Source organism: Pezoporus occidentalis, unplaced genomic scaffold, assembly GCF_034315485.1.
Source record: "Pezoporus occidentalis ecotype Australia unplaced genomic scaffold, CSIRO_AGI_Poc_V1 ctg306, whole genome shotgun sequence".
Taxonomy (NCBI): Eukaryota; Metazoa; Chordata; class Aves; order Psittaciformes; family Psittacidae; genus Pezoporus; species Pezoporus occidentalis.
The window spans coordinates 335,453-394,607 of record NW_026915008.1 but is presented as its reverse complement, the minus strand read 5'-3'; the positions used below and the strand labels follow the sequence as shown (position 1 = coordinate 394,607).

The 59,155-nt window shown below is 42.4% G+C and overlaps 2 protein-coding genes and 1 long non-coding RNA gene across 4 annotated transcripts; 1 reads left to right on the top strand and 2 right to left on the bottom strand.

Annotated features, from left to right (window-relative positions):
• Positions 1-9,123: 9,123 nt before the first annotated feature.
• RPL37 (ribosomal protein L37) lies at positions 9,124-11,036 on the bottom strand (the record flags this gene model as incomplete). The annotated part of the gene is made up of 3 exons (XM_062627760.1): positions 9,124-9,235; positions 10,547-10,631; positions 10,889-11,036. Coding segments are annotated over 3 exons (303 nt in total), but the record flags the coding sequence as incomplete, so codon positions are not given.
• Positions 11,037-27,560: 16,524 nt separating this feature from the next.
• Positions 27,561-28,355, bottom strand: LOC134168274 (uncharacterized). Its single transcript, XR_009966478.1, has 2 exons — positions 28,240-28,355; positions 27,561-28,160 (listed from the first exon to the last, which is right to left on the bottom strand). It is a non-coding gene; the product is annotated as an uncharacterized LOC134168274 (long non-coding RNA).
• A 233-nt stretch (positions 28,356-28,588) lies between these two features.
• On the top strand, positions 28,589-57,125 carry C7 (complement C7). Of its 2 annotated transcripts, XM_062627765.1 has the most exons (19): positions 28,589-28,604; positions 28,758-28,902; positions 29,177-29,232; positions 29,983-30,058; positions 30,990-31,131; positions 31,919-32,060; positions 32,899-33,037; positions 33,588-33,722; positions 34,855-35,098; positions 35,722-35,835; positions 36,250-36,416; positions 37,420-37,648; positions 38,211-38,382; positions 38,752-38,839; positions 39,587-39,719; positions 40,727-40,918; positions 44,309-44,405; positions 53,571-53,755; positions 56,535-57,125. In XM_062627765.1, the coding sequence occupies exons 2-19, from the start codon at positions 28,897-28,899 to the stop codon at positions 56,720-56,722; spliced, it is 2,505 nt and encodes an 834-aa protein (XP_062483749.1). In that variant the 5' UTR covers positions 28,589-28,604; positions 28,758-28,896; the 3' UTR covers positions 56,723-57,125. The 2 variants fall into 2 exon arrangements, with proteins under 2 accessions (XP_062483749.1, XP_062483748.1); XM_062627764.1 differs by lacking the exon at positions 28,589-28,604 and having other exon boundaries at positions 28,634-28,902.
• Positions 57,126-59,155: the final 2,030 nt, after the last annotated feature.

Below are 59,155 nucleotides of genomic sequence, written 5' to 3'. Positions count from 1 at the left end.
GCGGTAGATGTGGTTTTTCTTGATTTCAGTAAGGCATTTGATACTGTCTCCCACAGCATCCTCATAGGTAAGCTAAGGAAGTGTGGGCTTGATGATCAGGTAGTGAGGTGGATCAAGAACTGGTTGGAAGGAAGAAGGCAGAGAGTTGTGGTCAATGGGGCAGAATCTAGCTGGAGGTCTGTGACTAGTGGAGTCCCTCAGGGGTCGGTGCTGGGACCAGTGCTGTTTAATATTTTCATCAAGGACCTGGATGAGGGAACTGAATGTACCCTCAGCAAGTTTGCTGGTGATACTAAGCTGGGAGGAGTGGCTGACACACCAGAGGGCTGTGTTGCCATTCAGCGAGACCTGGACAGGCTGGAGAGTTGGGTGGAGAGGAACTTGATGAAATTCAACAAGGGCAAGTGTAGAGTCTTGCATCTGGGGAAGAACAACCCCATGTACCAGTACAGGTTGGGGGCTGACCTGCTGGACAGTAGTGAAGGGGAAAGGGACCTGGGGGTCCTGGTGGATAGGAGGATGACCATGAGCCAGCAATGTGCCCTTGTGGCCAAGAAGGCCAATGGCATCCTAGGGTGCATTAGAAAGGGTGTGGTTAGTAGGTCAAGAGAGGTTCTCCTCCCCCTCTACTCTGCCTTGGTGAGGCTGCATCTGGAATATTGTGTCCAGTTCTGGGCCCCACAGTTCAAGAAGGGCAGGGAATTGCTTGAAAGAGTCCAGCGCAGAGCTACAAAGATGATTAAGGGAATGGAACATCTCTCTTATGAGGAGAGGCTGAGGGAGCTGGGACTCTTTAGCTTGGAGAAGAGGAGACTGAGGGGTTACCTCATCAATGTTTACAAATATGTAAAGGGTGAGTGTCAGGATGGTGGAGCTAGGTTTTTTTCAGTGATGTCCAGTGATAGGACAAGGGCCAATGGGTGTAAACTGGAGCATAGGAGGTTCCATATGAACATCAGGAAAAACTTCTTTACTGTGAGAGTGACAGAGCACTGGAACGGGTTGCCCAGGGGGGTTGTGGAGTCTCCTACGTTGGAGATATTCAAGGCCTGCCTGGACAAGTTCCTGTGTGATGTACTCTAGGTTACCCTGCTCTTGCAGGAGGGTTGGACTAGATGATCTTTTGAGGTCCCTTCCAACCCTTAGGATTCTGTGATTCTATAATTCTTTTTCTGGCTCACATGCTTACAGAAGCCCTTCTTGTTATTGTTGATACTCAGTCTCAGGAGTTTGCTCTTATGTTATGTATCTAAAAATCTTAGGCGCCTAAGTCAATAAGTTTTGTCCTTGCAAAACTGTCAATGCTGGTAGAAAAATCAGTAAATCATATTTTGTGTCCACTTGCTGCACTCTGTTAATGCTGTTAGAGGCCAAAGATTTGGGGCTTCTTTCATACCTAAGAAGAAATTTCCTCAAAACTTAAGGAAATTACTAGCAGCCGTTTACCAGCCAAATTAGGAGACAAAAATGATACCGAAAGAGGTTTCCAAGATACTCCCCTCCCTCCACTCTCACGTTTTGTGCAGAACTGGAATTAATCAGCAGCAGACTGCTCTCCCCTAGGGCATCCCTGAAGTACGGTGTTGTCCTCAGACCGGTTTTTCACTGCCACCTGCTGTCCCTTAGTGTTTTGGTACCTTCTGTGACTGCTGCCCAAGGCTTGCTCTAGGCGCTATGAAAGAGTCTTGAAGCATCATCAGTCACCACCTCCTCTGAGTTGACAAGTGCTCTGCGTCTACGCAGGTAACGAGCAAAGAGCTGGGAAGTGATCTGCTGCATCTCCCCTGGTCACTTTGCACCTTCACTCACACTTCGAAGTGGTTTAATCCATATTACCAGGCTACGCAGGCCTGTGTGGGCTGAAAACATAAACAAGTTTGAGGATTACTAGGTTTCATGAGCTGCAATGCTGCCCTGGCATCTGGAAGTTAAGGTAGAGTTAAGAGAGCCTTGCTTCATAACCTGACTCAGGTATTGCTTTGGGGTCCCTTCTACAAGCTCACTGAGGGACTTGAAGCAGAAGGATTTTCCTTCCCCTGTCTTGCTTCAAAACAGTTCTACAGGTACCAGTTGTAGGGGCTGGAAGATGTTATTTGAGTCCTTCTGAAATAATTGCTCATTTCACAATTGTTGCATTTGCAGGAGATGAGATTTAGTGATACAGATAATCCTTGGTTTTGTCTTCTGATGTTCCTAGGAGTTCTGTGGAAGTGGATGGCTGTGTGTGCCATGAAAAGCATAGATCCCCTTGAAGGATCAAGGCCCGAAGAGGAGGCACTTTTCCACGTGGCCCAAGTAGCACACTTGCTCCACACTCTTGAGGTTTTCATTATAACTTTAGAAGTAATTTTAGTCTAAGCTTATTGGGAATTTGGGCTATAGCTGTAAGCACTGTAGGTGTCCCAGGATGAAAGGTTTTATCATTATGGCTATTTTAGTGCGGCAAAACTTTTCTGGCATTCTCTATATAAACTTCCCAAGTGTGTGAGAGTATCAAGTAATAGTTTGTATTCACCAAGGAAGAATCTCTTCACTACTACAATTCAGTGTTTTTATTTTTTCAGTAAATGGAAATTACAGGAAGAAATAATGGTTCTTGCTGTGGTTTCAGGCTGTAGAAATTTTCACATTATAGGAAGAATCCTAGTTTCAGCATTTCTGAATACCTCCTAGGGCAGAAGCTGGCTCTGGCCACATGTGGGCATTGTTTTGTATTACGAAGTAGTTAACAAGTTTTATTACCAATGTGTTTATTAACACTCATTGCTCTGAATCAGTTCTCCTCACCTATATGAAACATTGCTGGTATGACTTTCACAACTTGAATATCTCTATCTAAATTTTTTAATTAATTTGCACTAGTGTCAGTTTAGTCCTACAAAGATGAACTGAAGGTATGTGGTACTGTGTCTGTCTTGGCATTCTTCAGTTGTATTGATTTACACTTGCAGACATGTGCCATTCATCATATTTCTTTAGCTCTCTGCAGTCAATATACTTCTTCTTTCACACTCTTGTCCAAGCAAGTTTATCAGTAAGATCAATGCTTATAGCCAAGTGCTCAGAAGCAATCCTATTTCATAGCTGTCTTGTATGCTCATAAGGTCATGAGAAAATGTTACTGAAAAGAAATAGGTGTCCCAGGCCCAACCCTACAGTGTGCTATGGACTTCCAGGAAATGAGTGTTTTAATTTTCTGTTGACTGCAGTGGATGTAGGACTTCTGGCTGTACAGACTCGCTTTCAGCTATTGGGGTTTTACAGTGCAACTAAGGGGAATTGTTTTGATTCTGTTTTGATTATTCTTATGTATAAGTATAGTATTCTGTAAAATATGTTTTAACAAAGGAAATTCTGGCAAAATAAAACTTCATTTCAGTATATTGTGTCAGACATCTTGTCATGTATTCTGTTACAGTGTATTGTAAAGTAATAAGTTTATAACAGACACTAAATTGCAGTACTGACTGACACATACATGCTTTTACTGAAAACATTATTTTCCAGTTCTTTTCAAATATGCGGATTGTATTTTGAAGTGCAGCAGATTTCTTTTTAAGGTGGAATTTGCAAGAGGGTGGAAGTTCTCTTTGCTGTCGAATTCCACTTGAGGTGAAACCCACCAAGGGCTTGGCCCAGGGATTTGCAAAAGTCAGGAAATAACCCTTATTCTCTACCTTGTGAATTTTCAGATTTGAGGGGTTATGTTCTACAGAAAAGCAAAAGTGGTCTGGTATTAAGTCAGTCCTTTAATGTCGTATGTTTCTCTGACTATAAGTAAAGAGGACATGCAGAATCAATGAACAGCTGACCATCAGTTTAAGGCAAGCAGTGACACTGAGAGCTGCAGTCATTCCGGGTTTGTATCAGTAGGATTAAAGGCCAGTTTTATATGAGGCAGAGTATTTCACAGGTCACAACACCTCCTGGTTGTTAATATACTGTATACTTCATATTCCCTTTTCTGTAACAGCCTACAGTTCTTCCAACCTCCACCCAGCCTTAGACAAATATTTCTTCTAATTTCCTGTTGGGCAATTTCTATTGAATTTCTAACTACAGATATACTAATATGTATTAGAAGGTGTGGGTTCATGTGTGAATTACAGCTGCCACTTCCCCCTTGAGCTACAGACCATGTTTGGAAGCAGCAGCCACCAAAGGCCACCCATATCCCAGGAGAGGGAGCACCTCTTGTCCATGGGGAGCAAGCTTGGCACTCTGCAAGCCTCCCAAAACCAGCATACAAGTTCCTCTTTCTGCTCTGTCCTCCCTTCCTTCTTTCTTGCCTTCTCTCCTTCAGTCCTTTCCTCTTTCCCTTTCTTCCTCCCTCCCTTTTCCTATTTTTCTTGCCCCCTCTTCCTTCTGCCTGTCTTTCCCATTCTTTCTGTCCCCACTGAGACGCTTCCATCTAGTGGTATTGTGTTGTCTGAACGCTGGAGCAAAAGGGAGTGCCTTGCCAAAAAACCTCTTGTCTAGTATCAATACATTAACATTTCCCTAATGTTTGATTTCTTCAAAAAACCTCCTCAGTTCTTGATATCCTGCATATCAAAAATGTCAACACACTGGGCAGGGCCAGTAGCAGTGGTAGGAGATTTAAACATTATATAACCAAGATTAGCACTCTGTTGTTGAGACAGTCTGCTCCAGTATTGGCACGATCTGCACTGGAGTGCTTTGGTGCAATGTACTGGGGTGTTCCAGAGTTTGAGGATTCCAAGTTGAGAGACAGGTGAGACACAACGGATAAAAAAAGTAGTTTATTATCAGAGGGAAAGAGGGCTGGGAAAGAGCTAGGGAGGAAAAGGCAGGAAAGGGTTAAAGAAACAGTGGTCGATCTTGTTAGCAGTGTTTATCTTACCAACCCCAGAGACCACGTGGTGATGGTTAGGAAACCATCTCTGAGAGACATCATGGCAGTATGAGGTGACAGGCTCAACTGTCGACGTGGGTGGTATGACGGTCTACCTCCCTGCGCTGCATGAGGCTCAGGCTTTTATGCTAGCAAAAGGGCACACTCATTCCGACATAGGGGGGCAGCCTACATCGGAAGGAGTGGCCAGTTGTGGCTATTTGCTACCACTGCGCAGTTAGTACAAAAGGGTCTCTGTTTGGGGATTTTCAAAGTGGACTGAGGGACTTTTAGGGGATTTCAGGGAGGAGCCACCATGGACCGTTATCTCATGTGTCTTGCAACTGGTATAAGACTCCCTTTTAATAACAGCAGTGTTAACTCCCCTATTTTCAAGGTTATGTTCCCACAACCTGTGCCAAACAGTACTGTTCTATTTTCGTGTGTTTCACCACGGACCATTATCTATTGTCACTGACACATGGGGATTCTCCTGAACCAGGGGAACTCCAAGGCGCTGAGAAACCTACCAGGAGCCCTCATCACTTGTAACAGCAGATGACAAGACCTGGGCAGGGCCAGGAGCAATGGTGGCCAAGCCCCCCACCTATAAAATAACCCCCAGGGCAGCACTAGTGAGCAGGAACACTGCAAGCTGTGCACGTGAATTGAGCAGAGCTTGGCAGTTTGCGCAGGATGGTTGCTGTAGCTCTTTCAGCTTTGCCAGGGAGCAATGGCATCTATCTGAAGTAGCTTGTATCCCCTCTAAACTCTGCACCCACCGCAAATGATGCATTCTCCCAGGCAGAGCTCGGCGGGAACATGCTGCCACCCAGGTTCCAGGCTGCAGGCTGTGCCCTGCTCCTACACCAGCTGGTGCTGTAGAGCAACTCCTGCTTTGTGACAGAGCTCCGGGAGGAGGGAGTGTGGATTGGCTAAGGAACCGTGGACATTTTGTGACCAACCCAGACGTCTTAGCCTTAGGAGATGGTGGCTATGAAGAATACAGTTGAACAATGGACATGTGAGCCATCCCAGCTGTTTGGTCTTAGCCAAACTCTGAGTTAAGCTGTAAGGCCTGAACTCAAGTTACCCAGGCTGCAAGGCCTAACCTTAGGTTACTAAAGGACAGCTATGTGTGATAGAACAAGGAACTTGGTGTTTGCTCAAGGTTAACAAGATATAGAAGCAGGATGGGAAAACTATAAGATGTGTGCAAAAAGTAACAAATGAACAAGCTTTCAGCAAACCTATTATCTACTACGAAAATGTGTGGACAGCACTTTTGAGCCAATCAGAATCTATATTGGTTACATCAACTAGTCTTATAAACTATAAAAACTGCTGGGGTGTGTGAATAAATTTGGCAATCGCTTGATCATATTGATCGTCTCTGCGTTGTCCGTAACTCCTGTGTCAAGGGAGGGAGGTTGAGGAGTAGCAGAGAGTCTGAGGAGATTGACTATGGGAACCACACCCCATCATCACTGGGACAGGCCTGTCAGGCAAGAAAGGACATGATATGGATATCCTCTCTCCATCCAGCAGAGCGCAGTTACTTAAGTGGTAAGGGGCAATGGTTATAAGTTCCTGCCCAGCACAGTAGGTGCATCTCCTCTGTGGCTGCCTCATCTTCCCAGGTGCCCTGGTACAAGAGGTAAAAGGCTCTGCAAGTGGAACCAATTATGACAATGATGGTCCATCTAGGTTTGAGGTGTCACAAAGTTTAAGTGGGTATCTGGTAACCCATAAATTGGTTGTAACAAGATCTCAACAAAAGATTATTCATATACAGAAAAAACAGCAAGGCAGTCTGTCCTGGGTTCAGCAGTAGTAGTCATTTTTCTCCTTCTTGGTAGCTGGTGCAGTGCTGTGTTTTGATTTTTGGCCTGGGAACAGAGCTGGTAACAATGAAGTTTTGGTTTGGCCAAGGACTTTGTGAGTCTCATGCTCTGCCAGGGAAGAGGGGAAGCCAGGAGGAAGCAGAGACAGGACACCTGACCCAAACTGACCAAAGAGGTATTCCATACCACAGCACATCATGCCCAGGATGTAACTGAGAGTTACCCGGAAGGGCTAGGGACTGCAGGATTGGAGGAGGTATCGGTTGGTGCTTGGTCGGTCTGAGGTGGAGTGAGTTATCGGTTGGGTGGTGGTGAGGTGTCACATTCTCTTCCCTTGTTATTTCCTTTATTGTTATTATTATTGGTGGTAGCAGTAGTGATTTGTGTTATACCTACCTTAGTTACTAAACTGTTCTTCTCTCAACCTGTGGGAGTTGCATCTGTTTTGATTCTCCTCTCCGTCCCTCCGGGAGTAGGGAGAGGGAAAGAAGGGGGGGGAGTGAGTGAATGAGTTGCCTGACTGAGTTTAAACTACAACACAGTCCAGCTTTCAACATTTAAGAAAACACTATGAAAACTGAAGGGCTTCAGAATCTATATCCAGTAAAGCTTTCAGTCCAGCTATGACCGACACATGAGCTACCTGAGCTCTTCTGAAGAGGTCTAAAACAAACTCAAGTTAACTGATTTCCTGCCCATCACCAAGAATTTTGTAACAGTTCAAAGTGCAGTGGCTGTCAAATTTGGTGTTGTCCTGGGTTCAGATGTAGCAGGCATTTTTCTTTCTTAGTAGCCGGTGCAGTGCCGTTTTTTACTTTAATCTGGGAACAACGCTGGTAACACATCAATGTTTTTAGCTGTTGCTAAGTAATGCTTACTCTGATCAAGGACTTTTAGTCTCATGTTCTGCTAGTGAGGAGGGGCATGGGAAGCCAGGAGGTAGCAGAGACAGGACACCTGACCCAAGCTAGCCAAAGGGACATTCCGTAACACAGCACATCAAGCCCAGTATATAAACTGGGGGGGGAGTTACCCCGAAGGCTCAGATTGCTGCTCAGGGCAGCAACTTCTTGTCATAGGTAAAATTCCACCTGAAACAGTCTGTTAAATTCTCAGCTTTCAGTCACCTTGGTATGCACTACATAAATGTTCATTTTTCAGCAAGATTTATGCTGAAGAGCTAGTTAAGTAGCAGCAGTGAACAGCTAAGCATTGGCTCTTGCAGTATTGTACCATGTGAGTCATTGTCCAGAACAAAACCCCATTACAGAAAGATTATGCAAGACTTTGCAAAACAAAGGCTTTCATTCCCACCCACAGCCAGAATACCTGCTGTAGCACTGCCCAACAAGCCTTTAGAGCCTTGCTGACCTGTTTTAAGATGCTTTGATGCACTTTATTGTTAGAGATTAACAAAGACACATTTACCTTTTACTACCTCCTACACATACATGTTGCCCTGGTGGTATTGAGGTACATGGTGTACCACCAAAACCCACACTTCATATGCACTTCTGAGCCCTGGATGTATATGGATGTAGTACATGAAGTGTATTTTAACAGCTTCACCACCACTTGGAGACTCTCAGAAGGACCAGTAGAAAGCAGAGTGCATAGTGTGTTTGCTACATGTAACCAGAGCAGCAGGGAAAAGACCTTTGTTTAGAAACAGCCCAAGTAGGTAAAGCATTCAAAAATGCAATAAAGTACTGCCAGGTGCACTCCAATTTCACACCTGGCTGCAAGTTGCATGAGGCATCAGTCCATCAGTCTGGAAATCCCCCAGGGGACTTGCTTCTGGATCATGCTACCTACCTTTTACTGTCTACACCCAGCATAGTTAACACAGATCACTTTGTGCATCAGCTTATCTCACTGACCTCCCCAGACCATCTTGGCACCTTCTGTCCAAACTACAGCAGATCTTCAACCCCTTTGTGTTGGGCAGTATGTGTGCTCCAGACTTGGGAGCTTCTTTTTGCCCGACTCAATGACCCACTGAACAGTACTTTCGCAGGCCTTCCAGCCCCATGCTGTGAAAAAAAGGCCAAGACTGGAAGTGCCTCATTAACTACTGCCTCCTACAACAGCAGGCAGTCATTATTCAAGTTAGTCTCTTCAAGATAAAATTCTGACTCTCCATGCCAGAGCACAATGAAACTTGTGAAGCAAGCAAGGCAACTCCATGGGGCCAATACTCCATTTCTCTCCCAGCTGAGTTCTTTTGAGTAACACATACAAGCCTTTTTTAATTTCAGCACAGAGATAACAGTTCTTTTCAAGACAGAGGTACTATCAAATGAGAAGTGAAAAGACTGTTTTTAGTAAATCACTTCAATGCATATCATCAAGAAACACCGTGCGTAAATAAATGCATTTTCAGGAATCCTACATTTCACTAAGTAAAACATAGGTGGTGACAGATTTTCTGTATAAGACCATTTATTTTAACAAACAGATGAGTCTTTATGATGAACTGGAGGCCGCAACAGCTGCTCTCTTGGGCTTCGGGGTGGTTCCCTCACGGAATCCATTCCTACAAACAGAAATATGGTTACATTTTGAAAGGATAATTCCCGCTCCAAGTTATTTTCTTACAAGCAATATTTTGTATCAAGTTCACCAGCTTTTTTCAGGGATGCACTGAAATCACTGTGGAATTCCTATGTTCACTTTTAGTAAGAAACACCTTATTAATAAGTGTTTGGAATAAGCAATATATTATTCACTCCTTTCTGCTGAGGTAAACCTGAGTTCTTCAAATAGCAAGATTTCAGTAACTGAGTGAATACTGCAAGACTGCATCAGATACAGCACACCTGCTGAAAGCACACCTCACTTCATGCTCCTACTAAGCAATTCAACAAAATATTTCATGTTTGTGAAGTACAAGCAAACTTCTTACTGGAATACTCTATTTCTGCAACCAGACATTAGGACAGACATGACAAAAAGAAGCCTCAGCCCTAAGCTCTGTTTTGGATTTGACATTTCTATGTCACCAATGCCAGTGGAATGCAGGCTACAGCTGTACACTGCAACGTGCTTTCCGGCTGCTGCTGTGCAAGTCTAGGCTCACCAGCACAGACGAAATGATCTCCCAACTACACTCATGTCTCGGGCTTAAGAGGACTCCTACTTTTCCCTCCTAAAGCCAATCAACATTTTCACAACGAGACTCTTGAACTGGTATTTTTCACTCAGCTTTCTAAAGTATTAGGCCAGAAGCTATAGGCCTCAGTTTTAGAACATGGAGGTCATACAAAAGAATTTCTCAGCGAGTTTAACAGTACAGTATCTATCTCTACCACTACCTCAAAAGTACAACTCAAAGCTTTGTAACAAGTTTCAGAAACCTGTAAATCAGAGCCTGATACTTTACTTCCTTGCTAACCTGAAATAAGAGAGTAACTACTGAAGTTATTTCAGTCCTGAACTTTTTTTGTGGGCAAAAGAGAACTGGAATGCATTTCTGACTTGTGTTTTAGGAAACCTCCACACTTCAGTGTAACCAGCATACTGTCTCACAAACAGAGGTAATACTACATAAAATATGTATGTTAAAATGTGGTAATTTAAAAACAATAATCTGTGTTCTGTAGTATCTACACTTAATAAAAACGTAAGAGCTTATTATACACTGTATGCCTTAACAGGGATTGAGTATTTTATCCTTAAAGGAATATGGAGTCAATTATATAAAGCATCATTTATTTCATGATATATTAAAGAATATATGATATCAAATATGCTAGGTAAATAAAAAAACTTTTATTGATGAGTTTTATCATTAAGTGGTATTTATGCAGGATTTCACACCATGCCAGGCTGTAATAAAACATTATACCTGAACCGACGGTAGACCTTCTTCAGGTGCCTCATGCGACCAGTACCAGTGGTGTTGCGTCTTTTAGCCTTTGCACTCCAGTTATCTAAAACATACAAGCTACTGTCACTCTTTTGCATCAATTCATTAAGTTGCACATTACATTTGTATAACACAATTATCCTTATCTGTCAGAAAAAAAAGAGTAACTATAAAGTCGATTTCTGTGCAGTAATACTGCACATTAGCTAAAATATAGGTAATCAGAATTAGTTTAATAAACTCCAAACCCTGCAGGATGATACAGTATTCCTCCTTGATCAGAGACTACTGAAGAAGCCAAGTAAAAGCGTTGTTACTTACACTTTCTCTTACGCTTAGCAGGGTAACCACATTTTCCACAGGTAGATTTCTGCAGATGGTATGCCTTAGACCCACATCGGCGACACAAGGTGTGAGTCTTATTTCGCCGCTTACCGAATGACGATGTACCCTTCGTCTGGAAAGCATTTCAAGACACAGCATGTTGGGAATACCACCAGCAGTTACAGATCATGCATCTAGACAAGCAAGCTCTTCTAAAGACCAGAGCCCAATAATCACATCAGCAGCACACTGAACTCTGAAGCACCAGCTCAGTTTCGCCTAGAGGTTGCCTCCCATTTCTAGAGATCACTTCCTTATGCCTCCCGCCGCCATTCATTATGGCCTCCCCTCTGCCGCCCATATTCTGAAGTAACACTGAGTTGTCATCCCCAGCTGCCTTCCTGGCACCCCCAAGCTCATCACTAATGAACAATAAGCTGCTTTTTGCTTGAAGAACTACGATTTGCCTCCCGCAGACCCGCCGCACACTCACAAGGTCTGCCCACAGAACCTCCTCTTGCTGTGGTACCGCGCAGCAGGCACCCCCAGACTCCGCAGGAGACCACAGCGGCGCCCGGGCGGCTGCAGGGCCCCGCCACGGCCCTCCCACCCGAATGCGCCGCCCCGCGCCCCAGAAGCAGTGGCAGCGCGGTCCGCCGCTGGGCTCTCACGTCCCGGCTCCGCCAAACCTGCCCCTCCTCAACGCCCCGCCGCCAAACGCGGCCTCAGCAAAGCGTAAGGACGCCCCGAACATCACAGAACTCCCGCAGCCCCGCGAGGCCCCACACGAAGGCGATGGCGGCGGATACTCGGCGCCCGCGCCCCAACACTCACCATCTTGCCGCGCCACCAGCACCAAAGAGACCAAGCGCCCCCTCGCTTCCGCTAAAGCCCTATTACTGCTTCCGGAGGCGGGACAGTTGCGCGCGGCTGTGCCAGTGCTACTGCGGCTTGGCTGTGGGCGGGCTTCGTCTTCCCCCTGCCCGCTCCGCCCTGACTTGGCCTGGTGGCAGGGGCTGATCCTCATCACCGTTCCTGAAGGCCCTAGTGTCGCAGTGAGACCTGGGCGGTCCAGGCAAGAAAGCTCGGTTGCGGTGTGCCGAAGCCGTGGGCCTCGTAGTAGTAGCTGGGAGGTGTCTGTGAATATATATCTGCCTGGTAAAGAGAAGGTCAAATACACCCAAGCTGCCATACCGGCACATCATTTTTAAGTAATGCTGCTGCTCTGCACCTGGTGCCGATCAGACGTGCCTGGTGCTCTGCTTTATTCTGCAGAGTACTGGCCCTGCTTACACCTTCAGAGAAAATAATTTTAGTAAATGAAATTCAGGGGCAGAGCGTTTTTGGCTCTAATAATACACGTTTTCAAAGTAAGCTGTCTCAAATCAGCAGGGATCAGAGGGCTGCAGTACCTCTCCTATGAGGGAAAGCTGATAGAGCTGGGTCTGTTCAGCCTGGAGAAGAGAAGGCTCAGGAGACACCTTTTTTGTGGCATTTCAGTTCTTAGAAGAGGCCTATGAGGAAGATGTGTTATAAAAATCTAGCTGATCTGTTTTAATTGATTTTTATTATAATTAGTATCAAGAGACAATAAGCAGCTCCAGGTATGCCGGGGAGTCTCTGCTCTGCCCAAGACTCACACCGGGAACTTCTGGGGATAGTCTCATACTTTTTGGTTTCCCGGGCTTCTTGGGTTCCAGCCAATCCTGTTGTCTTCTTTTCCTGGGCTTCTTGGGTTCCAGCCAGTCCTGTTGTCTTCCTTGGCTTCTTCAGCCAATCCTGTTGTCTTCTTTTCCCAGGCTTCTCCACGTGTTGTTGGGGTCTTGTCTCTGGGTGAACAAATATTATGCCTATCACAAATCTGACTGCCCTCTTAGCCCCCATAAATTCCTCTCCTTATGTGTTTATTTGTTCAGCGTACAGATTTCACAACGTTCTGTAACAGGACATATCGCTAAGTTACCTACCCCCCCCCCCCCCCCTTTCCTAAGAACATTCAGGCAATTTAAACAGTGAACAAAACATTTCTTTGCACAATATTGCGGTTGACCCAGGGGAATTATTCCCTTGTTTCTTCTTCCTCCTCACTGTGGTATTGACAGGGACACTTATCATACCCTTTGCACATAGCACAATGATCACAAGGTATTCTATCTCCACACAAAGTGTGCAATGATCACTAGGACCCCTGAGTTGCTGACATGAATCACTCTGATATAACTCACAGATGCGAGGCTTTTTAGCAGAGCCTGTTACATTAGTATGAGGGATAATGGTTTTAAACTAAAAAGAGGAGAGATTCAAGCATGATATGAAGAAAAAATTCCTTATATTGAGGGTGGCGCAATACTGGCACAGGTTGCCCGGGAGGTGGTGAATGCACCATCCCTGGAGACACTCCAGGCCAGGCTGGATGTGTTTCTGGGCAACCAGATGTAGTTGAAGATGTTCCTGCTCATTGCAGGGGGGTTGGACCAGATGGTCTTTGAAGATCCTTTCAACCCAAACTGTTCTGTGATTCTACAAAAATAGGCAGTCTTCCTGCACTCTCTGCTTGTCCATGTCCCCCCAGGCTCCCCATGTGTACTGCAGTCTGCCTGCAGTCGAAAGCATCACAGTAATGAAAAGTCTGGATCTATTCAGATTCACCTGTCTCCTGTCACATGCCAGTCTATTGTGCACCATCAGCAGACTGACAATCTAGATGCAATTTTATCTTAGAAGAGTTCGTTTGGGGGAAAATAACACATACAGAGAGAAATTGAAGAAATCTGTTTTGTTTTTTTTTGAAGAATGTTGAAGATACATTTTCTTTTAATCACGAGTTAAACACCAAATTCAAAAATTGGTGATAAATTTATTTAATCCTTGATTATAGAATTAATCTTTTCTAACAGCTCTTGGTAAACATATATATTTGTCTGACATGCTAGATCTCACTCCTCACTCCTACTTCCAGTTTACTGACCAAAAATGCAGTTATTCCAAAATGTAGCTGTCCAGGCCTGCCACAGGCCATAAAAGTGTGGGGAACCCTGCCACAATGAACAGTGGGCAGTTGAAGCCCTGTAATGTGGTGCTTATTGTCCAGAATAAAGGATCCTCCCATCGCACAAGCTGCAGAGCAGTGAAACTGTGTCCAGCTGTTGCATTTCCACTCCTGGACAAAGCAGCCTTATACAGTTGTCTCAGTGTTCATTTATCCTCACTTATTTCCTGAGCGTGGAATCCCACTGCCTTTATATGCTGGGAGGCTTTTCTCCTCTGCTAGGGTTGAAGGATGGGACAAAAAGCCATTTTGACTGTAGCACCATTGTTTCCAGACACATGAAAGTGTGGCCCAGGCTGTTCCCTCAGTGGTTTTGTTTTGGTTGGTGATTTCTATCCCAGAAATGACACTGAAAGCAGAGGTCTTTGCTCATACTCATTTTAACAATTTACCTATCCATCAATTTAGTCCATCCATGGTCCCGCTATAGTTAAAGGAGAGAGATAAATGTTTCCAAAGGGTAAATCACCTCTAAATTAGGTGTCTAAAGTAGGCTGGAAAAATCACATCTGGGAGGAAGCCTTCTCCTTCCACTAATTCTAACAGGAGCCTAGACAGAGCCCTTAGGCTAGGCACATAGATGGCTGAAGTTAGTTAAAATGAGTTTTGCCCTGATTGACTGAATGAAAATATTATTATAGCAATTTGGTCTTTTTTGCCAAAAATCAGAAGAGAAAACTCAATGCCTATGAATGAAATGCCATACAGAAAAAAAAAAAAATAATCCCAATTAACTCAACAGTATGAATACATTCTACAGGCTGTACTGGAGTCATGTATCTCCCAGCAACTTTGCTGTGTGTCATTTAACTAGTGCTTTCTTTCTTATTAGATCTCAGAAATCTGGAAGATCCTGTGAAGACATTGGACAGATGCCATGGCAACAGCTTCCAAAGGAAGTGTGTTGGTTTGGCTGTGTGAAAGGATATGCTGCCAGAGGAATTATTCTTGTCCTCTGTGGGATAAAAATAATCCTATTCATTTACATGTCTTCAAACCAGTTAGGAAAGAAGAGTATTTTGTGTTTTCATGCAGTTGTCTTCAGTGTTAAGGAACACTGCATACTTTTAGTGTAGAAGATGGGCAGAGCTGTGGCTGACCCAGTACCATCGCAGAAGCTCTTAGTCCCCATGCAGTTCATGGGTGAGGACAGAGTTCATTGCCCATAGTGAAATCCAGAATGCTCAAAACCCACAGACTCATTTCCTGGCACCACTGAATGCACCAGCCTAAATAAAATCATGGAACGGTACTTAAAGATCATCCAGTTCCAATCCCTTGCCACAGGCATGGACACCTTCCACTTGACAAGGTTGCTCAAAGCACCATCCAACCTGGCCTTAAAACACTTCAGAGATGGGGCAGCCACAGCTTCTCTGGGCAACCTGTTCCAGTGTCTCACCATACTCACAGGGAAGAACTTCTTCCTAATAACCAATCAAAATCTCCTCTGTTTCAGTTTAAAGCACTTCCCCCTTTTCCTGTTTATGTACAGTGAGAATAGAATTTGCCATGGTGATAACAGTGTCTGGCCTGATGAGCAACATCACTTGGAAAAAACAGAGTTTGTATAAGCAATACATTCCTTACTAGCTACCTTAAACTTGGAAGGAGAGCTAAAGGACTGATAAAAGTAGAACACCTGCACTGGAAGGTGACCAAAACAAGTATGAGAAAATAAGCAGACAACAATAAATGGCAGTAGGTGGGTGAAAGGCAAAGGTGGCAGGGGGAAATTGTGACCACTGACTCAATTTAGCATCATTGCTGATTTTTTACCTGTTGCTAAGTAGCGCTTCCTCTGATCAAGGACTTTTCAGTCTCATGCTCTGCCAGTGAGGAGGAGCACAAGAAGCTGGGAGGAAGCAGAGACAGGACACCTGACCCAAACTAGCCAAAGGGGTATTCCATACCACAGCATGTCATGCCCAGTATATAAACTGGGAGGAATTGCGTGGAAGGGGATGATCACACCTCGGGGTGGGGTGGGAATTGGTCAGTGCGTGGTGAGCAACTGCATTGGGTTTCCTGAATTTTATTCCTCTTCCTCTCTTTTTCCTATTATTTCTAATATTGTTATTATATTTTACTTTGTTTAAATTATGAAACTGTTCATCTCTCAACCTGCAGGTTTTGCCTTGTTCCGATTCTCCTCCCCATCCCACTGAGGACTGGGGGGAGCAACCGCCTGTGTGGTAGTTACTTGCTGGCTGGCTTAAACCAGGACTCTCAGCCTGTCTTCACAGGTCACAAGGGTGCAGTACAGCCATGCAGTCCCTGATGTGACCTTGTGGGATTTGCTCCAAAAGAGAGAAGTTGTACTGGTTCTGCAAAACCTGAACACTGTTGAAAGGACTTGTGTGTGGCGAATGGAAGCCTGACATCCAAGCAAGTTCTGTCTGATGTCATCATATGCTTTCACATTATTTGTGCTCATATATAGCGCCCTTTGCACAAGCAGGGATGACCTCAGAGGACAGGAGTAGTGAAGATTCAAGCTTCATACACAGAAGAAGCCAGTGAGTGTTTGATACCAATTATCTTCAGAGGTGCAAACAAGCTGAAGTCTTTATTTCAAAATGTCATATTAGATCAGAGGTATGCCTTTCACTGTCCTCTTGATGTTGATCACTTTGACCTAGGTGGATAAAGAACTGTCTGGATGGCCAGATGCAAAGAGTTGTGGTCAATGGCTCAATGTCCAACTGGAGACCAGTAATGAGTTGTGTCCCTCAGGGATCAGTGTTGGGATCGGTCTTGTTCAACATCTTTATCAGTGACATGGACAGTGGGATTGAGTGCGCCCTCAGCAAGTTTGCCGATGACACCAAACTGTGTGGTTCGGTTGATACGCTGGAGGGAAGGAATGCCATCCAGAGGGACCTTGACATGCTTGTGAGATGGGCTCATGCCCACTCAGGAAGTTTAACCATGCCAAGTGCAAGGTCCTACACCTGGGTCAGAGCAATCCCAGGCACAGCTACAGGTTGGGCAAAGAAGAGATTCAGAGCAGCCCTGCGGAGAAAGACTTGGGGGTGTTGGTCGAGGAGAAACTTTACATGAGCCGGCTTCAGTGTGCGCTCGCAGCCCAGAAAGCCAACCATATCCTGGGCTGCATCAAAAGGAGCGTGGCCAGCAGGTCAAAGGAGGTGATCCTGCCCCTCTACTCCACTCTTGTGAGACCTCACCTGGAGTATTGTGTGCAGTTCTGGTGTCCTCAGCATAAAAAGGACATGGAACTGTTGGAACAAGTCCAGAGGAGGGCCACGAGGATGTTCAGGGGACTGGAGCAGCTCCCGTATGAAGATAGGCTGAGAAAGTTGGGACTGTTCAGCCTGGAGAAGAGAAGGCTGCGTGAAGACCTCATAGCAGCCTTCCAGTATCTGAAGGGGGCCTATAGGGATGCTGTGGAGAGACTCTTCACTGGGGACTGTAGTGATAGGACAAGGAGTAACGGCTTCAGACTTAAACAGGGGAAGTTTAGATTGAATATAAGGAGGAAATTTTTTCCTGTTAGGGTGGTGGGGCAGTGGAATGGGTTGCTCAGGGAGGTTGTGAATGCTTCATCCCTGGCAGTGTTCAAGACCAGGTCCCACGAGGCCTTGCGTTATATGGTTTAATGTGAGGTGTCCCTGCCCGTGGCAGGGTGGTTAGAACTAGATGATCTTAAGGTCCTTTCCAACCCTAACTATTCTATGATTCTATGATTCTGTGACAGCGTCTCATGAAGGCTGCAGGAGAACTGAGGTATTCAGGGGCAACATTTTCATGAGGTTTATTTTGGATGCTTTTTTGTCTGGATATCATCTTGATTTAGAATCATAGAATCGTTTGGGTTGGAAAGGACCTTAAGATCATCTAGTTCCACCCCCCCTGCCGTGGACAGGGACACCTTACACTAAATCATATCACCCAAGGCCTCGTTTGCAGAGGTAAACACCTTGGCTGGAAATGGTGGGGAAGAAACTACACTGAATATCTGTTGCCAAACAGCTACAAGAAACATAACTTCATTTGTACAGTATCCAGATTCTTCAGTTTGATCATGTGTGAATTTGAGCCAGAAACTTTGGTCACCACCAGATGACAGTATAGCTCAACTAAACATTTTTCTCCTAAACAACTCAGTACAAACTCTCTAAACAGTAGCTGTAAATTAGGTAATAAGTTGAAAACAACATTATCTGTATAGTTCTTACATCTCTATGACAATAATAGATGATATGAGCAAACAGCAATGCTTATGAAAAAGGCTGTTGCATCCTGCTAAGAAACGAGTAAATGTAGTACAAAAAGCTTTCATTTGTTTAAGATGAAAATGGATAGAAGAAAGTTAAAACAGCTGTCACAAAATTATGACACTGATTGTTAAAATGTAGTGGAAATGATTAAAAAAAAACAAACAACAAAACTCTTTGTATAACAAAGCTTATACAGTGTGTATAAAATGCATTTGATACTGTTGCCTCCTGTCTCTAGTCCTGAATGGGAAGGGAAGAGCCCCTTTATTACAACTGTGTATTCTTTCAAGGCTTTCAGACTCTTCCATAAAACCAGCACAAACTATGACCCTTCACGCAGCATGCAGAATTCAGTGCCAGAGTTTAATAATCAATTATTCAAATTAATACTAAAGAAAGTCTCCAAGTGTTTTTCTCAGTATTGAATTAGAAATTTTTCCTGTTATCATTTCAATTTATGACAGCATGAGCATGTTCATACTGATGATCATATAAATAGCTCTTCTACAGTGCTCATGAGCAGTGCTCCTATCAGTAAGTTACATTCAAAGAGCAATTTTTCACTACTGCTTCACACCGAGCAGAGACCAGATAGTAGTCTTCATAACATGGGCAAATGCTCGGAGGGTGGTGTTAATACATGGCAGATAACAGTTGAATGAATGACTACCAGCACAAGCAAGCGCTCCCCACTCATTTCTTTACCTGACTTTAACCTTTACATTAGAACAGTTGGAGAGGTGGAGATCCTGTGCCCTTCCCCACCAGAAACCCCACAAAAATCTCTGTTTCTCCATCTAGCTAGGGGAACAGGGACAGCATACCTCTGCAGAAGAGGTATGCTTGTTACACAGTGCAACAGCATAAATGAGAATTTTAAAATTTTCCTGGGTTTTTGATTTGTTTTTTTAAATGCTTAAACATAGGTACATCACAAGGTTGTTGTGTGTTGTTGCATCAAAGCAGTAAGTCTCAGAGGGGATTTCACTGGCTAGCCTCAGGCTTGCAGAGGTAGTTGTATGGCAGTTTAAGCTGAGCACCAGAGGGGGTGCATAGGAGAAAGCTACAAGTTCCTTTACAAAGTGGCAGCCATTTTCTTCTCAGTTGTGTAACAACTAGGTACTCTTGTGCTGCTAGTATTATTTTGATAAAGCAACCTATATTCATCTTTTGTTTTATACTGTTGTCTTAAATATTTGTTGTATTATTTATACACAAATATATGCACATACAAGCCTAGAACAAAATTTTCACTGGACATGCACAAAAAGAATTTAATAGAATCACAGAATTATGGACTGCTTTGGGTTAGAAGGGACCTTAAAGCTCATCTAGTTCCAATACCCTGCCATGAGCAGAGACACCTTCCACTAGACCAGGTTGCTCAACATTTTTTGTCAGCCCCTTTAAGTACTGGAAGCTGCTCTCAGGTCTTTCCCAAGCCTTCTTCAAGCTGAACAAGCCCAGCTCTCTCAGCCTGTCTCCATAGCAGAGGTGCTCCAGCCCTCTGATCATCTCTGTGCCCTCCTCTGGACTCAGTCCAACACACCCACATCCTTCTTACATTGGGACATCCTTCCTATGTTGGGCCACCACATTTCAGCCACCACATCTGGGAATTGTAGTCTGTATTATGGAAAGACCCAGCTTCTAAGCACACTTAGCGTATTAGCAGTATTTTCTTCCCTTTTTTTGTTTAACTAGAAAATTTATTAAAAGTTTGTCTAATTCACAGCTATATGCAGCTTTTGGCTAAGCCCAGACATTATTGCTGGAATTTGCTAACTTGAAAGCCAAGTGTCTAAACAGAACTTACAATGTCAACTCTTTTATAATTCAGAATGTTCTGGTATGAATGATACATGGGCATACTTTTTCTAAAAGAAACAGAATTTCAACTGGCTGGAAAAAAAACACCTAACAACCTTTCTTGCAGAAATGTTGAAGTAAAAGTCTGCCAGAAGCTCAGGAAAGGAAGCCACCTTAAATTTAAAGTTAGATTCAAACAGTTGGCTATCTTTCCCTCTCAGTTTTCTCACTTTTTATGTGGAATTAATCAGTTGCCTAGATATATCTCTGTCATCATGTTCCCTCCATGTGCTACTCAGCTGTGCTTTAACTGCATATGTGAATGATTTTATCTTTAGTAAAAGCATGTGAATGATTTTACTTCTCACCAGCCATTCCTTAGAATACGATTTGGTGTTCTCCTCCCAGAATACTTCTGGGTAGCTGAGAAACACACATGCATGGTTTATAGTGCTTTCTGTCTCCAAAGGTAAGCAGATAGTTCAGTTTTACAAGACACATGCAGGTTTGGCACCTGTTGGTGTTAAAAGCACTGGTACAGAATGTACATGGTACGTGGTACATGGTATGTTATTAAGTACCATGTACATATATGTTGCAATTCAAAGTATCCAATTATGTAAATAAATACAAAGCTGTGTACAAAACATGCATGAGCTAAATATAAGATGTCTGATTTTCTTTCAGAATATGTATTTACTTCTCACAAATATTTGTTGTTCATACATTTCAAGTTTTCCTTTGGCTTAACATTCAGGGGAAAAAATACAGATGCCTGTAGTAAAGTGGGAGGTAAGAAGAGAAAACATTGAGGAAAATTGGGGCATTCAGGATTAATCTGAATAAAATAAGCCCAATACGTTATTTGTTAGTTATTTACTTCATCTCACATCTCACTTCAGGCATCTCAAATAGTTTATTTTGGGACTATCGCGAATGGCTGCTTTCCCTGGTCACTCTCTCTCTTCTCTAGAAATAAAAATAAAAGCCCACTTTAAAGTAGAAAAACCTGTCACTTGCACAGCGCGCTTTATCCTGTATGGAATTGTGGGGTTTACCTTTAGTATTTGGATGTGAGACACTACCTCTAAGAAAAAGCAAGCTTTACAGTGGACTGAAGTAGGCAAATGCAAGTTCCATATATATTAAAGATAAAGCCTGTTTCCCCAAGAAAAATAAATTCACCTTCCTTCATCAAAATCACTGATGCATTTCATTATTTTCACCAGCTGATAACCTTCCCCAAGTACAAATGCTTTGCTAACAAAGGTCAGCTCAACTCTGCTGTTACAAATGTTATCTTCTGTTTATTCTGGAATATGTTTTCCCTGTATCAGGCATTTTCAGCTTTGCATTTACTGGAACTGAGGCATACTGGCTCCATCAGGGAATTCCCCTAACACCCATGTACAATTTCCCTCTTACACTATTTCACTTTAATAAAAATAGAGAACAAAACAGTACTTGGCCTTGATAGCGTGTGCCAAGAGAACACAGCAAAGAAATGGAGCCTTTTGATTTTTTGTCTTATCCCAACATGGAGCTCACAATCGTGTGGCCACAAGACTTAGGTTATACTGCCACATGCATCGCAGCCAGTCTTCTGGAGGCAAAGGCTGTCCACCAGCCATCAGGACACAGTGAGGTGCTGTTATTGGTCTGCCTGCCAAAGCAGCAGGTACACAGAAAAGTTTTTAAAAATGCCTGGTTAAGTAGCTCCCATTATTATGATTGGAGCTACACACTGGCACCTTTCTGTCTCTGAAAGTCTGCCTTTGGATGGAGCAGGGCAAGCTCCTCTTTGTCAGCACTTATGCAGATGGTGGAGATCTTGCCAGTATTTACAGTTGTAAATTTAGTTTATCATGTTAGTCAGTACTTGTTAATTAATTAGATAAATTATAGGTGTTTTTCATTTGTGCTTGAACATGTGGTAGGGAGAGATGTAGCCTAAAAAATGACTGCTTGAGAAGAAAAAAAATACCTGAGGGTACATTGTACTGTAAAAAGGTCACAAAACTGTGACAAGTCCAAGCCTACTTATTCTGTCTTACTGTGGTTTAAAAGCAGAATAAAATGTTGTAACCTTCAAAGCAACTATATTGATAATTGACTTTTTCTGCTGAGTCTTTCAAACATTTTACAAGTTTGTTATTAACTTCAGTCAAAACATCACCGGCTTTTCTCAATGTACCTTTCTCATGGCTGATACATTTTTTTATGTGGCGGTATTTCCCTGGCCTAACTTCATTACTGCCTCAGAAGACATAATGTATAGTCACCAATAAACAGGCAGAAGTGTGCACCACTCTTGCCATAACCCTGTGCTTCAGTGATGCTTCTTTGAACTGAACCACGAGTACAGAGGAAAGCCAGAATAACACAGCCTTTCCTTCTCTGAGGGAATGTCTCCTTCATGGGTTGACCACCGGAGGAGGAGAAAAAAGATGTGTAATTGTTAAACACTTCTATTATATACCTCCCACAGTATAGAGGTGGTGACCACAATGGGAACACAAGCCAGATCAGTTTCATGATCAATGATTCTATGGTATTACAAGTCATTACCATAAAGTACAATGAAACAAGAACCTTAGCCCAAGGCCCCCAGCCAATAAACGCTAACACAGCAAACACCAGCTGTAAGTAAGATACAACATGGTGAAATTGTGAAATCAAGAGCAACAACTTTGAGAGCAAATAAATCAGCATTGTGATAAGTGACTATTTACCCAAAACAATAAATGCTTATCACAAATACGATTAGGTGCACTCTGATCAGATCTGTCGTTATCTCAACCCTTCGTGCCCCACATTGGATGCCAAGAAGAACTGTCGTGGTTTAAACTCAGTCAGCCATGCAGTGACTTTCTCACTCCCCCCCCCCCCCCCTTCTCCCTCCCACTCCCAGAGGGATGGGGAGTAGAATCGAAAGAATATAACTCCCACGGATTGAGATAAGAACAGTCCAGTAACTAAGGTAACGCAAATCACTACTGCTACCGCCAATAATAATAATGATAAGGGAAGTAACAAGGGAAGAGAATACAACCTCTCACCACCCACCGACCGACACCCAGCCCGGCCGAGCAGTGATCTGGCCCTTCCGGGCCCCCAGTTTCTATGCTGGGCATGACGTGCTGTGGTATGGAGTACCTCTTTGTCTAGTTTGGATGAAGTGTCCTGTCTCTGCTTCCTCCCAGCTTCCCCTCCTTCCTGGCAGAGCATGAGACTCAGAAAGTCCTTGGTCAGAGTAAACATTACTGAGCAGCAACTGAAAACATTGGTGTTATCAGTGTTGTTCCCAGGCTGAAAGTCAAAAGCACAGCACTGCACTAGCTACTATGGAGAAAAATGACTGATACTGCTGAACCCAGGACAATGGCTCATAAATGTTAGAAGAAATAACAAGCGTTGCGCGCACCTAAGTTTCTCTGGAGCTCAGGTGAATCTCTGTGATTACAACGTTATTACTGGTATGTGTTTTCATTTATTGCAGTGTGATGGTTGTATTCATAGCCAGACCAGATTAAGAGGGGACAAAAGTCAATGCTATGTCATTTCCGTTTCTACACAATGCTCGGCATCTCCGTTGTCTCCGTGCAAGTTTGCAAAAGCTTACTTTATTTGTTGAACTTTGGTTCCAGCTGGAAGGTGTCTAGAAAAGCTCATTCCAGAAAGTGTCACAGTAGCAGTTAGGGTTAGTTACTGAATTCTCAAGTAAGCTGACAAAATTTTTAATGGACTTCAGATTGTCCTAAAAATGTCGTAGTTCAAAAAGACATCCTAATAAGATCTGTTTCTTTGAAGTCCTACCTTAATTTTCTTCCCTAACTCTCCTTTTAGGATAGGAATCCTTGTTCTGCTTAATGAATCTCTTTTTTTGTTTTCTTTTTTGTTTGTTTGTTTGTTTTTTAGGTTTTAATTTCAAGATACTTGGACATTTTCAGAGGGAGATTGATGGACTTTAACGAACAATTTTTGTTCAAAGTTTGCTGCTTGGAACATTTTAGATTTCCAAGTAGTTACAATAATAATTCTAAAATATATGATGCACATATATTACTGATTCAGAAAGAATCAGAAATATAAAAGCATGGGCAAGGTTGCTAATGGATGATGTTTGACATTCTATTCATTCTAAAAGAACAATCATAAAGAGATGGTATTTTGAAAAGCACCAAGACATCAAGCTTAAAGAGAAATTCTGGATCAGTAACTCAAGATAACTGCTGTCTCTGGCAGTCATATAAAGCTGTTTATGAGTTTATTAAACTATAAAGTAGATTAGTAGTTGATATAGAAAAGTACAAGATAAAATACATAAAAATTTATTTCATTGGATACATGTGAAAAATTGACTTTGTCTGACCGTGAGGGTTAATTGCTTGCAAAGGGGCCTGCAGTCGTCCAAATGATTTCATTTCTGATGCATCCCTTTAAAGACTATGTGGGGTTTTGTGTCACTATTAACACAAATGCAGTAATACTTCCACTTCAGACTGTTTCATGTGACTTTTCAGTGTTTAAAGTTGATTTAATTCACCTGTTTTATGTATGTGTGAGCCTCTCTGTTGCTGGACAGCAATGTGAGAGCATATGGATCTATTGTAGGTACTCTGTTCTTGCACATAGCTGGCAGGTGATCTCTCAGAAGAGCTTGTGCAGAAGCCCTGACCCCTGTGAGCTCTCTGGGTATGATTTTCAAGGAGTACCTGACTGATGAAGGTCATTGGAAATCTCACTCATATTTACTATCCATACTTCCATTGCAATTATCTTCAATGACAGATGGTCTTAGGAGTTTTTTTCATGCTGAAAGTGGGATGTCTCAGGGAGGCAAGTATCAGTAATGGTAGAAATGAAAAATATGTATTCAGCTTCTATCACAACCTAAACCAGGTCTGTCAGGCAGCTGATCAGTAGCTAGGATAGTGAATTGTGAATTTTGATGCCACAATTCTATCCAGAAGAGTGAGCAGGGGTGCTCTAAATCTGCTGCTGTAGGATGAGCAGCAACCAGAAGAGTTTGTGCAAGGTGGTGATTCATTGGCATTTGAGGAGATGCAGTGGCTGGCTGCATCTGCAAGCAGAGGTGTTTCCTGCTGCCCTCCCTCCTCTCACGCTTCCCGCTTCTTTTCTCTCCTCTCTCTCCTCCATGGTTGTATGTTTTTAACCTTTTCCTGGGTCTGTTGCCCACTAGACCTTCCTGAGAGATGATCTAACTCATTAAACCAGCACAAAACCACAAGATTTTTTGCTAAAGTTATTTTCTGTCATTGTAATAAATTAAACTGGCTCACAGGGAGGACCAAATTGTGCCAAAGACAGAACCCAGATGTGCAGAAGGAACACATTGTGGGGACTGGAAATGAAAGCAGGAGAAAATGTGGAAAAAGCAGAATAGTAACTCACCATTTTGTGCAGTTTCAAGCTGCTGAATTTGTTCACCTTGTCTTGTGTCCTAAGATCAGAACCTAATCCTGAAGAACAGTAATTATTTGTTTGCCCACAGTTGTGTGCACCCAGGCCGAAATGTCTGTGCTCTAGACAAGTCTGATTTATTACATATATACTACTAAAGCTCTGTGAATTTTGAATTAAAATAACATGAGCTCTTTTCTTCCAACCCAGTTCATTCAAAACTGAACTCTCACAGCCCTTTTTGTATAGTTTCTGCAGCATATGGATTCTAGTATCTAAGGCAGAATCCTTCTACAAGGTCCCCTGAGAGAGAATCATTTGCATTACAGTTAGCACAGCAGTAATCCTATCTGACATATTTCATAGAGACACATCCCGAGGCATTGTCATTAATCCTTGAAATGTGACAAATACATTAAAAGTAAAATAGGCAATTAAAATGCTTAAAAAAAAAAAAAAAAAGTGAGATGTCATTAGCAAACAGAAACAAATCCAGAAACTCTCCAAGTCAGTTTCACAATTTAAAACCATAATGACAAGATGTTCTTTCTCTACTCAGTTGTCACTGGATCCTTGGCATTTGCAGCAGTCACAGAGCACAGGCTGTCTTTAATGCCTTAATACATAATGAAGACACAAGACTATTTAAAGCTTCGTAAACTATAGAGTAACCTTAGCATCAATCCTATAAAAGGCTAGAAGTCTACAGGGAAATATTGCTGATATAATTATATTCTGGCTGACCTTAGTGTGAAGTAGAATTTGGACAATACCATTTCATGCTGTCTCCAGACTAGGCAGGATATCATTAGCCCAGCAAGTGAAGCATTGCATTAATCATTCTTGTGCTAGAATTATCATCTGGTGCAAGACCAGAAATGCCTTGCCTTATGGCTAACGCTTTGTGTCTGTCAAACTGCTCCTCTTTTATCCCCCTAAACCATTGGTTTTAAGCCTGAAGGCAGTTTATTTCTAAGTAAAGCATAGAAATGTTTAGCAAAAAACTTAAAGTTGCTATGATAAAACACATTTTTAATGGCAAAATGGATAGTAGATTGTTGCTATTTTCACTAACAGTAAGGGAAAATGAGCCCTGTCTTTCCTATAAGCTACATTCTGTACCTCAGTACCATGCAGTCAGCTCTTTCTATCAGGCCTTTTCTTATAATTTATGTTATTGTAGAAGTGCATATCAATCAGACTGGGTTTGTGCTAGGTGCTGCATAGTCTCTCATCACGAAATTGCAGTGTAAGTAGATTATCATAGAATCATAGAATAGTTAGGGTTGGAAAGGACCTTAAGATCATCTAGTTCCAACACCCCTGCCATGGGCAGAGACACCTCACACTAAACCATATCACCCAAGGCCTCGTCCAACCTGGTCTTGAACACTGCCAGGAATGGAGAATTCACGACCTCCCTAGGCACCCTGTTCCAGTGCCTCACCATGCAACTGCACATAGTCTTAAGTGTCAAAATCACATGAAAGAGGGAAGCTATCTAATGGTCCAGAGTCTAAAAGCTAAGTAGAAAAAAAGGTTACTATAAGTATCCTATGAAATGAAAGAAGAATGAACCATTCTGTTGTAGAGGAGACTGAATGAACATCCATACAGTGCAAACCAGTAAAGCGTCTTGGGACCTGTGGAGTTGCAGTCCTAGGAGTGACACAACTCCAGCTCTAACCTCCCTCTGTTTTGCACCTTGTCGGTTCAGTCTCTTTGATTTTGCTACTGCTGAAGCCAGGTTCAATAAAAAAGCAAGATCCTGATTCAAATGGAAAAAGTGTTTGAGCTGAGGTGCCTGAAAATATGCACTAAAAGTACTGTCGTGCAGCATCTACTAAAGCAACATATTTGTCTTGCTGAAATGCTTCCTGCAAGAAGACATTCCATCTATATAAACTCATTGGAATATGATACCCAGTATTACCAATGATTTTACTACCTGTTAATGAAGGGCAGATCCCCGCCGTAATTTCTTCGCTAGCTGTATTTGTCCTCTTATGTTTATTTGTGTGTTTTGTTTGTAAGCAAATCACAGTATATATTTATCTTGAGAGTTATTATAGCTAATGATGTACTTACAGAAAATGAAATTGCTATCTAAGCCATTAAAACAGCTAACTGCAGGATCAAGACAAAATATTTTTAGAGTTCCCGTATTCTGGGACAGGTATTAAAGGGCTTAACTCAGTTTTAATATTTCCTTCATAGCAAATGACCACGGACAATCTTACACAAACTGGTCCCATAAAATTTAAAACGCACATGAGGATTTTGATCAAAGACAACAAATGTACAGAAATGATGAAAAGTGTATGAATTACATTAACAAAGAGATTCATAGTTACTTAACCTGAAAAGTCCCTAAAACACGCTCTGGCTTAGCTAAGTTGTCTCTGGGGTTGCCAGCTTCTGAGGAGTGGACATAGGCATAGGCATCCCTCACATGGATGGAGTAATGTGATCCAACATCTGGGCATCTTCTTAAGGAAAGCAGACCATGCCAAAAGAGAGCAAGGTTAAACAGTCACCATGTAGTAATGCTGTGACATGAAGCATTTAGTTTCCTGAGGACTGTTAAACTGTACAAAATAGATGTAGTATCTGAGATGTAGTATATGAAGAGTTTTCAGAGGGGCGCTGCTTCTCCGTGAGGGCTTCATCCAGGCTCCATTAGGATAAATTAATGTACATTTTCTCAACAGTGGCATTTTCTTGCTGTTGCTATAATGGACCAACTCTGGCAAGTGAAAAAAAAAAAATAGTAAAAAATAAGAGCGCATATCAGGGTGAGGAAAGAGAAAATGGAGTGCTTTTACACTTCAGGGGCATCCCCACATAAAGCCAGCTGTTGATGTGTCACTAGAACTAGGGGTTGTGTGTGATCTTAAGAAGTCTTTCACCGGCAGTACCATCAGGCAGAATTTGCCTAAACTTGCATTTGGACCCATAAGCTGATTTCGCTGATACACAAAAATCAGAAACTGCAGAAGTGGAGACAGAGGACTGCATGATCAAAATTAAAATGTAACAACATCAGCTTCATTCCTACTTCCTACTGAAGCTGAGGGCTCAGCTGTGGTGCAGAGTATGTGACCAGGACTGGCCTGGGATCTCTGAAAAGTCTTGTTCATAGGAAAGAAACTGTGAGATGCAAGATAAAGGAAAGATTATTGTTCTTCCAGTAAGCACTTTTCAGAACTTTGTGCCAGCCCCAGTCAGTACACCAGGCCTTGATTTATATGTCTTAAAAACCCTAAGCAGCTCCCAAAGCAGGCTGTGTCCCTGGAGAGGACTAGAGGAGTTAAAAGTCCTTGGCAACATTCAGCCTTTTTAGGGAAACAAGAGCAGAAAAGCAAGGCAGAGTGCGAAGAGACATATAGTAGCAGACAGACTGACCGACTCCTTTGGCTGCTTAATTGAGTGGAAGTGCATTTTCCCTGGTAATTGCTGGATATCCAAGTATTTCATCTAACATGAAGGTAAGACAATTGCTTTCTTAATTCATACTGATGAAGTGAATATGATATGTACAATGAAATATTAATTTATATGGAGAATTACTTAGCTGAATGCAATTGGGTAGTATTCTGAGAAAGGAGAGAAATAAAAAAACAACAGCTTGCACAACAAAGCTGAATAAGCACTACACTCCATTATTTCTTAAGCTGATGAGTGTAAAGATTGCAGAAAGTTAGAAGAGCTGCATGAGGAAAAAGCAGAAAGTAAGTTTGCTTTTGCTCCTCTTTTTTTCAGGTGCTGGGAATGTTTCTGTTGCTGGAAGTTTCAGGCTTCTTTTCCACTTTTTCCAGGTGAATATTTCTTTAATAAATTACATGCCAAAGACTAAGCATGTGTAATTTAACAGACATGCACTTCTGGTGCATGACATGGGTCTCAAATATATTTCCTGGGAGAAAAGACACTGATTGGTGTCAGGACTGCCACTGCCATCAGTGGTGACAAGAGTGAGATGTTATGGTCTCCCTCAGCTCTTCCCAGAGGAGTCAGCCACCCATCAGGAAAAGAGCACACAGCAGTGGTATGAGCCACAGCAGTCTGTCTACATGTGTGAAACAGCACAGCTTGCCCCAAGCAGCCTGGATCCCAGGGGCAGGTTGCACCCTCAGTGCCTCCTGTTGGCAAATTTCTGGGAGCTGCTGTGGGAAGGTCTGCTGCATGCCACGGCACACACAGCCCCTGGCAGCTCCCTCCCATTCCCAGATGTGGTCTGTCTGCTCCCTGCTTTGCAGCATGAAGCTGGTCTTTGAAGCTTGTATTATGGTTGAACAAAGTCCTTACTGATCTTCAGGCAAGGTAAATGTGCCTACTTTCTTCTTTTCAGTGTCTGGAAAGCCCAAGCTGGGTCTGATTGCATTCATACACGTGAAAAGCAAATCCAAGTGGTTTTAGAGGGAGCCTGATCATATTGCTAACTGTTACTGTAGACCTGTGTTGCTGTTTAGAGATGTTTTGCAATAATGCTTAGGGATAGAAATGTCTGATAATATTTCTATTTTGTTTTTTTTTTTTATATAATTTGGAAAATACTCCTGGAGTAGCCCTTCCTCTCCAGTCCACTGCAGCTGGAATTCTTTTGGCCCTTGGTCTGAGTGCAATGGCTGTACTCAAAACCAGGTATAGATGGACACTTCTGTTTTGTATTCGTGACTTCATAAGCGTATGCTTTTTGCCAATAATTAAGGAGCCTTGTATCTTTAAAACTCCAAATCCGGTGTCAAGCAAAAGCCCCAGCAGATCAAGAAGGCTGAAGAACAAAAATCTCAGAAGGGAAATCCTCCAGTCTGTCCCAAATCTATTCCCTTTCAAAGCTACAATATTTATGTTGTAAAATAATTTGTGCACTTTTTATTTTGGTGATAGTTCCAAAAAGCTTGACTCAATTGTTCAGTTAACAGAGATATTCCTCCACTGATGCTGGTTTGTACCAATTCTGCTGATTTTTCATTAGTCGTGTCACATCTCAAGGAAAGAAGAGTTGGTTGCAGAGTATTATATTCAATGAAAGCAAAATGATTCTTTTTACGGTGCAACTGTCTTGATGTTCAAGATACTTGCTTTTGATTTTCTTTCTCATTTACTTTGATGTTGCATCAATTAGGGAGGAATTAATCAAAATTAGAGCTGTGCCATGAGACAGTACTTCCTCTTTTTAGAAGCAACAAATAGCCCACTTGTTTAGCATATTCCTTAATGACACTGTTTACTTTGAAGAACTTTGGCAAATTCATATCAGGCATGATTTGTCCTATTAAAAATGTAAAACAAAACTGAGATTTGTCAGCGGCTTTCTCTTGGTTTCAGTTACTTATCAGATTTTTTGAACAAAAAAGCCAAGCTTGTGCATCAGTCTAAAGACCTTGTAGATAAAATAGTTGTCATTTTATTAACTTGTTACCATATTGTGGTAATTGCAAATGTGGGTATTAGAAAAAACAGTGAATGTCTAATTTCCTTACAGCAGTAGAGTGGTAGCATTGTCTTGACACTAGCAGACTGTTCCTGCTTTTCATTTGGGTTTCTGAGTTCTCCCTTGATTTGCATTCAGATTCGTAGACGGACAGTAGCAGTTTATGGCCAGTATGGGGGAAACCCCTGCTCTGGGGATGCCTTTGAAACAAGACCATGCACCACCACAGGGGGATGCCCAACAGAGGATGGCTGTGGTGATCGTTTCAGGTGTTACTCAGGTACTATCCAAGATCTTTTTCACCGTTTTCTGGACATAAAGTTAAGAAGATAACCTTGTTATCTTTGAACTTTAGTAAATGGGCAATGGCTTTGCAGAACCCTTGACCTATATATAAATTTGATTTAGGAGGATATTTCCTTAATTCCATCCTCCACTATGCATGTTTTTTATTCATCTGGAGTGTTGCAGAGCTTTGCAGGTAATAGGCTGCAGCTCTGGTAGCCTCTGTAGTCATTCTGCCTTGTTTGACCCAGAGACCTTACAAGAAGGTAACTGAGGAATGCAACCTTAGATTTTATTGTTCAAAGCTAGGCTGTATACAAACATCTTGGAAATCACCTGGGTCATGGAAACTGGTGCTTCCTAGAATAGTCCTAGAATAGCAGCTTCCATTGCCTTCACAGAAAAGTGCATTGTCTCAGTTGGTAGACACTTGTCAAAGAGGAGCATGGTAAACGTGTTTTGGTGCTACCAGAGAGATAATCATAATTAATCACAAGTGATGGGATCAAAGGATGAAAGCCCAGGAAATAAATCTAGAAGTCAACTGTTTTATTAATATATCATAAGCCCCAAATTGCTGTGGTTCCCTCAAGTGTACTCTAAAACATTTCTTTATGTCTACGTTTACTGGTGTTTCACAAGCCCTCCTGGGCACAGACTTCACCATGAGTGAGAGCAAGCTAATTAGTGTAGTAGCTAACTGGGACTTTTGCTTTGATTTAGGTGATTTATTTTTAAATGAACAAACACTTCTTTCCCTCTGCATTTTTGTTCTGATTTAGGTCAGTGCATTAGCAGATCTCTTGTATGCAATGGAGATCAGGATTGTGAGGAGGATGGTGCAGATGAAGATCGATGTGAAGAGAAGAAGACTGTATGTGATATTGATAAAACCCCTCCGAATTCAGAACTTACAGGAACAGGGTAATGTTCTGTGCTAGAATCAGGAGTACTGGCGCCAAGTGCATTGACATTTTTGTAGTATTTACAAGCTCTGGCTGTACAAATAAGCTTCCTGGGCTTACGGTAAAATGTTCCATATGCAAAACTGTTCAGTACAATGGTTTCCATCATGCTAACGGCTCAGTGCAGCCAGAACGTGCAGACCCTTTGATCTGAAGCACAGAATAAAGCTTTTTATTTTTCACTCCTGCTATTGAAAAACATCTTTTAAGATATGAAATGAAATGTCAACCAATACCACATGATCATCAGCAGGGAAAAAATGAACTAGCAATGCTCATTATTCTTCTTCCTTGCCTTTGCATTTAGTGCTGTGGATCCATATGGATTTCTGTTTATACATCCCACTTACAACCTAGCAAAATAATTATCTTAAGTTTCTTTAGGGTAGTTGTGTCACTACAATATAAATTATTGTTATGCAATATAAATCAGGTATAATAAAAAAACTCATTTTGGAATGGAAGCCTTGTTGTTTATGTGTGGTGTTGCTTAATTAAACTTGATCAAATCATTTGTGATACATATGAATGTCTTAAAGTTAAGAGATAGGTGCTCATTTCTGTTGACAAAAAAAGAGCAAAATTTTGCTTTCCATACTGTAACATGCTCTGCACATTGCAGTTCTGCAGGTATAGAAGTTGTTTGGTTGATATCCCCCTTTCTTTTGGGTAAATCAGCTTGTGATCTTTATCTGAAGATGCAGCATTCAGTTATGATGGCTTTGTAATTTTTGCTTCCTGTAAAATAATTTGCTACCTCTCTGTCTTACTGACTCTTCATATTTTTCTTCTCATAGTTTTGATGCCATTACTGGTGATACAAGGGGAAGAGTCATTCATACAAAAAGCTTTGCAGGACAGTGCAGAAAGGTCTTCAGTGGTGATAGGAGAGAATACTACAGGCTTAGTGAAAGTGTTCTTGCTTATACTTTTCAGGTATGTTTCCATTAAACACAGCTTTGTATTCAGAGTCATGCTTAAAACGAAGAGTGATGCAAAGCTTGTAGGCTCTCTTGGTAGGCAGGTTTCCTAAATTCAGCTGAATGACACCTGTTTCTTCTCTGCAGTCACTTAATATTTTGAAATACAAACTGGTGTATATCTTGCTAAATTGAAAGGGAAAAAAAATGTTATTGGGTGGTATATATTGTTGGATGGGATTTCCGTATGTGCACAAGGCTTTGTGGAAATCTTCCAGAGAGATACTTTGAAGTCTCAGAGACTTGGGTCACTTCACATTCATCAAAAACATGCTAAGCAATCCTTAATGTACTTTACTCTATAACGTAAATAGTTAGTATATGAATACATACATGTAATGCTTTTCCAATAGTGTTCACTACTTTTCATGAAATCTGAAATGGATTCAGCCTGGAAAACACATCGGATTTTTTGCATCAGGAAGGACTTGCTTTACCCTATAAATTATCATTTTTAACATCCTTCATGAAGCTCTTTATACAGAATTCTGTCTTTTATATTCTAGGTTAAAATTCAGAATGATTTCAGTTACGAGTTTTTCAACAGCAGCTGGTCTTACATGAAACACACAGAGAGGTATGAAAACTCAAACCATGGGCACAGTTATTCACAGAATAAAATTCTGCAGCACAGCCAAAAGGTATGTATATAGTATGTATATGTTGTCACCGTGGCTTAGTAATTTTCATAAATATTTTCATATTCTTTCATGTAATTATATAGTGAGATGCAAGTATTAATTTTATCCAGATATTTCTGGCACAAAGTGCATAACAATAAAAATCCCATAAAAATTTTTACAAAGAGATCACTGGTTTGGTTATCAACTAAGAAGTGTTGGCTGCTGTTTTTATTTTCTCCATTTTACCTATTAGCAATTTATTTACTTACTATCTGGTTTTGTCCCTATTTGAGGAAGAAAAATTTAATTAATCTTTTGCGTTTTTGTTTAATGAGTTACTCCTTTTTTTTCCCTATTACTTCTATCAGCATCTGTGATTAAAGTGTATTTGTTATGTAATTCATTTTCCACTAACAGAAACTCATTAAGATTTCTGTTTTAAACATCCTGAAGGTTACAGTGCTTATGCTGTTGACTTATCTAAAAAGGAGCATTAAATAAATAGAGAGTAACTCTCAATTGTGAAGTATAATCAAGTATAAATAAAAAATCAAGTAAGAAATTCATATATTTTATGTCCCCAAAGCTGACAGAAGAAAAGCTCATTTTACTGCACTAACAATAATATATTTTGAGACTTACTCTAACAAAGTTCAAAAGCAACTTCGAGAAGCTCAGGTAAGGAATATGGGATAGGCAGATGAGAGTTTATAATTCAGCTAGAGCTGCTTTCAAAGGAAGGCTTCTTCAGACAAAACAGGGTACAAAGAAGACCTCTCTAACTGCCTATAATTTGCTTTCAGACAAGGCTTGTTAACCTGCTACTGCCAGGCTGCTGGTGTTGGACAGCACCATTAGCTTTGAAGAATGATACTTTGCTTTCTTGTCTGTCCCTATGCTACCTTTCCAGCACATAGGAAAAAAATAAAGATGTTGCAGCAGTTATAAACAAAGGTTCAAAAGATATTTTCTATTTTCAGAGTGGGGCTTTTTTTTTTTTTTTTTTTGCATTCACCAAGTTGCTTAGATATCTCTAACAGCTCTGTATAAGCTGTTGATTAGTGTCCAATATAATGTGCATGTCATCTGGATAGTAGGAACCACCCTGACAGTAACATGCGGCATGACTAACATCTTTTCCTTTCCCCAGAGTAAGCAGCTGATGGTTGTTGAGAACAGCATGGAAGTTGCCCAGTTTATTAACAACCACCCAGAATTTCTTACTCTTGCGGAGTCCTTCTGGAGGGAACTGGCCAACCTTCCAGTCGTCTATGAGTACAATGCCTACCGAAGACTTATTGAACATTTTGGGACTCATTTCTTGCACTCTGGATCTCTAGGAGGATATTACAAAATTATTTTTTATATGGATACTGACAAAATGAAAGCAGAAGGTAGAGTACTAGAGTATTGGTTACAAGAATCTAAGCGAATATACAGGAATAAAAATTTATTTGCATGCTCTGCCAGCTAGTGTCTAAAATCAGGGAAGAGACATATGTTAGTCACCACATTATCTTCACAGGCAAAAGAAAGGAGACTAGAAAATGTGCTCAAACCACAGCATTCAGTTCTAGACCCACATCTGTGAACTGCTGTGATCAGAATAGCAAAGATTTGATAATTCATTCAGGACTTCCCCAGGCTAAATCTGAATTCTAGTGCCAGTCTAAATCTCAAATAATGCTACATCTTAAGAGCTACTTGGAGATGAAGGTTGGATAAAACTGTGTAAAGCAGAATAAATTACAAACAGAGCAAACACCAGAGTGACGGGTATGATGGTACTCAGTGTGGAGCAGCGCTGTAGAATTAGGGACTGCTGAGAAATGACATCATAGAATAAAAAATAAGCATTTTCCAGATACACCTCCTATTTCTCTAGCAGGATGTGCTAGTTGGTTGCCTTCTAATTTAGGCATAATTTTTCATGACCTCTCAAGTCAGTGGGAAACTTAGAAATTAATCCAACACACTTTCTGTGTACAGTACTGTTTAAAGCATCAATTATCTGCAGGTATGACTATAACAGACATGTACGACTGCACCACATCAGGTTGGAATGCATTCATTGTGAAAAAGAAGAAAGTAAAGTGCTCCAAACTGGATGAACTGCTACAGACTTCTTCAGGTAAGTGTTCAACAGTGACTTGTGTAGTTATCATGTCTCCATCCTCCATCTCCTCCTAAGTAGCTGTCAAAATCTGAAGCAGGTGTTGATAGCTTTGTTGAACTGTTTGCCTTAACACACTCAACCCAGACATCAAGTGCATGGCTCTCCAGTTCTCATCAATCATTGCTAATACTTTCCCAGTAATTGGCACTTTCCAGGACACCCTAAGTCACAGCTGCCAAGATAGCTACAAAACCACATACTTACATATTATCAACGTAGGAGCTCTTGATCCAGGCACAGGTGGTTGATGTGCACTAATGAGTACTTTCCCTACTTGCTAGCACAGTTTTTTGCATGCATTGTTTCTATTTCCATTTGTGAATATAGCAATGCTGGTATTTTTCTGTATTTTTCATCCTGAATCTACAGGAAGCAGTGGTAGTAAGATTAAAGGAGACCCCTACATAGAAGGAGGAAGCCCAGGTGCTGTTGCCAGCCTTAATTATCTAGAGCTTAATGATCCTGCTGGCAATAGTCAGAGATATTCGTTTTGGGCTGGATCAGTGACAGACTATCCCAGAGTAATTAAACAAAAGGTAAGGCTATTTTCCTGAAGAAAAGATGAGCAGTTGGGATCACCTCAAGGGGAGAAATGATTAAGCTATGGTTAATCAAGCTGTAGTCTGCAATCATGTTGTTTTCAGATCACTTCATAAGAAAGAAAAGCTCATTGGAGGAACATTCCATGAGGTTAACATAATCAGCTGCATCACAAATCTAAGTCATTTAACAGATCAATCTTACCAGCCTTCTGTGACTACAGGGGAGTTCTGCTTAAGAACTGAGGGTCACGATAGCATTGGAGAAAGCCCAGATTTGAGATAGCCCATTTCCTGAAATACATATGGCCACTTCAGTGTGGCTCCACTCAGCTTGCTAACTTCTTTGTACCACTTTTATCCCTCCTCCTTCTCTCATCATCCAGAAGTTCAGCATAATGAGATTCCGGAAGCCAGACACTTCAAAGTTGGGCATGGCCATAATCACTGCTGCCTTGTCTATGTCTCTTTTGGGAACTGACCATGTACTGAAGAATAGTATAAACCCAAAAGATTTCTGACAGGAAGTTTTCAATTAAATGTAAAAGCACAGAATATCATAAAATAGGCAAGAGAAATGCAAAATGTTTTCACTTATTGTTACCTTCAGTCGCTGCTCAATGAAATACCATAAGGGATTGCTTAAGCGTCCAGCTTCTTGGGCTAGGAACAGCTGGGTAAGAATTCAAGTTACTGTGCACTGATGGTCTGTGTTACACTTTTATCTCAACCATAATATCGTAGCTCAAATATGTTTAAACATGATTAATCCAGTGCTAGCTTTAAGGGATGCTATTAAACAGGTCTGACTTTTCAGAAAAAGGCTGGTATGAAATACTAACAGAAGGTTTTAGCAAACTAGATAGCAAATTAGAGCATCTTTCAACCACTATGGGCAGCAGCATACGTCACAAATTATTTTGCATGATGAAATGTGCTGATAAACTGTTATTATTCAGATTATCACTATTTAATATAAATATTTCTCTACTGTGTATAGCTAACACCATTATATGAGCTGGTAAAGGAAGTGCCCTGCTCCTCAGTCAAAAAGCATTACTTAAAACAAGCCATTGAAGAATATATGGCTGAAAATGATCCCTGCAAATGTCAGCCTTGCCAGAATGGTGGTGAGGCAGCCATGGAAGGAACTCAGTGCATGTGTTACTGCAAGCCTTACACCTTTGGAGCAGCTTGTGAGCTGGGAAGACTCGTGCAAGATCAGCCAGGTTAGCGCTCTTTAAACCTGTGAGTTTAGAAGTGGCAAAGTATGCTCTCCTACTTTGGAGGTCTGTTTGTCTCACTGCACAAACTGAATGAGTGGCTGCTGGGCAGTGTCTGCTTGGGCCAGATATCACTGCAGACATACAGCATAGGTAGAGAGTGTCATGCTAAGCCTGAGTCTTAGCCTGTCCAAACAGTACTTAACAAAGAACTGGTTTTATTATTGTTAAATGCAGTGGAAAATACTAACTGCTCAAAATGTAACCTTCTAGAAATAAGTATGTATACTAAATGAGTATCAGTAACTTCAAAAGTTTTTGCTTTTAAACTTTGTAATTAATTGCAGCTAATAAATATTTTTATTTTCCCTAAGGCTCTGATAACAAATAGCGTCTGTAGAATTATACTTACATAAAATGCAAGCTGGAGAAAGGTGTGAGATTAGATCATTGCAACCTGGAATTCTTTGTAAGGGCCCAGTTTGGGCCATCACTAGCTTTGAATAGCCTGTGCCTTGAAATCACCTACAGAGAGGATTAATGTGAAATATTCCCAAACGTTGCATAGGTGTTGTTGATGGACGCTGGAGCTGCTGGTCTTCCTGGAGTCCTTGTTCAGGGGGAAGGAAATCAAGGAGTCGGAGCTGCAACAATCCATCCCCCCATGGCAATGGGAAGGCCTGCATAGGAGAGCAGCATGAAAGCAGATCATGTGAAGATGAGGAGTTGCAGCATTTTCGGTAAGCAGAAAAACAAAACCGTTTGGAACACAGCTGCAGGAAGGTTTAAAAATGTATTTCAGGAGGGTGCATAAGCAATTGAACTCAGGATGGAGATCACTTACTGAGCTTTTTTATTTAAGTTGAAACAAAATGAAATTCAACAGCTGTGAATCTGATACAAGGTAAGAGAAGAAAATTGAGTAAAAGCTGGTAAAGTTGACTCCATTCTATTTGGCATTCTCTCAGATAACCTGGCAGTTCCCAGTTTAAGTATACTTGTGATGTAAATGCAATGCATAATAGTCTTGGGCTTCAATGAAAAGTGTAGAATTTTGCAAGGAAGGGAGACTGAATTCAAACTAAATTGTACTTTTGTTTGATTCATAGCTTGATTGAACCACACTGTTTTGATTTATCCATAACTCCCACAGAGTTCTGTTCACCTCCTCCTCTCTTGGAAAATGGATTTGTTCAAGTAAGTTATTTCTATTACTCTGTTATCTGTTCTACCCCTACTTGCAGTGTCTCTGTTAAAGTTCATGCAGATTTTCACTTGTAAATTTGTATTTATCTTGGTAGGTTTAGTATCAGAGCTATTGTATAGCAGCTCCCTCAGCATTTCTCCCTGGCTGAAGTTTACATAACATTGGCCAAGACTTCCCACTAAAAATAAAAGAAAAACAAGAAAGTGAGATTTAAAGTAAGAAAAGATTCACGTCTTCAAGTCCAGCTCTTTTGAGTGACTGTATCACATTAACCTTTAGGAAGCGGATAATGTGTCATCCTAAGAATTAGCAAAGGCATATACTCTCCCCTGGAAGACTGTTCGAGAGCTTATGTTAACCCGCTAATGCTTCACAACAGCCATATTTGCAGTCAATTCATAAAATGGCAGGATAGCACTGTTCCATCACTGATGTACCACTGCCAGACCCCTGTCACAGGGTACCTTCAACTCTAACCCTCCCTTTGCTAAGGGAGATAGCCCAAATACACTGTATTCTACCAACCACCAGCATCATCTCCATTTTTACTACATTTGCTGGGTATTGATAACCAGAATTGCCCACAGTATGCTAGACACTCTTACCAGTGCATTGCAGAATGGCATTAATACTTCTTGCTGTCTTCAGCCACTGCATTCCAGAATCAAAGGAAGTTCAACACTGCTGGTGGTTTTTAGATAGTGTATCCAAAATTTCACCTGTTCTTTTTCTTTCAGAATGCTGAAAACTTATACCCTGCTGGGAAAAGCATTGTTTATGCTTGCAGGCATGGATATTCTCTTGTTGGGGACCCTGTTGCTAAGTGTGGCAGTAATTTACAGTGGCAAGTTGGAGACAGATATTGCCAGGGTATGTTTAACTATTTTTTGATTTGAAATACAACTCCATTCCTGAATTCCAGTGAAACATCTCTGAACATCTGCTTTCCAACAATAATGGGGGAAAAAATACGCATCTGCATTTCCCAGTTCTCTAGACAAAATCAGATCTCAATTGATTTATTTTAAATTCAGATGTCATAATACTGAAATAGAAACATGCCAGAAAGTCTCGTTTTAAGGAAGGCTGGAAGTGAGGGAGACTAAATTTCAGTCTAGGAATTATTTCCTGTGGAAACAAACTTGTTACTTAATTCAGTCCTGTGGCTATATCCAAGATCCATGGAAATGAGTCTATATCTAAAGCCACCTGAGGAAAAGGTCAGGAGGCAGCACTGGGCAACCACAAAGTTCTCAAATAACCACCTTGTCATAAGAACACAACTCCAAGGATCACTTTATATCTTGGATGATCTCCCAACTTCACTCTTCTCATCTAACCTGGTCAGTAACCATTAGGTTTTCTTTTTTCCCTGCACATTTTATTTGTGAGTCAACCTTGAGTGTGATCATATAGACCTGGGAATTTTCAGACCTGCAGTTCACCACCATTCTTTCCTCCTTCCAATCAGGACTGACTGCCTATAAATGCTAGTCCACACTGTTTAAATGCCACCATTTTGCTTATCAGTATACAGTTTCCCAGAGTCTTGTATGTATGACATCTGTCTACTAGGGCGTTACTTTCTAGTATGAACACTCAACAGAAGCATGGGTCCTAAGGACAGAGAAACCCTCCTCAAGCCATGGCTGAACCTGCAGGCAGTAGGAGATGTTGTCACTCTGTCCCTTGTGTTGCACCTTTGCCTGCTATGATGAATTAGTATCCTGTGCTAACATGATTGATATGTTTCTACAGGAAAATCAGCTAATCTTACAATTCAATTTGTTAAGAAATTTAGGAGAACATAAATGATGTGACTGCTTTCTGCAATGCACTGATTTCACTGTGGCTATCTCAAATCCTTCAATCCTTAGAAACTGCTTGTCTTCCTCCCGTCCTTGAGGGGGGCTTGCAAGGAGAGCTATGGAAACCTGCGTATGAGATCGGTGAGAGAATAACTCTGTCTTGTCCACATGGAATGCACTTAGAAGGGGCACACTCCATTTTGTGCGAGCCCAGTCTCAAGTGGTCTCCTGCCTTGAAGACTATCCAGTGCAAGAGACCAGGTAAGACATTGCTGTCCTTCAAGTGCAGTGCAGGAGTTTCTTTCCTGGACAGACTGTGTCTTATGTAGATAAGATATAGACAGAGCTATAGCTGATATAGTGATAGAGAAGCATACTTCTATCACCAGCTGGAAGCACAGAAAATGTGGGTGGGTGTTTTCTGTGGGCTGTTCAAAAAAGATGCCATAAGACATTTCTTGTGAGGTTTCCTTACAGCTTTTTGCTTCCCACTCCCCTGTTGCTATTAAGTATTGTCTCTGACGGTATTTTGAGAGATTGTCTGGGATGTATGCTGCCTATTCTGCTTTCCAAGTATATTTTACCCTCCACCTATGTTGTTTAATGCCACTAACATGTAAGCTGCACCTTAGAGATAAGGGTTTTCTACCTGGAGGGTGATCTGTGCGTCACAGCATTTCATGGCAGGTAAGGACAGGGCTGGATGACTCCTATTGCTTATATGACATTCACACAGCTGATACAGAGTAAATCTCCAGGAACATCCTTGTCTCTAAATTGGAGAGACATCAATTTGATGGATGAACCACATGGTGGATAAAGAACTGGATGGATGGCTGCACTCAAAAAGTTGTGGTCAACAGCTCAATGTCCAGCTGGAGACCAGTAACGAGTGGTGTCCCTCAGGAATCAGTGTTGGGACCGGTCTTGTTCAACATCTTTGTCGCTGACATGGACAGTGGGATTGAGTGCGCCCTCAGAAAGTTTGCCGATGACACCAAGCTGTGTGGTTCGGTTGATACACTGGGGGGAAGGAATGCCATCCAGAGGGACCTTGACACGCTTGTGAGGTGGGCTGATGCCAGCTTTATGAAGTTTAACCATGCCAAGTGCAAGGTCCTACACCTGGGTCATAGAAATCCCAGGCACAGCTACAGGTTGGGCAAAGAAGAGATTCAGAGCAGCCCTGCGGAGAAGGACTTGGGGGTGTTGGTCGAGGAGAAACTTTACGTGAGCTGGCCGTGTGCACTCACAGCCGAGAAAGCCAACTGTATCCTGGGCTGCATCAAAAGGAGCGTGACCAGCAGGTCAAAGGAGGTGATCCTACTCCTCTACTCCGCTCTTGTGAGGCCTCACCTGGAGTATTGTGTGCAGTTCTGGTGTCCTCAGCATATAAAGGACATGGAACTGTTGGAACAAGTCCAGAGGAGGGCCACAAGGATGATCAGGGGGCTCAAAAACCTCCCCTATGAAGACAGGCTGAGAAAGTTGGGGCTGTTCAGCCTGGAGAAGCCTGTGTGGAGACCTCATAGCAGCCTTCCAGTATCTGAAGGGGGCCTGTAATGATCCGGGGAGGGAGTCTTCATTAGGGACTGTAGTGATAGGACAAGGGGTAACGGGTTAAAAAAAAATAGGGGAAGTTTAGATTGGATATAAGGAGGAAGTTCTTTACTGTAAGGGTGGTGAGGCACTGGAATGGGTTGCCCAAGGAAGTTGTGAATGCTCCATCCCTGGCTTTGTTCAAGGCCAGGTTAGACAGAGCCTTGGGTGACATGGTTAAGTGTGAAGTGTCCCTGCTCATGGCAAGGGGATTGGAACTAGATGATCTTAAGGTCCTTTCCAACCCTTACGGTTCTACATTTCTAACTGGAAGCAAAGGGAAAATGCTGCTTCAAATTCATGGTAACAGCTGTTTAAGACCTGGGTTGATACCAGCAAGCACTGGCAGAGAGGTAAGTGGACTATGTACCATACAGCAGCTCAAATCACCTTTTCCAGCTGTCAAAGGCAGACAAGGCTTTCTCTAGAGTACTCCTATGATGCTGATCAGTAATATACAGGCATCCAAGCAGCTTGCTGTTTCAAACTAATCACATCTTCACCCAAGGTCTCAGATTTTCTCAAACCTCTGGGGAGACCCTTGCTTGTGGAAAACACACACTGCTGTAGAAGACTAGGCATGTGTCCTACATTTCATGTCCATCTTCTTAACAGGCAACTGCTGCCTGGGGTTACCTCACCTAAGGTAAGAGGCAGGTGTCAGTCAGGCTTAGACCTCAAAAGGGAGCGACCCTGTGAGATTTCCAGTGTAAGTCATCTGCCTCTGTGTCATATCCACATGAAGTATAAAGGATTTCATAAGAAATATCTGTACAGCTCACTGCTGCTGAAGTGTTAAAAGTACGAGCAGGGAAGTACTGTTGCCAATTACTCCTTAGGCTTAGCCTTAGTGAGTGATTTTTCATAATTTTTTTTGTTACGTCCTTTATTCAAATTCCAGTTATTAATTAAAAACAATTTCCAATGCTTCCATCTTTAGAAACAGCTTATGTCTGGCTGTATGGGAACATTACATTAGCACAAAAGGGTTGTGTTTTGTTGTTTTTTGGGTTGTTTTTTTTAGAAAATGAGGGACAACAATTAGATTAGAACAACAGTTAAAACTCCCAAGAAATATGAGCTAAGAAGCATAAAAATTAAGAAGATGTGTATACACAGACACAGTGGCACACATATATTTGGATAAGAATATTTAGTCAGCAGTAGTGTCAGTAACAGTCAGCTATGCAACCAACAGCCCCAGTGATGGAGATAATGCAGTGACTTTTGGTGGAAATTTCCCCTCTGCATAAACACAGGGTTATGCCTGCTCTCTGTATTGCAATCCTGTCAATTTTGCTTACCAAGTCTTAGTCCATAAGAGAGATGTTTATTTGTTTGGTTTGTTTTATAGAACACAGTATTAAGGAGTATTAAATTTTCATGTTAAAGTAGAAAGCTACAGACACGTAATCTAAAACACAAATCAGGATAAAACTTTCTCAGAAAGTGTGTCTCTACAGATTTAGCAAGGTCTTGCAATTACTTCCTACAGAAATCTCCAGAAGAATGTTTAGGAAAGGCTGATTTAATTTTCAAGCTTGAAATATAACTCAGCACTCAAAGAATAATACATGTGCAGTGACTAAAGTTCCCCAAGAATCACTATTGCTTTTGTTTTTAAAGTTAGTGCAGATTGAGGATGAATGATGGAACTTGTGGTTTTCTTTAAGTGAAGCCAGTAACTCTGAAACCTAGTGGTAAAGCTGTTACCAGCTGTGATTCAGCACTGCTAAATTCAACAGTTCAACCAGCTGCCGCAGAAATTAGGTGGGTGTTTAACCTTGAACACAGTACCTGTTCCCTTCCATCTGACTCATGACCTGTGGATAGATTACCGAGCCATAACTTTGCAAAGTAAATCGTATCTTTTTAATAGTGTTGATTCTTCCCATGCAGTAGATACTTCTAATGAACATGGAGGATGTGACTTTATGTTATGGCTGTATAATTCAGTGCCTTTTAAGATCAACTGATAGAATAATTTCAGAGAAGACCTTTAACAGCCCGTGTTTTCTGACCCTGAATAGCACTGTCTGTGTTCTACCTCAGAGCCTAGCATGAAACCAGAAGTGACAGAGCCTAAATGTCAACCATGGGAAAAAATACATCAGTCGCAATGTGTGTGCAAAATGCCCTATGAGTGTGGGTAAGTACAAAACGATTTTGGCAATCAATTTCTCACTTTATTCAAGACCAATTAAATTCCTTCAGTCTTCAGTTCATGAGAGATGAGAAAGCTTTACTCATATGAGGAGGCATTGTATTTTGTTTGCTTTACAACTCAACGTCCTGTTCATCACTTACCTGCCTTGTCAGAGCTGTCAGTGGGTCTTAGCAGTGATGGAATTTGGTTGAATGAGAGAAGAAGAAGGCATAATTTCAGCTCCACTTGATCTATGAAACAGATGGGAAAAGATAAAATGATATTTTTAAGATTTAGAAGATTGAGGAAAAGTTAGAAGAGAGTCCATTGGGACATAAACCATCACAGCAGTAAGGTAGTGAAATAAAAGAGATTTCTTTCCTCTGCTGAGAGAATGGAGAGTTATAAAAGACATAATAATCTAATTTCCATTTATACAGCAGTATGCACAGACCAGTCATATCACCTTTCCTGACCTCATAACTTGCAGACCAGAGTCTGCAATCCTGTTTGATTTAAGCCTGTATTCTGTAATAAGCAATGAAGGAGAAATGTAAGGAAATCAGTAGCTCTCAGTTCTTTGCTAAACATAGAGGTAACAGGACTCCTGAGACCACCTGGTGCTGATGGTCAGACGTGTCAAAGAGCTCAGCACGTTTGGTCTGCCTTGCATAGACTGGATGAAGTCTCCTATAAAGTGGGTGTGAGTTCTAGATAAGAAATCTGGCCAGGTTTATGTCACAGCAGGAGCTGAGGAGTTTGGAAACTCCAAACAAGTGATTATTGATATCCAAGGATAACAGACCAAATTTTCTTATCCTTGCATGGTGGGAATAAGAAATTTTGCAGTCTTCTCAAGTGACTTAAGGTAGCAGAACTTCTTAGTAGAGGATGTGTACTTTCCATCAGCCACATAGCTCAAGAGTGCCCTGCATGGTAGCTGGTTCTAAGCCCAAATTATCACAATTTGAACATTTCAGAATTCAGCTTGGTGGGGTTATTTCAGGTTTTATAGATCCACTGGGCACTTGCCATTGTCCTGCATGCAAGTCTGAGGCCATTGTCCTGCATGCAAAGGCCTTAGAATCATAGAATATTTAGGGTTGGAAAGGACCTTAAGATCATCTAGTTCCAATCCCCCTGCCATGGGCAGGGACATCGCACACTAAACAATGCCACCCAAGGCTCTGTCCAACCTGGCCTTGAAAAAAGTCAGGGATGGAGTATTCACAACTTCCTTGGGCAACCCATTCTAGTGCCTCAGCACCCTCACAGTAAAGAACTTCCTCCTTATATCCAATCTAAACTTCCCCTGTTTAAGTTTTGACACATTATCCCTTGTCCTACCACTACAGTCCCTAATGAAGACTCCTTCCCCGGATCATTAGAGGCCCCTTTCAGACACTGGAAGGCTGCTATGAGGTCTCCACACAGGCTTCTCCAGGCTGAACAGCCCCAACTTTCTCAGCCTGCCTTCATACGAAAGGTGTGCGAGCCCCCTGATCATCCTCGTGGCCCTCCTCTGGACTTGTTCCAGCAGTTCCATGTCCTTTTTATGCTGAGGACACCAGAACTGTACACAATACTCCAGGTGAGGTCTCACAAGAGTAGAGTAGAGGGGCAGGATCACCTCCTTCTACCTGCTGGTCACACTCCTTTTGATGCAGCCCAGGATACAGTTGGCTTTCTGGGCTAAGAGTGCACGCTGCTGGCTCATGTTAAGTTTCTCCTCGACCAACACCCCCAAGTCTTTCTCCGCAGGGCTGCTCTGAATCTCTTCTTTGCCCAACCTGTAGCTGTGCCTGGGATTGCTCTGACCCAGGTGTAGGACCTTGCACTTGGTATGGTTAAACTTCATAAGGTGGGCATGAGCCCACCTCACAAGCATGTCAAGGTCCCTCTGGATGGCATTCCTTCCCCCCAGTGTATCAACCGAACCACACAGCTTGGTGTCATCGGCAAACTTTCTGAGGGCGCACTCAATCCCACTGTCCATGCCACTGACAAATATGTTGAACAAGACCGGTCCCAACACTGATCCCTGAGGGACACCACTCGTTACCGGTCTCCACCTGGACATTGAGCCATTGACTACAAGTTTTTGCATGCGGCCATCCATCCAGTTCTTTATCCACCATGTGGTTCATCCATCAAATTGATGTCTCTCCCATTTAGAGACAAGGATGTCCTGTCGAATGCTTTGCACAAGTCTAGGTAGATGACATCAACTGCTCTACCCCTGTCCATCAGTTCCGTAACCCCATCATAGAAGGCCATCAAATTGGTCAGGCAGGATTGCCCCTTAGTGAAGCCATGCTGGCTGTTACCAACTGCCTTGTTGTTTTTCATGTGCCTTAGCATGCCTTCCAGGAGAATCTGCTCCAAGATTTTGCCAGGCACAGAGGTGAGACTGACTGGTCTGTAATTCCCTGGGTCATCCATTTTCCCCTTCTTGAAAATGGGGGTTATATTTCCCTTTTTCCAGCCACTGGGAACTTCACCTGACTGCCATGATTTTTCAAATATGATGGCCAGTGCCTTAGGAACTTCATTTGCCAGCTCCTTCAGGACCGGAGGATGGATTTCATCAGGTCCCATGGACTTGTGCACATTCAGGTTCTTAAGATGGTCTTGAACCAGATCCTCTTCTACACTGGGCCTAAGGTCTTCATTCTCACAGTCCCTGTGTCTGCCCTCCAAGACTTGGGTGGTGTGGTCAGAGCACTTGCCAGTGAGGCAAAGAAGTCATTAAGAGCCTCACCCTTCTCCAAATCCAGGGTAGCCAGTTCTCCTGATAGCTTCCGGAGAGGGCCCATGTTGTCCCTACTCTGTCTTTTATTTGCAGTGTAACTATAGAATCCCTTCCTGTTATCTTTCACATCCCTAGCCAAGTTTAATTCTAACTGGGCCTCAGCTTTCCTAACCTGGTCCCTAGCTTCCCGGACAACATCCCTGTGTTCTCCCCAGGCCACCTGTCCTTGTTTCCACCTTTTATAAGCATCTTTTTTCATTTGAAGTTTCCTCAGCAGCTCCTTATCCATCCAAGGAGGTCTCCTGGCCCTCCTGCCACACTTCCTTCCAGTTGTGATGCAACACTTCTGAGCTTGTAGCAGGTGATCCTTGAATATCAAGCAACAGTCTTGGGCCCCCCTGCCCTCTAGGGCTATATCCCATGGAACCTTACTCAGCAGGTTCCTGAAGAGGCCAAAGTCTGCTCTCCTGAATTTGAGGGCAATGATCTTGCTGCATGCTCTTCTCACTTTCCTGAGGATCTCAAATTCGACCATCTCATGATCGCTGCAACCAAGGCTGCCCTGGAGCATCCCATTTCCAACCACCCCTTCCCTGTTGGTGAGCACGAGGTCAAGCATGGCACCTCTCCTTGTCGGCTCCTCTATTGCAGAAGGAAGTTGTCTTGCACACAATCGAGGAACCTCCTAGACTGCTTGTGCTGGGCAGTACTGTCCCTCCAAGAGGTGTCAGGGTGGTTGAAGTCCCCCATGAGGACAAGGGCGCTGTTCCTATCTGTCTATAGAGCACTTCATCCACAGAGTCCTCTTGATCAGGCCGTTTGTAACAGATCGTCTCTGTAATGTCCCCCATCGCTGTTCTCCCTTTGACCCTGACCCACAGACTCTTTGTTGACTGCTCACCTATCCCCAGACAGAGTTCCATACTCTCCAGCCTATCAGTGACATAAATAGCAACTCCCCCTCCCCGCCTGCTGGGCCTGTCTTTTCTAAAGAGCCTGTAACCTTCCATTCCAACACTCCAGTCATAGGAGCCATCCCACCATTTTATATCACACCCCCATAGACATGCACACATCTCTAATTCCTCTTGTTTATTCCTCGTACTATGGGCATTTGTAGAAAGGCATTTGAGCCAAACTCCAAATGAAGCCGAGTCATTGGTTAGAGGGGCTGAAATATCTCTGCATCATTCCAAGCATTTATTACAGGTATTGGCAACTGACTGGGTGTGTTGGGATGGAATGATGCCCCCTCCCCCAACACATCTAGTTTAAAGCTTTCTTGACCAGCCTGGCAAGCCTCCTACCAAAACCAGCTCCGCCAGCCCGCAGTAGACCTGGCCTCTCACATTGAGTCTCATGTTCTAAATACCCAAACCCCTGACTATGGCACTACCATTCTAACCATTTATTAACCTGGCCAATCCTCCTAGCCTTTTTAAGTCCTCCCCTTTATCCTGGAGAATTGATAAAAAGACTGTCTGAGCTCCAGAGCCCCTAACCACCTCTCCCAGGGCTCTGTAGTCCATCTTAATGTTCTGCAGGCTACTGCTGTCTATATCACTAGCACCCGCATGGATCACAAAGTGGGTAATAGTGGGACTCACTAGACCAGGCAGCCTCTCTGCAACATCCCTGATCCGTGCCCCTGGTAGGCAACACACCCCCCTTGAGACTGGGTCAGGCTGACAGATGGGTGCCTCTATGCCTGGCAAAGTAGTCCCCTACTACTATGACCCACCACTTTTTCCTGGCAGCACCAGTAGTGATCTTCTTTACCAGTGCATCAGCCAGTTTTTCATGGTGCAAGTGTGTTTCCTTGTTAGCCCCCTGCAGAACCTCAAAGTGGTTCTGAGTGGGGACAACAGATTTAAGAGGAAGCCCCTTGCTTTTAATTGTCCTTTTCCTCCTTTTTATGTTGTTTTTTTTTTGTTACGGTTTCTCAGTTTCCTGGGTTAACGGCCTCCTTCTTTCCTCCATGAGCTACAGGGGACTCTTGAGGCCCCTGCACAGTTTGGGCCAGGAGCAAGCATTCCTGCTTCCTCTCAGCTTCCCTGACATCTCGCAGCCTACTGACAGCATCTCGCAGCTCAGCCCCTGCTGCAGGAGGACCTCCACCAGGGAGCACCGAGTGCAGCGCTGCCCATTGTGCACCCTCCCCTCACCAGACCAGTGCAGGCACTCTCTGCACCCTGAGCTCTGCACTGCAGCCTCCCCTCCCACCGGCTCTGTCTGGGTGCCTACGCTGGCCACCGCCGGGGCAGCCAGAGCAGAGCTCCCGGACCGGGCCCTGCTCACACGGCGAGTGCTCACCATCCCCGCTCTGGTGGCCCTCGCAAACTGCCCTGACCTGTTTGCCCGCCGTTGCCCCCTGTTCGGTCGCGCTCCCTGGGGCAGGTTTTTACCCACTCAGGGCTGGTGCCGCTCCTCCTGGCTCCGCCCGCTGTGAGTCCCTGCTCGCCTCAGCTGAGCTGCCGGCTCCTGGGCAGGTCCCGTCGAGGGCTTGAGGCTCCCTCGGTGTCTCTCGCCTTTCGGAGTTGAGGCTCCTGGACGCTGATCTCGCCCCTGCTCAGGTGTTGAAGGTGTCCTCTCTCGAGCTACTCACCTCAGCCATAATATTGGAGTTTCCAATACAAACTCAGTTTGTAAGCACTCTGCTAAGGCTATTCTGTCCTTAAACAAACAGCTAAATATTTTAAATAATCTGGTCCTACTCTTTTTGTTTCAAAACTCATTAAAGTGAGGAAACAACCCCTCCTCTAGTTCATGGGTGTGATGAGATTAGTTACATAGAAGATGAGAGGAGTTCACAGTGCTAGGGCAAGCCTTGGGCAGAGACACAATAACCTTGGAAGCTGAATGAATTACATTCAGTTATGCATTCAGGTTTCAGTTATAATTAATCTACTCTTGCCTGTTTCTATTTTTTAATAATTATGTTCAGAATGGCAGGAAGATAACAGTCATTTCTGTTAGCTGATGCTGTCTATTTAACTCTGTCTTGAAATAAGACATCTAATAATAGAAGGATAAAGCATCAGCTGTCAAAGCAGACCAGTCTGCCAGACTGTAAGGCTGTAGGAATAGGGCATGGAAGCAGATCTTGATCATTCCTCAGAGACCAGAAGTAACTTGGCTTGCTTTGCTGTGGCAGTGACTTTCAGCACCAGCCTCTGCTCAGAAGAGTGCTGGAAACAAGATTTTGTGAGGGAATTTGGGAATCAGAGCCATCATAGATCCTTTCAGTTTCCAAGACACTAGCAACTGAGACTTCCAGGGACAGCACAAGAACCCCAACAGGCTGGTGAGGGGAAATTTGTTGCTGATGATGTAGTGCCTTAGGCTACATTTGTCCTCATCAGTTAGAGAAAGGGAATGATTCTGGGTACCAGAGCTTCTAAACTGCTAAAGCAGCCACTTGTAAAGATTTTGGGCCAACTACTGGATAATTCCCAGGCACAGCACAGGAGTTACTAAGGTCAGGACCATTCCACTCTGATGCAGTCCTCATCTTTTAGGCACAAAGAGAATTTAGCACTCCAGACACCAACTATTCTGTGTAAGTTTACCCTTGTGAAAGGAAGAGGTCAGAGCACAGTTAGTGTGTTAATACAGATTTCTGGTAGCTAAAGACTATATCCACAGTGAAACATAAGATTTGATAATTTTTAAGTATTAGCCCTTCTTTTTTACTTTGTGTAGCACCTATGTCTTCCTAAGAGTTCTTGGCCTGTTTTGTATTAAAACTTAGGGTCTTGAATACAATTTCAGAAGATAAAATGATTTCCAGGATGCTGAATTTTTCACTGTTTAGTTTCACCAAGAGTTGCCTGCCTCTCATTGTAGGTGAAAGAGAGAAAAAGTATTTGCTGAATTATATATGCTATTCCATTTCTCATGATATGTGCTTTAGTAAAAGCTTGTTCTTATCAAAGCCTCCTTTTTCAGGTAAAAGGTACTGAATTTCTCACTTTACACGAAGATTCTTTCTTACCTCTAATCATTTTTCTGGCACTATTGAGATGCTCCCAGCCCTGTAATAGGTGCAAATTTCTCTTATGGGTACAGATTCTCCCTCCTTTTTCTTACTCATCTAAACATGTTGATTTCCACTGGCTTTCTGCCAGCTGCCCCAGCTGTAGCAAACACGGGAAGCACTTTCAAGACAGTTTGAGAGATTATACTGCAGCAAGAAATTGGCAACATGGACCATGAGCTCCTGCATTTAACCTTTGAAGCTGGTTGAATCAGCCTCCTTCCCCTCTTTTGGGTGTTGCTAAGGGGAAAAGCAAAGAGATTAGTGCACTTGTACCTGGCCTTGATCTTTCCAGCTAAATTACGTAGCCTTGTGTACAAGATTTTGACTTTAAGACTCAGGTGCTGAGATTTATTACTCAGGCAAATAAAGAAGGCCTCTGAACAACTTACAGTAAACAACTTAATTACAGAGTAGATGTTTTCACTGGATCACACTTGTTCTTCCAAACTGAAGGTGATATTTAAAGATGTAGTTTTTCCTATACCTGTCTGTAAGGATAATTTTCACATTACAAATCGGTGCAGTCATGGTCTTTGCAACCAAACGAGTAAACAGTATAATGCAGACAAATGCACAGGCCTTTATCAGATGCTAGGTGCTGCATATTGGCTGGGGTAGAGTTAATTTTCTTCACAGTACCTAGTATGGGGCTATGTTTTGGATCTGTGCTGGAAACAGCATTGATAATACAGGCATGTATGTTTTAGTTACTGCTGAGCAGTAGTTACACAGTCAAGGCCTTTTCTGCTCCTTACCCCACCTGAGGCTGTGGGTGCACAAGAAGTTGGAAGGGGACACAAACCCCAGTGGAGCCAAGGGATATCCCACACTGTACTATGTCATGCTCAGCATATAAAGAAGAAAGTGGGGGGCATTCAGAATGATGGTGTTTGTCTTTTCAAGTAACCATTACGTGATGGAGCCCTGCTGGCCTGGGGATGACTGAATACCTGCTTGGCTATGGGATGTGTTGAATTAATTCCTTGATTTGCTTTTCTGTAAAGTTAGCTCTTTTGAGTCTTCAGAACCATCTCTCAGAGGACCATCCCCAAAGCTTGGAGCAGGCGCTTTTCCTCAGTGGCCTATTTATAGATCAAAACTACCTTCCTAAATCCCAGGGAAACAAACCAACCAACAAATAAAACAAAACACCTAAACACTTGGCCAACAAATGAGCAAGGTTTGAGTCAGGGCTTTCTTATTAGACTTCCTTCTTCCAAATCTGTCTTCTATGCTTTGACAAGCCATTTTCACAGGGAAATACCCTTCCCTTCAGGCAGCCTTCTGAAGCTCATTAAGGCCATTTGCCTGCTCCTCATCAGCCTTTCCTCACCAACAAACACCTGTTTAGTTGAGGTTCACCCTCAGAACTGACACATTAGACACTTAAAGTTTCTGTGGGAGTGTTTGTGAGCTCAAAAGGAGGAGCTGTGCTGAGCTGTATTTCAATGCCTGTATTTCAATGCCCTCCATCCCCTTGGAGCCTGTCTCTCATCTCTCCTACACAGCACCGTACCTGTGGCTGTAATGCCCAGGAGATGCCAGGCATGCCCTGCTGCAGAGAGGCACTTTTTTTATTCAAATCACACAGATGCCACTGGTTGCATTGAGGACAAGTGGAGAAGCTTTGGATTTGACATTAAAGTCCAGAAATAGTGGAATGGCTGTTTCCTCCCCTCCTATACTGAAGCATGAAACACAAATGATGATGACTTCCTTTAACTGTCCCCAGAGCAAACATTGTTTAAGGTTTAGCTTTTGCAGGTGTTAGAACAATATCTGAATGTTAAAAAATACACGAACAAATTCCCTGGATAACTTGAGCAGATTTTTCATAAATTTTTTGTGGAGATGTATGAGGATTTCCAGAAGTATCTTTGGTCTCTGGTGTTGGATCATAATATTTTATTCAGTAAAAGCTGAGGCTTTTAAAGAACAGCAGAGAAAAAGTCTTTAAGTGTATTCTAATGTCTTGCAATTAAGAAACAGTTACAAAATATTTTAATATATGTTCCTGTGTGTGTGTATCATTATATGTAAATGAAATGTTTTCTGTATCTGCTTAGGTGTGTGCATATATAGTATATTACCGAATAAAGGAGAGCTGAACTCTTTTTAACTGAAGTCCTGCTCTCATTGCTACTGAGGTCAATGGCAAATACCAAGTAGTATTCCTGTCCTTTTGAGGAGACAAAGAAATGAGTCTGAATTACTCACATGTCTATGTCTCAAGTTTCCTTGCTGCACTCTTAGGATATACTTCAGTGAACAGGGAAATTTGAAGTGGATCCTAAATATTTTCCACTCCCTCAGGTCTTTTCAAGGGGTACCAAGATAAAGCACATGTAAATAGCTCAATCCCTGCTTCTGTTTCCAGTCCTTCTCTGGACACCTGTGCTACAGATCAAAGAACCAAGAGAAACACACATTTAACTGTTTGCAAGATGCATGCCTTGGAGTGCATGGGCAGAAAATATTCTCTTACTGATGAAGAAAACTGCAAAGTACCTCAGGCAGCTGAGATATCGTGTGGATTGTGCCGTCCATGGGAAAAATGTGATGGTAAGAGATTCTTTGCAATTATAAGCAAAAAATGTTTATATGATCAAAACGAAATCTTTTTCCCCAATTACAGATTAGCTGTAGGTCTATCCAAGCTAGATATCTCCAGTTCTTCCTAGAAGCATCAGCATGGCTAAGCTGATTCAAACCATCAGCTCAATGTTTGGTGCCCAATCTTGGCAGGAAGCTCCAACCATGGAAAAGAAAAGCCTGCAGGATATTGTAACAAAATGCACTATCTACACAAAAAGCTTATTCTTAGTCCCTGTAAGCAAGTTACCTTGTTGATACTCTGGAATTCTGAGGTGAAACCCTTATCCACCTCTTTATTCACTGTATCCACTGGTTTTGAATTCCTTAACACAGCAATTGTGGGAGTCCTGACTGCCACAGGAATCCTCTCCTGAAGCTGAGTAGTCCCCTCAGCAGTATCTTATGACAAGGAACTGAATGTCTTATTCTACACTAGCTAGGACAGCTACTTTTGTTAGTACTTCACTGCCTATCTCCAGTTTCTCATATTATGATCAAAGGTGAATATCTCTTCCCTCAGAGGAAATAGTCCTAGCCTTTTGCAATCTGTCTGCTGTGGAAGTTTTCAGATTCCCTGATCTAATTTCCCTGAGTGTCCTACACTACATTGCATTTAATGGAGGGTTGCCTGAAATGGAAAGATAAAGAAGTAAATAAGGTTTTTAGAAGTGCCCAGATAAAGGTAGCTATTGTCGTATTTTGAAAATAAAAATGAATACTTGACAGGGAGTTCACCTATTTTGTGTAACAGGGTTGAACAGAGAAAAATAATAAAAAAAAGTTTATAAAAACTGACTGGAGCTTCAGCAGAGACAAATACAGGCAAAAAAAAAAACAACAAAAAACCACAAACCAAAAAAGTACAATACCAGAACAAAGACATAGTTATGAAAAACAAATCTCAGATGGGACCTTCTTCTTATCTGATTATTTATCTGTTGTCCCTGGTACAATTACACACATTTATTTGTAGTACTAGATCTTTTGATCTTAGTGAAACTGCCTGTATGTAAATAAAGATACCACTTGTAAGTGTTGGAATGATCAGTTTGTCGCTGTCCAAAGACAGATCACTCATCTTACATGTTCTCCAAACTCTGGAACAGTAGCTACATGAACCAGTTCAAGCAGTAACATCAAAGAATGCTTTGAGAGCAATATCTCAGGAACCTTGAGCAAGCTTTTCCCGTAAGAACAATCAGCCCCTTGAAACAGATGGAGCCCCAGCAGTGCACCCCTTGTTTCCACTTCTAGTTTTTCCACTGAACCTGAATATCAGCTAATATTGCTTCTGGTTAGGAAAAGAAATATGGCAATCATAGAATCGTTTGTGTTGCAAGGGACCTGTAAAGGATTCCAATCCCCTGCACTGAGCAGTGACAGGTTGCTCAGAGCTCTGTCCAACCTGATCTTGAATGTTTTCAGGGATGGAGCATCTCTGGGCAACCTGCTTTTTTGGCATCCTGCTCCAGGGTTTCACCACCCTGATCATAAAAAAATTCTTCCTTATATCTAGTTTAAATCTAACTTCTTTTGGTTTTACACCATTACCCCTTGTGCTATTGCTTCAGACCCTGCTAAAATGTCTGTCCCTATCTTTCTTAAAAGCCCCCTTTAAGTACTGAAAGGCCACAATACATTATTTCTGGAGCTTTCTCTTCTTCAGTCTGAACAACCCCAACTCTCTCAGCTTACTGGTCCTCTAGTATGGCTTCTTTGTTTCTATTCCTTTAATCACAGAATTATAGAATCATAAAACCATATAATAATTTGGGTTGTGAGTGACCTTTAAAAGCCATCTGGTCCACTACCTCCATGCAATGAGCAGCGACATAGAATCATAGAATAGTTAGGGTTGGAAAGGACCTTAAGATCATCTGGTTCCAACCCCCCTGCCATGGGCAGGGACACCTCACACTAAATCATGTCACCCAAGGCTCTCTCCAGCTTGGCCTTGAGCACCGCCAGGGATGGAGCATTCACAACTTCCTTGGGCAACCCATTCCAGTGCGTCACCTTACAGTAAAGACCTCCTCCTTATATCCAATCTAAACTTCCCCTATTTTTTTTTAACCCGTTACCCCTTGTCCTATCACTGCAGTCCCTAACAAAGGGACTGATCCCTCCGACCCAGGTGTAGGACCTTGCACTTGGCATGGTTAAACTTCATAAGGTTGGCATCAGCCCACCTCACAAGCATGTCAAGGTCCTTCTGGATGGCATTCCCATCTTCAATTAGATCACATTTCTCAGAGCGTTGCCCAGCCTGACCTTGAATGTTTCCATAGAAGAAGAATCTGCCACCTTCCTGGGAAACCTGTTCTAGAGTTTCTCCACACTCATCATAAAAAGCATATCTAGTCTGAACCAAATTGATTTTAGTTTAAAACCATTACCCCTTGTCCTATCACTACAGGTCATACTAAAAGGTCTGTTCTTTCTTATGTCTTTCTTGTAAGTATTTCTTTAAGTATTAAAAGGCCACAATAAGGTCTCCCCTGAGCTTTTTCTTCTCCAAACTGAACAGCCCCAACTCTCTCAGCAGGACCTCAGAAGGGAAGTACTCAAGCTCTCTGATCATCTCTGTGGCCCTCCTCTGGACCCACTCCAACACGGCCATGTCTTGTGCTTTCTTGTACCCTCCAGAAAATTGCTGTTAATCCTGCAGTTTTGCTGTGAATATTTTAGTCTGCTTTTTGTTGAGTCGGCTGCCATCCTGAGTATTTTCCTATGTGCTTTTACTTAGCACAATCCAACAGCTGTGTTTGTGACAAAGATGGGCCATGCGAGGAGGGAGGCATCCAGATCTGTGCTGAAGTGGGTGGTTCTGCTGCCCATCGGACCATGACCGAGTGTGAGGCTGGGAAGCTCAGATGCCAGGGGAAGACTGTCACCCTTGTCAGCGTAAGGCCCTGCGAGGTACAAAGCAAATAAGATATGTTATGGTTCATTTTGCTTGTTGCCATGGGATATGTCAAAATGTGTCAACTCATGGGCAGGACATACTTTAAACTTTGCGCTATCAAATGTAAGCTCTACTGTGCAGTCCTCTGCAGCTGATGAGAGTGTGTATTGCTTCTGGTGGGCTCTGAATCAGGGCCCAAAGCTTTTCATTAGGCAGAGCTGCACTTGCCACTACTGCTCATGACAGGGGTCTTCCTTAGGCCCCAGACTGAGCACTGCAAGCTTAGTTCACGTTTCCATCATAACTAAAAAATATTGCTGAAGTGCGACTGCCAAAGTGGCATTTATAGTGATGGGTTACAGTGTCTAACATTGTAAATACACTTTTATTAAAGTCACACGAACGTATGCATGCGTGGAGTAGATTTAGATTTTTTAAAAAAAAGGAATAAGCTATACAGAATAAGACGTATGATTCTTCTCTTTTAATAAAATATCTTCTTCCTCTGTGTCTTATTCAGCGGAGCAAACAGTATGAACAGTATTAAACCTGTTATTGAGCCTGAAGCTCTTAAAGGTGAACACAATGTGCGTTAATAGTAAAGCCAGCTTTAAGTAATGAGAAAACTTCTTTGCATGCAGTTTCTTGTACACTGAACTATTGAACCATGTAATGAAAATTATCATTTTACATTGTCATCTATATCATCTTGAGCTACATTTGTAAGCTCAGGTAGCTCAGTTGCATTTATGCTTGCGCCAAAACCAGTTTGCTTACAGACCATTGCACACAGAAGCCTTCCACCACACAAAACTTTCTCAAAGGCAGCTATCAGGGAAAGTGTATCTTCACAGAAACAGAGACACTCCACATGCAGTCCTCCTGGAGGTACCTTTGGACAATCTCCTACAACTGTTCCTACAGCCCCTTCCTTAGACACTAGACAGCTAGGCATGCTGCCTAGAGTAGTCAGACAGTGACATCTTTGCTCACATATGGTGTACCCTGCAAGTCTGTTCAGGTGCCAGTCCTATCTCTTCTGACTATTTTCAGACGCAAACAAGGGCAAAGGGCTGGATAGCCAGTAGGTGATCAAGGAAGTGCAGTACTATCAGCAGGAAGCCTGTGTGCTTTTTAAGTGACAGATTTTATTTCTCACTATCAGTAAATACCTACCAGATAAATCATCTCTCTTGGTTATCATGTTTGTACCTGTAGCTTCCTCACATAATCTCTGTGCTGAGCTGGAACAGCTTTGCTTTCCGTGTTGCTGGCAATGAGGATTAAGACAGAGCAGGAGCTGCATGCTTTGCCTTGAGATTCCTTCTCCCTGGGCAAGCTATATTGGAGATGGTTGACACCACACTAATAGAAAAGATCTCATAAACCTTATGCCACCTGGAACTTAACAACAATTTTTTGGGTTTTGAGCAAAATCATGAATATTTGTGAATATCTTATAGATGAAAACAAGTAGAATAAAAGCCAGATTAATTTGATCAGTTTTCTCTGTATTATTTGCTCAGGAGTATCATGTTTGGAGAGCAGACAGATGTTTGCACCTTGGTTACTATAAACTTTTTTTTTCACAATTTCTAGCCTTTTTCCTGGGGCAACTGGCACAACGTGATTGGACCATGATCCCACTGGGTATCAATACCTTCTGTATCTGCTAGAGGCAAGAGAGAATCACCTGGAAATTTCCTGATAGATAACACATAAAAATAGTGACTTGGTGATTCATGTCTTCAAACAAAGGGAAATGCAAAAATCCAGCACAAGCCTTTAAGAAATGTTGAGAATTCCTGCTTAAGAAACAGCTCATAACTGTGTTGTTATACCCTCCAGCCATCCAATGTGTCCACAGGATTGGAGGCTGCCATTGCTTCCAACAGCAGCCTGAAAGGACTCATACATGTGGCAACCAACAGGAACAGGGTGTCTTGTCCTGTCACATTGGCTACAGATGTTCTCTTTTGGCTGGGCAGGAAAGCACGGTAGGGTCAGTCCTCTTGTGATGAAGAGACAGAAGACAAGGCAGGACAAGCCCATCGTGCAGGGACCCAACAAGGTTCTTTATCTGTGGAAACACAAGCATGCCCTTGTCCTCAGGTTATTAAAGGAAACAGGCCTTCCCATTCATGAGTTTCAAGATTACGTACTTTAACATGAGCTTTCCCCTGTTCAAAATTCTTAGAACCCCCCAAATGGAGGTGTATAGGAGGTCCATCCTCTGTCCAGCTATTTAAAAATTCAAAGCATAAAAACTTTCATTATATGTTCTTGTGCGGTTAACCCTGAACTCCCCCTTTTTTGTTTTATGTATCTGCTATCAATACCTGCTTATAACACTACCATCATATTAGAAAATTTGCATGCTCTAACATCTCTTATTACAAGGGACAAATCCATACAATACAAGGTGTAGTTTCTTATTAGCAACTGGCTAGCAAATACAGGTG

Bases quoted from the DNA above. Each gene is read 5' to 3' on its own strand.
- C7 (XM_062627765.1), top strand. The intron at 33,038-33,587 runs GTATGTTTCCAT...TTTATATTCTAG, and splicing joins TTCTTGCTTATACTTTTCAG to GTTAAAATTCAGAATGATTT. The intron at 38,383-38,751 runs GTAAGCAGAAAA...TTTGATTCATAG, and splicing joins GAGGAGTTGCAGCATTTTCG to CTTGATTGAACCACACTGTT.